This window comes from Lycium barbarum, chromosome 8 (assembly GCF_019175385.1).
Source record: "Lycium barbarum isolate Lr01 chromosome 8, ASM1917538v2, whole genome shotgun sequence".
NCBI lineage: Eukaryota > Viridiplantae > Streptophyta > Magnoliopsida > Solanales > Solanaceae > Lycium > Lycium barbarum.
This window is the reverse complement of record NC_083344.1, coordinates 107,765,372-107,837,460: the sequence shown is the minus strand read 5'-3', so window position 1 is coordinate 107,837,460 and position 72,089 is coordinate 107,765,372. Positions and strand designations below refer to the sequence as shown.

At 36.5% G+C, this 72,089-nt stretch overlaps 2 protein-coding genes and 3 long non-coding RNA genes across 5 annotated transcripts; 3 read left to right on the top strand and 2 right to left on the bottom strand.

Moving 5' to 3' along the window:
• The first annotated feature begins 15,839 nt into the window (after positions 1-15,839).
• On the top strand, positions 15,840-21,230 carry LOC132606598 (uncharacterized). Its single transcript, XM_060320174.1, has 3 exons — positions 15,840-15,999; positions 16,109-16,174; positions 20,914-21,230. Exons 1-3 carry the CDS (start codon positions 15,952-15,954, stop codon positions 20,959-20,961), a joined length of 162 nt encoding a protein of 53 aa, XP_060176157.1. The 5' UTR covers positions 15,840-15,951; the 3' UTR covers positions 20,962-21,230.
• Positions 21,231-39,311: 18,081 nt separating this feature from the next.
• On the top strand, positions 39,312-41,310 carry LOC132605242 (uncharacterized). Its single transcript, XR_009569111.1, has 2 exons — positions 39,312-39,581; positions 41,011-41,310. It is a non-coding gene; the product is annotated as an uncharacterized LOC132605242 (long non-coding RNA).
• A 7,324-nt stretch (positions 41,311-48,634) lies between these two features.
• Positions 48,635-50,004, bottom strand: LOC132605241 (endo-1,4-beta-xylanase 1-like). Its single transcript, XM_060318451.1, has 2 exons — positions 49,740-50,004; positions 48,635-49,642 (listed from the first exon to the last, which is right to left on the bottom strand). The coding sequence occupies exons 1-2, from the start codon at positions 49,926-49,928 to the stop codon at positions 48,668-48,670; spliced, it is 1,164 nt and encodes a 387-aa protein (XP_060174434.1). The 5' UTR covers positions 49,929-50,004; the 3' UTR covers positions 48,635-48,667.
• Positions 50,005-60,147: 10,143 nt separating this feature from the next.
• LOC132605240 (uncharacterized) lies at positions 60,148-65,720 on the top strand. The gene is made up of 2 exons (XR_009569110.1): positions 60,148-60,650; positions 65,291-65,720. It is a non-coding gene; the product is annotated as an uncharacterized LOC132605240 (long non-coding RNA).
• LOC132605239 (uncharacterized) lies at positions 60,882-63,410 on the bottom strand. Its single transcript, XR_009569109.1, has 3 exons — positions 63,178-63,410; positions 62,224-62,289; positions 60,882-61,292 (listed from the first exon to the last, which is right to left on the bottom strand). It is a non-coding gene; the product is annotated as an uncharacterized LOC132605239 (long non-coding RNA).
• Positions 65,721-72,089: the final 6,369 nt, after the last annotated feature.

Below are 72,089 nucleotides of genomic sequence, written 5' to 3'. Positions count from 1 at the left end.
CTGACCATTATTTTAAAAAAAAAAAAAAAAAAGGAGAGCTAATTAGTTTTCATTTAGTAGCAATTAAATATTAACGGATCCGACTCCTCTCCATTTTCATTGTCTCCATTTTCCCCAAGTTCTTACTTGAATAAGAGACACATTACATGAGTTAAAATTAATGGTTAAGTTTTAATTAACTAAAGTAAGATTCTAACTATGGTTTGAATAATTTATAAATATTGCATATATTTGCTTCCAAAATTTTAAGAATCCCACAATTATAGCTACAGCTATTTTATTGGGATACAATGTTTTTAAAATACTTATTATTAGTAATAAATGTAGTACTTTTTTTTTTTTTTTAATTTGAAGTGGGCCGGGCCGGGCCGGTGCCCCGGTGGGCCATCACCCGGGCTACTGGTGGGCCGGGCTGGTGGGCTGTCCACCTTGTCCAGCCAAGCCCCTTAATAAAACCCACCTAGCCCAGCCCCTTACACCTCTTAGTGGGTTTGGGCCGAGCCGGTGGTGGGCCGGGTTTACCGGGCCGGGTTCGGGCTGGCCCGGCCCACTTGACACCCTTATATGAGAGACATTAAATACATTGGGATGCCATCGAAGAAACAATTAATCAATATCAACTTACCTGCTAAATATTAGTAGTATTCCTTTCACAAGTTTAATTTCTTCTCTCACTTGTCAATGGTGTCTTGCCATATACTTTGATCTTTCCCTAAACGAGACTCTCTAAGGACTACATTGTAGATACTGTTGTGTTATTTATAGAAGTCTAAATCTTCTCCTACAAGAAAAGGAATAAATATGGTAGAATCCTTTTCCACAAAGAAAACATTTTCTATCAAGAAATCCCTTTTGAAGTAAAACACAATTATGTTAAAATTTAAATAAGGTAGGAAATTCAGGGCAAACCCTAACAAATCTCCCTTGGCCTAGATTTTCTAGCAAAATAATCTTGATTTTTCATCTTCGCATAATCTTCATCACTGCTCCTTGTCATGGTTAAAAATAAGGTTAAAAATATTATGGGTTAAAAATTGGTTTAAAAATATTTTGCTTTATTCTTAAAGATACAGCAGTAGGTATGTTGAAAATAAGATTGAAAATTGTATCCACATGTAGTACTCTAGAAATCTTTTTTTTTTTTGGACAGAAACCTTCATTATCGTCGAATTGGTTGTAACTTGAACTGTTTTACCTTGAACCTGTCTTCAACCTCGTTGAACCATTGGTTAAACCATCGGCTCTGATACCACTTGTTGGAATCAAAAAAATCAGGGCATCCTGCGGAAGCTTATAATTGCAAACCTTGAGCGACAATAAATTAGATGACAAAGAAGATATACTAAAAAGACATAATAGTATAGTATGATTTGGTCAAGTGACCTACATATTTAAAAACTAATATATAAAGCATAAAAACCTATTGAGAGAATAATCTCCTCCTAAACAAAACTCTAATGACTACATTGTGGATACTATTGTGTTCAGTTGTATGAGAGAGATTATTCAATTTATACAAGTCCAAAACCTTTTCCCCCAAGAAAAGGACAAGCCAAATATGAAAGAGAATTATATTTTACTTTCAGGAAAAATAAAGAGATTATGATTATACTTTGACTTTCCGTCTAGAGAAAAGTAAAACTCAAATATGATAAGAAAATCAGGGCAAAACCCTAACATCATCAACACTGACAACATAATAGCTGCTCTTGGACAGGTTGGCTCCATGATCTATCTATTTCTCATTGCAAAATCTTTATACAAAAAAGAATTATATGACATAAAAAAATATTCAGATGCATAACTTTCAGTCCCTTTTGTCCTCGCCCGAATTATATCATATATTCCGAAAATCACCATAAATACATGCATTAGGAATGTAGCAGAAAAAAGAAGTCTTTGATGACTCACCATATATAAGTCAACTTGTACACAAATATAAGAATTGAAAATTAATTTACACATCACAATTACGTAAGGAAAACTTTTCAAGTTATCGTTAGTAAATGAATACATCTGGAGGTCATTAGCTTCTCTGTCTGTTCAATTATGTTGTCATGAATGAAAGAGAGATAGGGTACTCTTGTCAACATAACACATACCTTAACTCCCAATTCTTATCACTTCATAACTTCAGTCACACCAGCACAATCACATAAGAAACATTATTCAAGATTACAAAAATAGCCAAATTAAAAGTTTGGAGCATTACAAAGGCATCTACGTTATTTAAGTTGGAGCATTAAATCCCTTGTGGTTGAACCAAAGCTCTTGCAATTTAGTGTCCTATGCAAAACTCTAGCAGCCTATTTCTCATCATGATTCATGCCATAAGCGAGATGCAAGAAACAAAGGGGAAAAAAGTGAAAGAAAAGCTTGAAGAATATCCAAGGGAAGGGTCAAAATTTCTCCTGGTTTACACCAAAATTCATTCAAAACGCAAAAATAAAACTCGGATATAATTCTCACGAATTAGTCTTAAAATGTTCAGTTATTGACATTTCTGAATCTCAACGTGTTCAATCTCACAAAAGAACAGGAACAACTCATAGATTTTTGGTTTGCTTGCCATATCTATACATTACTTAAGTACTATTTATTGTGCACAAACTAAAGAATACACAAATGAAGAAGATTATCAATTATTCAATTTACGTGATTGAAAAAAATAAGTATAAAGTTCAAATGAAGCATGCATATAAACAACCGAAATGAGGATATGAAACGATCATACCTTACAAATGAGAATAATTTGGAAGAAGACCAATTCACCTAAAGGAACAGTCGCCGCAAATTCAATTTATCAACTAACTGACAAATCTTAATTACCCACGGTTAGGTTTTTCGTGCTATACACTCACGTTTAGAAAGACCAACCTCCGATGTACCGTACTTTTTTTGTACCTCGAAAGGGGGGGGGGGGTCCTCCTTATGATGCTACGGATGGCTGTTCGAAGTGCAAGGGGTAAACTCGAACTCGGATAGGGATAGGATTGTGCTCTATTTTAGAAAAGCCAATTGAAAAGCAAACGGAGGCAATTACGGGACAAACTCTTTCCTTCAGAACTGTATTTGAGAATTTTTATACAACTCAACAGTTAATTCTATTAGAGTCCCCTTTTGTTTTATATACCATATCTAATAATGTGATGTAATGAGATTTCTTATCTATATATCTCAGTCTCAAGATTAAGAAAAAGATAAAAAGTTAATTACATGAGTTTCAAACTGAAAATTTGAATGAATAAATAAATTAATTACATGAGTAGAAATTCATTTAGCCCTTTTTGAAGCAGAAACGTACTACATAAAGATGGATAAATAAAGAGAACAAATCTCTATCAGCCGAAGTAGAGGATACCAGTGTTCTTCAGAAATAAAATTCACAAAGAATCAAGTCAATATTCATTACTCTGAAGAATAACAATTTGTACAAAATAAAAACAAAAAATAAAGCACAAATTGATGTCGTACTTATAGAACACATTATGTTCACTTTGTGCAACAATACCTTGCTGACATGCAATATAACATTCCCAACAATCAACACAAAAGTACAAAGCAAAACAAAGAGGAAAGAGAATTTTTAGTATAAGACTGTAGGGCGTAGGCGGCAGGGCGTAGGATGTGAACAATCTATTTGCGCAAAACCTGAACAAAATCACAAAAACTGTTTTATCAGATATGCTTCATCTGAACAACATCAAAAAAACTTAAGGGTATCTCAGATGCGTTTTCACTTGAGGCATAGAAGTCAACAAATTTGAAATACCATATGCCAGTTGTTTTGTGAACTACAGATTTCCAGGGATTTGATGGATAGAGAAACGGCGTTTCGGAAGAATATGAAAGTGGTGTTTCGGAAGGGTAAAATTAATGTGGCGGTGTTTTTTGTTGGATGAGAAACTATTTTTTTTTAATTATTATTATAATGAGAATGTGCAAAAAATTGACAAAACAGATAAATGTCAATGCAGATCAGAAAGAGTGTCACGTAACGGGTCTATGTCCTGCCTTTATATATTTATATAGATTACAGACCATTCATATCTACATAGTAGAAGTAATAATTTAGGGTGGTGTCACGCCCCGAACCATGGCCTAGGCGAAACACGGCACTCGGTGCCTTACTGCATGTGACCGAGCGAACCACATGGCTTGCTGAATCATCATGAGACATAACATGAGCGGAATATAACGTGAATGCATGATGAGCCTTTATAAAACATAGTAAGTCATAATACTTAACAAAAATACTTGTTTAAACATGAGTGCGGAAATAACATGAATGAGCCAAAATGGCTATACGACTCCGAATGTCTGACATAACATAACTGACTTGTCTAGTGTATGAAACCTCTATCATGAGTCTGACTGGAAAACATACTTACTGGGACAAGGCCCCCAGCATACCTTAGATGCATAACTAATCATAAAACAAAAGTTGACTAAACCCCGAATGAGATGGGGCTCACCAATAAGCTGATACGAATGTTGTCCTACTGAGCAGCTGTGTCGTCCTGTATATCAGTACCTGCATCGTGAAATGAAGGCCCCCGGGCAATAAAAGGGGACGTCAGCACATTGAATGTACTGGTATGTAAATCAACTGAAAGAAATAACATAGGACATGGAATATCATGATAAGAACTGAAACTGAAAACCTGGACATGAGCATGAGCATGAGCATGGGTACATATATATATATAACATAAGTAAAACATGATAAGTAGGGAGAGCATTTCATAAACCAACATGTGATATCACCACGTGGGTACGTGGAGTCTGGTACCTCGCCGGACCAGCAGAGCCCTCATACCTTGCCAGGGTATAAGGTGGTAACGTGCCTGATGGATCCATTCAGTGTAAAATTAAGGTATCGTCCTATCTGGGCGGAGCGATCCTTGTCCTACAGTGGCTACGTAGTTTCAGGCTACCTGAGCCTTCTCGGTAATTCGTGCAACTCCCAAAAACATGAACATAATATAGTTGGCTAAGAAGCCCATGATTTTCGTGAATTAACTTGTACTTGTCTTGCAATCATGATTTCACGAAATAACTTGTAAACATGATTTCATTAAATAACTTGTAAATATAGTTTCATGAAATAACTTGTAAATATGGTTTCATGAAATAACTTGTATTTAGTATGTATGTATCTTGTATCATAGCATGAAAGTAATTATATAATATAGTTGCATGAAAACTTGTAGACATGTAGGATATTCATGAAATAATCATTTTTATTTAAAAACATGCATGCAAGAACCCAAGGAATACGAGACATAGGTTTTCATGGATTACGGACGGATTCTCAATAATCATAAAGAAATATTAAGAATTCAATGATAGAATTATAATAATTCATACATAATATAATCATGGACATGGACCTAGGGTTATCATGAGCATAGTATAGAAACTCTAGTTTTAGTAGAGAATCATAATTTATGGATTATGAGGCGTGGGGAAGAACAATGATGTTCCCACACGTAGATAGTAACTCTACATACCTGGTAATGCTCCAAAACTTGAATTAAAGAGTTGAACTTTGAAGAAGATTTCCAAAATCTTGAACCTTGAACCTTGACCCTTGAGATGGGTTTTCTTGAAAACCCTAGTTTAGGAATGATGATTTCTTGTTTAGATTATTAAAGAATATGTTAGAATTCAGTTGGAATAATTAGAGTAGGCTTATCTTGGTGTTCTTGATGATGGAGGAGGGTAGGAGGTCGTTCTAGGGCTTGAAGGAATGAAAAATAATGATTTGAACTGATATGGACGAATATATACTGTTCTGAAAAATTAAATTTTCGGCCCAGTTAAATACTGGCCGTATTTTGAAATACGGTCCGCAAATACGGACTGCACTGCATCTATTCAGTAAAATGGCCATAATTATTTGCACATATGTCCGTTTGACCCCCATAATATACCGTTGGAAAGGTATTTCAAAGCTCTACAACTTTCATCAAGGAAGGTTTTCCAAATTCCAAATATGTTTTGAAATACGGGCCGCATTTTGAAATACGGTCCGTTTTTAACAATGTAGCCTGCAAGTGTCAAATTCCAGAATGCTCAGAAATCTTTGGTACTAGTTTACGACTTGAAATACGGGCCGTATACTGAAATATGGTCACTGTTCATGGGCGTAAACCACCATCTTACAACTAAAGAGGAAATTTCCAATTCCTACATTCTTTATCTGGTTTTCTAAGTCTAGGATCATAGTCAAAGCTTAGATTAAAGGTACGGGGTGTTACAATATCTCCCCCTTGGGATCATTCGTCCTCGAATGATAGGTCATGTTTAAGAACATGGCTGGACATGGCTTGAATACATGAACATGAAAGAAACATGACGTAAAACATAATAGCTTGACATGGTTTCGTGGGAACATGGTCATGGATCATGAGAACTTAGTATGTGATTTCATGGAAACATGTACATGGGGAACATGAAACTGAGTAGCGCCTACATGAATGAGAATCATGAAACATTTGTCCTCGATTTATGACTAGTGGTTAAGAATCGCTACTAACTCTGGAATCTACAAAATTTATGGTAGGACTTCCTTCATAATTTGAACCCTCACGACATTTCTCAAACGTCTGCTAGCTAACTAAAGTACCAACACACAACTCACATAGCATCTTAATACGCATGATGTGACATAACGTGATTACTGAATCCTGAATGTAGCTAACATAAATACTGAGTTGGCTTGAACACACAGATATTGGCTGAATGATTACATGATTACTATAAATGGGGTTTGGAAGAAAATTCGTAGGCACGAATGACATGAGTACTGGAAATAGGCACGAACATGACATGATTACCTGGGCGTAAGATGCATGACGTGGGACATAAATACACGAAGACTGGATGACATGAATACATGAGTGCTAAACTGTCATGAGATACGAATACGTGTGAAAATGGATATCGTGACATGGGATCTGAATGTCGAAAACATGATTGTTACAACATGTGGATTTGGATACTTAGAGACTTAATCACAGACGTTCGTATGTCACCATGGTAATATGAGATAGGAGTATGACTTAGGCTTTGAATATAAGCGCAACTCGATGTGAATGCGACAGAATTGAGTCGTATAACAAGAATATGATCCTAACATAGGTGTTCATAAATCTCTAGCATAGGCATGACATGAATACGTCGAATCTGAGTAGAATATTCCCGAGATAAGTACCATAGGGTACATGAAAATATATCTATTTGAATATAGGAATGCACCTTACTTCTGATTATCTTGTTAGCTGTTAATCATGATTATGAATACCTTAGCTCATCTTGCTTATTCTAGTGAGCGAATTATAGAGGGCTGAGAGAAAAGGAATTATTAGTTCTATTCATATAAGATACTTTGCTTTAGAGAACAGACATGACATGGTGCATTGTACATGGAAGACGTAACGTGGAACATGCGTACATGGGAACGTGATTCATATGGCATGAAACGTGAATAGCATGACATGGGGCATGGGACCATGAAAAATATGGCGTTTATATGAATACCTACATACCATGGCGTATGGACTTGAGTTCATGAGTATTGAAGTAAGACTAAGGCATTAGTCTGACTTGCATAGAGCACAAGTTGCAGGATAACCCTTGGGCACTCAGAGACGTAAGGCATGGATAAAACATTACCTTTAGAATTTAGATATACCGAAAGAATAGGACATGATTCAATATAGCTTACTCTTATCACTGTGAGTAAACGCCCTTGTTATAAATAAGGCTCATGAAAGAATGGATTATAGGCATGAATAATTCGTTCCTCGAGCATCTAAGACATAAGTAGAAAGTTACCTTGAACTTAAACAGGGCATAGGTACTTCGGAAAAGAAAATGGCATCCTTTGTGCCAAGCTACGAGCTGCTTTAAAACAGTAGCCAGAGGAACATAAACATGAGTTACATAGAATCATGGGTAGGACATCCATCTTGGTTCACCTTCATTATTATCTCACAAAATCATTGTTACGATACCGCTATAAGTGGAATGCATAGCGAAATGAATTGGGGCACGAGTATGTGGTAACATGGAGAACATAATCATAGGAGTCAAGATCATCATCAGATTTGAAAAGCACTTAGATGCTAGAACATGAACATGAGTATAAAAGCATGATAGATACGTGAGACCTGAATGCGATTTTTAACTTTAGACATGAGCACACCAGAAGTGCCAGACATGAAAGGATATTCCCTTGCATAACTTACTATCGTATGAAATCTTAATTCTTGTATCTTAAACGCGGAGTATCAATCTTTAACATGGGCATGATATGTGTACGAAAGGCACGAGTAGAGTACGTCTGGGTATTAGTACCACACGGTACATGAATTACTCTGGAATTGGAACCGCTATACCCTTAAAACCCGCTATTCGATCTAGAACTTTATCTCATAACATAATTACCTAGTACTTGATCTCAACAACATGACAAATATCATATTCTACGCACCTTATCTTGGCTACATGAAACTGTGACCCTCTGACATAATCTCCTTAACACCTATCAACTTACAAAACACAGTTTATATCAGCACCTTACCGCACGATCTCCCCCTTAGTTCAAAAGTTGACGTTTAAAGCCTATGGATCCCTTGAGTTAGAGATAAGTGGTCATCTAGTGGTTCTGCTAATTTCCTCTAACATACTGACAACTCATTTCTTCGGCTTAATTCAAGCAAGTCTTACTGGGAAAACTGGATTACTTAAATGAACGGGTTTCTAATGTACATAACTGGCATACTAGCTTTGTCAGTCTTGAGGAAAACTCTTTTCTGATAACCCTTAAAGGCTCTTTTTCTGTAGCTTGCTCTCTTACTGCTTAGATGGTTTTCTTCTTTCACCAATTTCTATACTTCGAATTTAACTTAAACCCTTTGGGTTCTAACACGCCTTCGATGTATTCAGACAGTTACCCAATTAGTAGTGCTAACTTGACTAAGTAACTCAAATCGTACTTCTACTAACTCTGCTGAAAATTTCTAATTCACTGTGTCTATTCAAACTTACTTACTATGCTTCTGTTAACCACTTGCTAGCATCATATTCTCTAATTCTTCTCTGAGTACTAATGTGAAGCATAAGGTTATTTCTAACTTTTCCTCCTTATCTGACTCTATTCTGGGGTTGTATACTATCTTTCTGAACCATAGACATAGATCACACTTAGGAAATTCCATCTGTCTCAAACAAGGAATTGGAATAACTAACCCCAAACTCCCTATACACTTTCAAAATTATATCATACTATACACATCAGGGATAAATACTTAATCACATAACCTAAGAGGGAATTGTCATATCTTTTATCTCATAGTAATATCTGCTCCTTGTAGTAACTTACTAACGTCATACTCTCTAGGTCTGATCTGAATAAGCTTAAATAATTTAAAACTAACCCTACAAAAAAAATTCAATATCCTTTGCTCGTGGTTTTCTTATCGCATCAGTCCCTTCCTAGTCATGTACATAGATCATATGGCAAAAATATATATATATATATATATCCTTAAAAAAAGTCTAGACTTTCTAGTATTGCAGGTGGTTGGCTCTTAGGCTATTTCCTGCTCAAAACTACCATGTACAATTTATGATTGTTGCAGCTAATTTCATAACATGTTACTCTGTAGGGTCTTAAATCTGAACTATCATCCTTATACTATAGCTCCATGGTCAGATAATCCAAATAAACTTATTCTGTAAGGTATATAACCTACGTGTACTACCATGCCGAAACTTGTTTTTAAAAGGGTATTATCACCTGATAAACACACCATGCACTATCTAGTAAGTCTTGGGTCTCGAATTTTTCTTCTCGCCGCTTACGCATTCGATACGTTTAGAATTCGATGGAAAGAGAAATGTTACTTACTGCTCTAAGCTTCATGGCACGAGTTAGAATAATTCCTGATGCCTACATCGGAAAGCAACACATCAATAACGACTAGCTTTACATCTTCCTCATCCATTGACACTAGGCATATTCGTTAGAATGGGAAACAACACATGAGTTCGAGTGATTTCTAAGAACACAGCTCTATTGCACGATCTAGAGTTGAAAGAAGTGAGACAATCCTAGATGTCTTGGTGGTCAACTGTTTATATATGTGGCGCGCACACACATATAAAAGTGACCCCACTGGACACGGTTTCATAGACTCCCTAAGACACTTGAACCTAGGCTCTGATACCAAGCTTTGTCACGCCCTGAACCATGGCCTGGGCGAAACACGGCACTCGGTGCCTTACTGCATGTGACCGAGCGAACCACATGGCTTGCTGAATCATCATGAGGCATAACATAAGCGGAATATAACGTGAATGCATGATGATCCTTTATAAAACATAGTAAGTCATAATACTTAAAAAAATACTTATTTAAACATGAGTGCGGAAATAACATGAATGAGCCAAAATGGCTATACGACTCTGAATGTCTGACATAACATAACTGACTTGTCTAGTGTATGAAACCTCTATCATGAGTCTGACTGGAAAACATACTTACTGGGACAAGACCCCCAGCATACCTTAGATGCATAACTAATCATAAAACAAAAGTTGACTAAACTCCGAATGAGATGGGGCTCACCAATAAGCTGATACGAATGTTGTCCTACTGAGCAGATGTGTCGTCCTGTATATCAATACCTGCATCGTGAAATGCAGGCCCCCGGGCAATAAAAGGGGACGTCGGCACATTGAATGTACTGGTATGTAAAGCAACTGAAAGAAATAACATAGGACATGGAATATCATGATAAGAACTGAAACTGAAAACCTGGACATGAGCATGAGCATGAGCATGGGTACATATATATATAACATAAGTAAAACATGATAAGTAGGGAGAGCATTTCATAAACCGACATGTGATATCACCACGTGGGTACGTGGAGTTTGGTACCTCGCCGGACTAGCAGAGCCCTCATACCTTGCCAGGGTATAAGGTGGTAACGTGCCTGATGGATCCATTCAGTGTAAAATTAAGGTATCGTCCTATCTGGGCGGAGCGATCCTTGTCCTACGGTGGCTACGTAGTTTCAGGATATCTGAGCCTTCTCGGTAATTCGTGCAACTCCCAAAAACATGAACATAATATAGTTGGCTAAGAAGCCCATGATTTTCGTGAATTAACTTGTACTTGTCTTGCAATCATGATTTCACGAAATAACTTGTAAACATGGTTTCATGAAATAACTTGTAAATATGGTTTCATGAAATAACTTGTATTTAGTATGTATGTGTCTTGTATCATAGCATGAAAATAATTATATAATATAGTTGCATGAAAACTTGTAGACATGTAGGATATTCATGAAATAATCATTTTTATTTAAAAACATGCATGCAAGAACCCATGGAATACGAGACATGGGTTTTCATGTATTACAGACGGATTCTCAATAATCATAAAGAAATATTAAGAATTCAATGATGGAATTATAATAATTCATACATAATATAATCATGGACATGGACCTAGGGCTATCATGAGCATAGTATAGAAACCCTAATTTTAGTAGAGAATCATAATTTATGGATTATGAGGCGTGGGGAAGAACAATGATGTTCCCACACGTAGATAGTAACTCTACATACCTGGTAATGCTCCAAAACTTGAATTAAAGAGTTGAACTTTGAAGAAGATTTCCAAAATCTTGAACCTTGAACCTTGAGATGGGTTTTCTTGAAAACCCTAGTTTAGGAATGATGATTTCTTGTTTAGATTATTAGAGAATATGTTAGAATTCAGTTGGAATAATTAGAGTAGGCTTACCTTGGTGTTCTTGATGATGGAGGAGGGTAGGAGGTCGTTCTAGGGCTTGAAGGAATGAAAAATAATGATTTGAACTGATATGGAATAATATATACTGTTCTGGAAAATTAAATTTTCGGCCCAGTTAAATACTGGCCGTATTTTGAAATACGGTCCGTATTTTGAAATACGGACTGCATTGCATCTCTTCAGTAAAATGGCCATAATTCTTTGCACAGATGTCCGTTTGACCCCCATAATATATCGTTGGAAAGGTATTTCAAAGATCTACAACTTTCATCAAGGAAGTTTTTTCCCAAATTCCAAATACGTTTTGAAAAACGGGCCATATTTGGAAATACGGTCCGTTTTTTAACAATGTAGCCTGCAAATGTCAAATTGCAGAATGCTCAGAAATCTTTGGTACTAGTTTACGACTTGAAATACGGGCCGTATACTGAAATACGGTCACTGTTCATGGGCGTAAACCACCATTTTACAACTGAAGAGGAAATTTTCAATTCCCACATTCTTTATCTGGTTTTCTAAGTCTAGGATCATGGTCAAAGCTTAGGTTAAAGGTACGGGGTGTTACAGGATGGGTGGTGAAGTTAACGGAATAAAAGGTTATAATTTGAAACAAAAATTTGGGTGTTAAGTTGCAAACGTCATTTTTTGTTTCAAATCCCTCTCTTTTTTGTTACATTTGTTCATTACAATTTTTACACATTAGTTTTTTTTTTTTTTTTTAGGAGTTATGAGAATGAAACACATATGTGGTGGATACCAATTAAGAGTAGAAGTTAGGACAATGATGAGGTGTGAGTTTAAACAATTTCAGAATACAATATTATTAGTCATTAAATACATTAATCATTATGCATTGCTTTCATATGTTAAAAAAATAGATAAAGGGGGGAAATATGGAGAAAAAGGTCAAAAAATAAATTTTAAAAAATGCATATAATGGCAGAGGTGCCACATCACTATTTCAAAGATCACAATTATATAATATATAAATTTTTTGAGTTATGTAGTTTAATGTATACAAACATAACCTGCACTATATAAACAAATTAAAGAAAAGCAACATAAAAAGATTGTTACATACACAAAAAGACTAAAGAAATAAACAATGACATCATAGAATAAAGAATTAGTTTTTACATAAAGTCACTCAACTATCATAATTGTAATACAAAAGTCACTTAACTTTATTTGGTAACTGAAAAGTCATTCAACTTTCATCTTCGTGACATAGAAGTCACTTAACTTTATTTTGTAACTGGGAAGTCACTCAACTTTCATCTTTATAACACAAAAGTCATTCAACTCATTTTATTCAACTTTTGCTGACGTGGTATTATTTAAAAAGTTAAATCCTTAATTAATATAAACCACCCATTTTTACCATTTAGTGATCCGCCCTTCTAAACCGACCCACTATCCAAATTTTTATAACAAAACACTAATGACTGAAATTTTAGTAGTAATTTCTTACTAGTAATGTGGCTGGATTCTCCTCCCTACGTAGGCCTTAAAATTTTACCTCAAATTCATCTGGTTACTATGACACTATTGCTAAGCTATTTGTAAGTAGTCACAGTTCTTCAAGAAAATTTATACATTTTATTCACAAAATATTACGCAGATCAACTGAGTCTGGTGATACCTTTGTTCTTCTTTTCATCCATGATGTATTAAGAATACAATTCCCTTGAGCAAGCAACTGGAGAATACCATAAGAAGTTGGCAGTGATTTTAGGGAAAGTAAATGCCACATCGACAATGAACGTTTCAATTCACTTAGTTAATGCAGGAGTCAGGAAGTAGTGATTTTGTTCAAACTTACTATATTAATCCTCTGGTCTACAAATTTATACTACTGATCAGTTCTCAGACATCCTCATCAAGTCCTGCACTAAATTCATTGGATGGCGGGTCAAGTTAGTGGGGCGGGTCACTCAATGGTAAGAATGGTGAGTTTATATTAAATAAGGATTTAACTTTTTAAAAATTGTCACGTTAGCGAAAGTTGACTAAAATGAGTTGAATGACTTTTGTATTACAAAGATAAAAGTTGAGTGACTTCTGTATTACAAAGATGAAAGTTGAGTGACTTTTGTGTTACAAAAATGAAAGTTGAGTGACTTTCCAGTTACAAAACAAAATTAAGTGACTTTTGTGTTACAATTGCGATATATAGTTGAGTGACCTTCTGAGAAATCAACTCATAGAATAAATTAGTTCATCTTTTAATTTTCTTTGTGAGAATAATAACCCCTCGTCATATCCCAACAGCTAAAATAAAAGTTTTTTTAATATGAATAAATAAAATAAAGGGAAAAGGGTCAAAAATGTCCCTCTACTTTTGGGAAGGGCTAAAAATATCCTCAATTACAAATTTGGGTAAAAAATACCCCTTCCGTCATTAAAATTTTCAAATATACCCCTGTCGTAACGGAAATTCCAACATAATCCGATTTCATTTTTAAACCCGCTCCATTTAAACCCGACCCGATTACATAAAACACACATATGCGACCAACTTGTTCCCGAGTCCTACATCTGGAGCCACTAGGCACAGGAGCGGGTAACTCATATGGGTTTTTTATTTAGTTGGATCGGGTTTAAATGGAGCGGGTTTAAAAATTAAATCGGGCTATGTTGGGGATTTCAGTTAAGACTGGGGTATATTTGAAAACTTTAATGACGGGAGGGGTATTTTTGACCCAAATCTATACTAAAGGATATTTTTAACCCTTTTCTCAAAATAGAGGGGTATTTTTGACCTTTTCCCTAAAATATATGATCTAATTAAAATAACATAAAACACAAAAAATAAACTAATTTTATATAAAATATAGAAAAATACCAAACCATTTTTTCCTTCTTCTTTTCTAGAATAAACAATCTAGACAATTGTTAATATGACGCTACCAAGTACTATGTATAATATTTGCAATATTTCTATTCTAATCATGTGAACCAAAGAATAATTATTTGGGAAAGAGGAAAGTTCGAGGAAAGCAATCTAAATTTATATAAGCTTCTACGAACCATTTCTTCAATTGTAAATAACTATCGAAAGTTATTTCTTGAGATGTAACAAATACTGTAATCAAATTACATATTATGATTAAAAAGTTAGTGTCAGTCGCAAAATAACTTTCGAAAATAGCAATTAAATAAAAGTGTCAATCGCAAAATAGCACTACTGCTAACAGTACCTCACAGAGAAAATCTTCTTGATCATGATTGATTGGAGATGATAATACACACAAGCGTAACAAAATTATGCTAAAAGAAAGCGCGACCAAGCACGTAATATTGAAAAGGAAGACTTGAAAATGAAATTTTTTCTTACCTTTATACAGTCCTTACCTTTTACACATTCGTTAATTCAAAAGCTAAAATTCTAAGGAAGAGAAAATATAATTTTGGATGAGAGTCTTTCATGAAACAAAATCTGAATTTATATTGGCAAAATCATCACCTACATACTCAAAGCTAAAACTAATTTAACTTGCTGCATATACATTACCTACGAGGCTACGACTCTAATTCACAATATGTGGAATGTCGTTTTATATCTCATCGTGAGATGTAATTTCGACCGATTAGTAACGAAAAACAAAATATAGTGTAATTATTAAACTTGCAACAACGTGATAGTTTAGGATTTATTAAAAAATAACTCATAGTTTAACCAATAAAATTTAAGTACGCAATATATACGGTTATAAATAACTTATAACATAAAAATTCTTTACATAGAACACCCGTTTGGCCATGAGGATTTTTCACTTTTTTCCGAAATTCTTTTTCGCTTTATTTGAAAATCACCATTTGGCCGTGAAAATTTCACATACAATTTGAAATTATTTCTGAAATTTAAAAAGCTCTTATATTGATATTCTATTTTTTTCACTTTCAATATATTCGAACAAACATATTCTTGACAAATATTATAATCAAACCAACTCCATCTTCAAAATTTCAAATAAAGTGTAAAATATTTGTTTTTCCTGGCGAGAACTTAAAACTCTTGAGGTCACACTAATAGGGGGGTGCGCAGTCTCATTCTAGGGCTTTATTAAGGAGATCTATCTATAATCTAAGATTCCTCAATTTGCACTCTAACAATGGCGCCTCTTCCAGCACCATACTCAGGAACTAGCACTCTTGCTCTAGTAATTATCTTTTTCTTTTCTTCTACACTTTGATCCCTTTACTTCCACATATCTGAATATAATTCTCGTTTTTTTTTTTAAATGATTTCTTTAATCTTGAAATATATAGGTGGCGCGTGCATCAGCATTCACGTTTGGACTTGCTTATGGAAGCGTTAAGCTCAAGTATCTCAGGGTATAGCTTCCTCCCCTTTTTAATTTCTTTATTTTAGATATAAGGGCTTGTTTGTTTTGAAGACAAGTTATGCTGAGATTAGTTATGTTGAGATTATTTATGTTGAAATTAGTTATTTTGATATTATTTCTTATTGATTGTTTAGTTTAAAGTTGTTTGTTTACAAAAGTACCCTCCACCTTATTTAGTAGAAAAATATTTTGAGGGACCTCAGAGCTATTTTTGTCATTTTCATTATTTTATCCTGGGATAACTAATCCCGGGACTGTTATTCCACCCTTTGCCAAGGATAACTTGTCCCGGTACTACTTTTAATCCTGGGATAAGTTATCCTAGAATTAGTAACCAAACAAGGGATAAGACAGTACTAAATTTTTATCCCATCACTATTTTTGCTTATCCATTATATCAAACCGTCCCTAAGTAACTACTTAGGGGTCATTTTGTAGGGTGTGTAAGACTAGTAGTACTGAATATGTTGTATTAATAATGTTGGGATTAGTAGTGTTGGGATAAGTTATGAGGATATTATTTTTTACCCATTGTTTGGTTTGTTTTTACTCCCTCCATCCCAATTTAAATATCTTAGTTTGATTGAACACGACGTTCAAGAAATATAGGGAGCCTTTTCAATGTTGTGGTTCTAAATAAAAAAATGTGGGTAATGTAATAAAATGTCCTTTGAATTTTATGGTTTTAATCTTGTCATGTATGGTGTTTGAATTGTCACTAAATATAGAAAGAAACACTCTTTTTGGGACATACCAAAAAGGAAAGTAAAACACTTGAATTGGGACGGAGGGAGTATTAAATAACATGCATTGCATAATTTTAAATAGTACTCCACTAGATTGAGTGTATTAGTGTAGGAATAGTACTTGTATTGTTAATGTCATGAGTTACTATGTATAAGAATAATACTGAATATGGTGTATAACTAATACATGTATTAGTTATACATAGGTTTGAAAGTACTACCAAACAAGGAATTCAATATTACCAAAGCTAATACCATACCTCCTACCAAACAACCCCTTAGGGTACTGAAATGAAACGGGAGCGAGATTGATATAGATGAATTATGTAGCGGACTTTATCTGTTCTGAGATTGAAACATTGCTGGTTGACCAATTAAATCTTTTGATTAAAAACTCTTTCCTTCCGATTGATTAATACAGATTTTGGGACGGGGTTCGTTTATTGGATATGTTACTTGAAATTACTTATGTCATGCGATTCTTATGATTCACTTTAAGTTTCACTTACCAGACTTTTAGTGCCTCATGTAAAATGAGATGGGCATGCATGTAATGCAGAACAGACATAGAAGATTCATATAACCAGCCTAGATAGTTTAGGATTGAGGCAAAGTTGGTTTATTAATAGACTTTGAAGTGCGACCTGGCTTTTAACAGTTCCATATAAAACTAAACGGGCTTATGAATGGAGCAGAACAGATATCTAAGATTCATATAGCGAAGCCGACCAGTCTGGAATTGAGGCATTGTAGGTTAATTGATTTTTCTTTTTTGATGACCATGAAATTTGACTGGAGCCAACCCTTTGGGCCAACTGCAGCTTTTGAAACTCGGGGATGATGGGCCCGCCCCTCTATCCTTCTCCACTTAAATACCAGAGTTAGTTTGCTTGGCGCGAGGCTCGAACCTGTAACCTAAGACACAAGTCCTCAACCTTTACCAATTGAACTAACCCCTGGGGGCTGGTTAATTGATTATTATGTAAGTTTCAACCTGCAATGTTTCAGTCTTTTTCTTTTCTTGGATATGATGTTATTTTTTCTGTTTCCAGATGTGATAGCAAGCCCCGTTGAAAATTTCCGAAGTAGACGAGCGGAACAATTGCTAGATATTGTTGTTAATGAGGTGACTAATAAGACAAGATTAACTCCCTCATATCCTAAAGTAAAATTGTATATCGGAATATAGAAACTAATCTTTCTCTAAAGAACCTGATCAGCTTCAGATGGAATAAGTATGAATTCAAGGACTGATGGAGAACTAAGAGTTTTGTCTTAGAATTCAAAACCGATGTAATGAGGAAACAAGCTGAAAATCGAGCCACTGTGACTTTTTTGTGTAAGACAAGTAGATTCCTCTATGAAATGCTTTCTGCATCATCAGTTCTGTCTCAGTGACTGATGATGTCAAAGTTATGTTTTGGGTTATTTGTAGTTATGATAGAACCGAGTCCTGAGAAAAGTTACTTCTGTGAGCTTACTAATTGACATCATTCTTTTGGGATGGTGTGGTAAGTCTAAATCTGTTGAATTAAGTTTTACTCCTCTTGGCCAGTGCAATCAAATTGATCTTCAATCAACCACTCGGTATAGTTGGGGAAAATTTACTCACCATATTCACTAACCCTATTTAGCCACGATCTCTTCCAAATAAACAAAACACTTAACACTTATCGTGTTTAAGGGTTTCTGATTTTGCAATACAGCAGCTGGTTCTGCAGTGTGTTTTCTTATTTCTCGACTCTCCTGGTCTCTCCCCGCGCCTGAATTTCTTTTTCCGTTCAGCTGCTGTGGAATGCTAGTCTTTCTACTTTGGCTTTGCTGTGAAGATTTTAGCCAAACTGATCCTCCTACTATCCCATCAAGTCTTACATGGTTGATCAGTAGACCCATATAATCCTTCAACTTTCTAGGCTTGTGACGAAAATTGTCAAACTTTTACTGGGTTCAGCAACTAGAGACAAACTACTCAGTACTCACGGTGCTGCTTAATGTTAATGCTGGTTAAAAAACTTCAATTGGAGACCACTTCTTTCCCCAATCTTGTTTGAATCATCAGCACTCAAGATTTTTAGACACAAGATTGATGAAGCAGTCATCTACATTTAGATTATCATCCATTTCCTGAGTAGAATCCACTCTTCTCCTCTCTTTCGGTATTTTAAAAAATACACATATCTTTACATTTGGCATGTCCAACTTAGCCAAAACACAATTTCGATTAGTACAATCCGAGATCTCGATATCTTACGGTTGTAACTGGGCAACAACAACTCCTCAGTCCCAAACAAGTTGGGGTTCAGTCCCAAACAAGTTCGGGTTGGATATATGAATCCTCACTGACCATGTTACTCAATTTAAACTCATATCAGGCCAATACTATATAAAATAGAAATAATAAGATAAGTTAAAAGGACTACAAGATGTTATATTTTCTATTGACGTATAAATCTTAAAGGTTAAACAACTCTTAGAAAAGCATAAGACGTACATAGAAGTGCTAACATGGCTAAAACATGTTCTCAACTACTATGTATTACATCTCTGAAAGGCTAAATAACTCCTAGAGAAACATAGGACGTAAGATAAAAGTGTTAACATGAAGTATATTCTCAACTAATAGACATCTCCTATGTAGATCTTTCCTTCTATTGTGCTCTATCTTTCGCTAAGTTTGCATGAATCTGAAGAAATTGTAGGTCCTTTGAGCTAATTTCCTTTCAAGTGATTTTAGGTCTACCCTATACTGTTTTGACATCTTCACTCACTGTGGTTTCACATCTATGGACCAGTGCATTTGAAAAGTCGACGTAGGACATGACAATACTGGCTTAAGCGACCTTCTCTCTTTTCGGTCTCTATTTGCTTCTTGAACCTTCTCGTGAATGTGGTTATTTCCTATCTTGTTTAGTCTTGTATGATTGCACATTCATGTTAGCATCTACATCTCAACGACACTCATTTCTTGGAAGTGTTAGGCCTTAGCAGCTTAACATTCACTCCCATATTACAATTGTAATTGCAAATGAGGACAAAATGGTAGGCTAAGATTTTGTCTGTAACTGAGTTCGCAATTTATAGGAAGTTTATACCCATACCTCCACCCCCCCCCCCCCCCCCCCCCCAAAGAAAAAAAAGGAAGTGCTGCCTAGCAATGACGTGACAGGCTTGGTAAATAGAATGATAATTTGGGTCACTTTAGATAATGGACCAAGTGAAACCAGAAGGGAATTGTCTATGGATTTAGGTAAAACTTGAGGATCTTGTCTCCAAAAGAAACTTTGCCCGAAAACCAGTAGCAAACAAGATATAAAAATAGAGTTTATGCATCACCATCTTTTCTCTGTTCATAATATTCATCTCTTCGACTGCGACTGAAACTTAAAAGAACCAAAAAACACATGAATATGGGACACCAGGATCGTTTTTACTTCATAACAGAATAACTGCAGTCAGGGCAGCCCATTATCCACTGAGTTTCGAACCTTAGGCCATTGGGTCACGGGGATTTCTCAGTTATCAAAAAAAATAAAGAAGAATTTCCATGTCTGATAATAATTGAACACCTGCTAAGTTTACCTCCAAGGATACGGGTCATAGGTCTTGCTGCTTATTTGCTTCAAGAACTAATCTTGGTGCTCTCTGCTATTTTTTAAACGATTGCTTATCGCCTTTGCTGAGACGTATCTATTTGGGTTAGTGAGCTCCCCCTTCCCCTTGATAGTGGAGCGGTGCTCTATTTGGGGTTTTCTCAAAATCTCAACTGGATTTTTTTGTTGTTAATGCCACCTAGGAATTAAGTGGTGCCCTGTGAGAATATCATTGTTGTTTTTGAAGTTTCTGTGCCACTTATCGTTGCATCGACTGTTACTATTTTCTTCTTTCGACATAAGGATGTTTGTAATGGCTGTTAATTCTAGCTGATTTTCCTTTTTCAATCAGAGTAATTGTGACACTTGTTTCCCTTCTGTCTTTTTGCTAGGCGAAGGCCAAGTCTCAAAAGAAGGCTGAAGCTAAGGCACATCATTGAAAGATAGCGTATGGTGGATTTGCTCTCTGCTGATAGAATAAGATATGAGGATTAAACTTGACTTTTCGCCTGATGCTTAGGATCATCAGATTCTGACTTGTAGCTGTTCAATTTTGTGTTAAGAGCTTTTAAGTTTTGTGGTTCAGTAAAGACCGCATCATAGATCTGACTACGAAATAATCTTCTTTGTCAGACGGAACACCCTGAGGTGAAAACAGCATAAGTGGTGGTTGTTCATTAAATCATGAAGATATGTTGATTTTCTGTCATGCAGACTTCAATCGAACTTAATATCTCAACATGAATCGGACATGGAATATGATTATGTACGTGAAAAATCACTAAATTTTAAGTAAATATTATATTCTAAACCCATAATTTCAAGAGTCTAAAATGCTTAGTGCTAAGAACTTCAAAGATTGCACCAGTCATCAAGATTAAATCCTAGATCCATCTCAGATTAAGGCAAGCTTCATGTGTGCTAGATTGAAAAAAGGTTGTTCAAACGGTATCGTGTAGCTCCACATGATATCATTACAGTATTCAGGGAGAATACAATTAATGTAGCTCAAATTTGCCATACATAATTTTATTGAGCTGCCCTTAACATTCCTACTAGCTTTGATCAGGTCCGTTGGTTCGAATTGCTGGAGATTGATGTAAAAATCAACGGCACCGAACTCACTGTTCTCGCGAAGGGACATATGTATGGATTGTGAATGACGACGTACGGCATTAATTGTTTGGATTATCCGTTTAAGGGTACTGTTTTCGGAAGGTACAGCACCATGAAAATATAAACGTAAAATATGCAGATATTTTGCATATAGTTTTTTACCACTTTATTAGAATTAAGTAATGTATACATTTTTACCCTTTTATTATCACTTTGCTTTGGGTGCAATGTGTGGACGTCAAATCTTGGGCAAGAATTAGAAACATGTATAAGTAGCATTTGTAGAGTTTTATCTAATATGAATTTCAATTTATGATTTTCATTTGTTAAACTTCAAGGGGAACATATTTTTGCTAAGCTTCTTCCGAGCTATGACATTTAAGTTTAACCTCTTAAAGATAATTGTTTAACTTCAAAGGGAGAGCTAATGAAAAACAAGCAAATCCTCTTGAAAGACAAAGCGAAGGAGTTAATTAAATTCTGAAACTCATATCGGTGAGGGGGGAGGACAGGAGAGATACATTATGTTAGTAATTTTAAAATAATATCAAAATGTCTATGATGCAATAAGAAAAGTGCACCTTCATTGAAAGAAAAAACTTAGAATATTATGATGCACTTGAAAAAATAAAACTAGTCAAGGAAATTGTATTGTTGTGCTTTGTTTGAAAGTATTTTATTAAAATGATCATGTTATAATGATTTGTTCACTTAGGGGAGGATGCACCATTTTAGCTATGGTTCAGGCGAAATCAATAGTTTGGCTAAGATTCAGTATTGTTAAAAAAATTGCTAAATAATTAAAAATCCAGCAACTCAAATGATTAATGTGTTTAGTGACATCGAATTCCCATAAACTTCAAATATGATATTTACCTTTAGTTTCACTTCTTCAAAAAGCGACACCATTTGTATAAAATCCTGCGTACGCGTTGTGGCTAGCTTTAACACTAGGAAGAAAATACCATAACGCAATTGTGGAGTCTACTCTTGCCAATCTTGAAATGAAGGGAGCCAACAAAATTAAGGTCTGGAAAAATAGTGACAACTGACAAGCTTTGGAAGGAATGTGGTGCTTCTGCTTCCCTTTTAATTAATTTTTCATCTCGCAAGTTTATCAACGAATATATTTATAAACTTGTGGTGTTACATAGACCTTATAAATATAGATTGTGATAAAATGTCTAAAGTGTAAGATTAGGTACTTGAATTTCCCCTAAAGCCACTACAGTCATACCTCTCTATAACGCATCCGTATATAACAACAACTCTCTATAACGGTCAAATTTTTTCGGAACCGATTTTATATGTTAAATTTTATTTCTCTATAATAGCATTTCACCTATAACAACAACAACCAACTTTATAATAGTACGTCCTTTGTAAAATTACCCCCCCATTTAAGAACTACTTTTTTTGGTAATATAATAATTAACCATCTTTATAAAAATAGAATATCTATGATTACTAATTATAAGTGTATAGATTTTGACCAAATATTTGATCCTTTAATACAATATTTATGACAAAAAATATCATATGAATATATATATATTGTCATCATTAAAAAATTTTCCTTCGTTATACAAAGTGTGATTAAGCTTAGAATTTGACAATTAAAAATGAAAAATTAGATTTTATACATCTTTTTTGCCTATAATAGCAAAATATTATTTAAATATCAAAGCTGTTATAGGTGTATGCAATTCTCTATAATGGTCAAAAATTTCGGACCCAACGATGCTGTTATAGAGAGGTTTGAGTGTACTTTGCGACTTGTATTGGATTTGAAATCACTTTATTAAAAGCTCTAATCTCTCCGATAACGAGCTTTCATCTGCAAGAAAACATATACTCCTATGCAGTATTATATTTATCAAGAATATTACTTTTTTATATTTATTGTATTGTCTAAACATCTGTTTCCATGTCTTGTAAAGTTCAAAGATTGCTTTTATTATTACTATCGATTTAGTTTAGTTTTATTTATTGCAGTTATTTCAGTAGCTAGACTCCGAAACCGCCAAACTCTTGTTACAACCTAAACTAAATGAACATAACTAGCTTTTATTATTCTACGTTGTTTCTAAAAGATGGTCTGAATTCATTTAGAGTGAAGGAAAACTAGGTGAAATTAATGACACATTCATTCACCTCTCATTACCAACTTTGACGTTACTATTTCCTTCATCCTCCTACTCCTTTTCTATTAAACGGCCTCACAAATTAACCACTTCTTCTCCATTCCATTTCATTCAAATATTTCTCAAAGACATTAAATGGCAAAGCTGATGAGACTTGTAGACGATGTTATTGCATTTGTCACATTACTTTCCTTATTTCTTCTTATTGTCACACCAATAGCACTAGGAATCGAAGATTCATATGATTCGGACGTTTTCTTAGACGATATTGAGGGAAATTACAACGAAGATTTATATGATTCTTCACTATATTCAATTCCTGATGACTCTAAGCCAGCGTTGTCACCTGAGCCATACCCTGGATTTCAAATAGAGGTAGAGAAATGCTTGGAAAAGATTTCGGACGATTGTGGATGGATCATCTTCAGCAGGATCGTCGGTAGTGGATATGACGTCGATTTGGATGGGTGCTGCAGCCAGCTTTTGACATTGGGAAGGAAATGCCACAACACAATTCTGGAGTCTACACTTGCCAATCCTGAGATGAAGGGAGCCAACAAAACTTTGATGTGGGAAAATAGTGACCAGCTTTGGAAGGAATGTGCTGCTTCTGCTCCCCTTTAATTAACTTGGAAAAGAACTTGCAAGTGTTACTATAGTTTCTAATATCTTAATTGACAGCATATTATAACTGATTTCTGTAGAATATGGGGATACAATTTTTTTAAATAAAGTGGAGAGTTATTTACAATGTTTGCATGGTACAAATTGACAAACTCAGATTGGTTAAATTACTTGCAAGTTCTTCTCAATCTGTTCTTGAACTTATTTAAAGAAAAAAAAATTAGAGTTGTTATTGTTTCTTGCTCTCTAGTATTCATTTTCATTGGTTCGGGTACTTTCTTTTTTTAATATGACTAGTTTCTCAGCACGTATATGCCCAGTCTTGTAGTATATGACATTTTAAAAATAATTTCAATTAATGTTATTAAAATAAATCTTTGAGTAAGGATTATACGTGAAAAAATAATATGAAATTTAAGTAGGTTCAATAACATAATAGAACTGGGGTGTATTCGGTATAGAGGAAAATGTGTTCATGGAAAATAAGTGAATTTCTACTTATTTTCTCATGTTTGGTTGAGTAGTGAATAATTGAATTTCTTACTTATTTTTTCATGTTCGATTGGTTGGTAGAAAATATGTTTCGAAAAATACCACTCATGCTCCATCAAGCCCATAACACACTAACCCCCACACCCACTCCCACGCCCACCAGCTCTCTCAAGCACCCACCCTCCACCCCCACCCAATCACTTCATCTTCACCCACCCCTAACCCACACCACCACCCACTCCAACCCTACCCGGACCACCACTCTATCCAACCCACCCACGTACCCCCTCCCAAATTTTCTATTTCATATATTTATAAATTTTTTTATAAAGGTAAAATTAAATATAAAGTAGAAAATTCGGGAAGGGGTAAGGGGCGGCGGGATGCGCGGGGGTGGGTTGGTGGTTGGGTGTAGAAAATCAAAAAAGAAATCTTTTTCAAAACATTTTTTGAAAAAAATTAATTTTTTTTGGAGTGGGTGGTGGGGGTGGGGGGTGAGGTGTTGTCGAAAACCAAAAAAAATAATAATTACTTTTCAAAGTATTTCTTTTTAAAAAAATTAACTTGTTCGGAGGGGGTGTTGGGGCCTAGGGTGGGAAGTTGTAGAAAACCAAAATTAAAAAAAAAAAAAAATCTAAAACTTTTTTTTAAAACAAAATTTATTTTTTTTGGAGGACAAAAAGCTTTCCAAAACTTTTTTTAAAGAAATTTCTTTTTTTGGAGGGGGATGGGTGATGTAGAAAACCCATTTTTTTTTTTTTTAAAAAATTAGGTGGGTGGTGGGTGGTGGGTGGGGCAGGGTGCGTGGGGTTGTGGAACTTGTTGACGTTTGGTGGTAGTAGGGTGGTTGGTGAAATTGTGGACTTGTTTTCTTTACTTTGATTAGGGAAGTCATTTTCTCCATTTTTGAGGAACTTGTTTTCCTAAAGAAAATGTTTTCCAAAATTTTTGACCAAACGAACATAAGAAAAATTAAAAAATATTTTCCTTCATACCAAACACACCCCTAATATTGATGATCCAGTCCCATGAAAGTCGCCTTGCGAGATTTAAATAAGGGAAAAGGGTCAAAAATACCCCCTCTACTTTCATAAATTGGCTATTTTTACCCTCCGTTACAAGTTGGGGCCAAATCTACCCCTCCCGTTACAAGTTGGGGCCAAATATACCCCTATCGTTAGCAAAGTTTAAAAAATATCCCCAATTTCTAACATATTCCCACATAAGCAAGCCTAGTCATTGGATTTGGGTGACATGGACGCCACATGACATTTAACTTATTATATGTGATGCCTACGTGGCGATTTTTTAAAAAACAATCTGGAAAATTGCTTTTATTAAAAATCTGAAACTTTTTTGATTTTATAAAACGCGTTTTAAATAAATATATTCTCAAAAATTAGATAAAATCTAGAAAATGATTTTTTTTATTCCGCAAAGCGACTTTCATGGGACTGAATCATGAAGATCAGGGGTGTGTTTGGTATGAAGGAAAACATTTTTCGGAAAAGGACACTGCATTAGTTCAAAGAAGAAACTTGCGGTCATTCAACAAATGTGAATAAGGTGCATCTTGTGAAGGTGATGAAATTAAAAACCAAAACCTAAAAATCTGTTTCAACAATCACTAGGAAATAAGTTATTTTCTCCGGTTCAAAAAGAGAATCTACTTAGTCATTACACACTCCTTAAGAAAATACTAATCTCTAGAGAAAAAAAATTAATTTGACTAAATAACCTCTAATTAAATAGGTATTGAGATTTAATCACTTAGCAATTAATAAAAGCAAATCTTAAAAAATAAGATTAACCTTTTCTTGATTTGATAAGTGAACACTCTTTTTGAACAAAAGAAAAATGCTAGTGGACATATTTTTTAAACCGGAGGGAGTATTTGTGAATGTCTTATTAAGCCTTTGAGTAAAGCTATGAGTTTGGCGTAATATTACTGGGAAATCCCTCTTTCCAGTTTCCATTTGAATCTCGGATAACTCCTCCGTCACCACCAAATATTCCAAAGAGTGGTTGCTTTTTTTATTCTCATTTTCTTTGGATACCAATATAAGACTTGGATATTCCTCTTCTTTTTGAGCTAACTTTTGAGGTATGATTTAGGTCCAACGCCAAATTTGACAATTTTCAAGTTATTTCCTTACAAAATAAGGTCATAGAAAGATCAAAATTCGCTTGCAAGAAATGAATACAAGTCAGTCTAGGCTTCTAAAGCAAATAAGAAAAACTCATTTAACAAAACTAAACTAAGGCATACAAGGACTTCTATGGGGATGCGACTCCTTGTTTTATCGAGTTAGATGAACATGATTAACATTAATCATTTTTAGAAACTTGGTACTTCAAAAAAATAATAATTTACGTTTCAAACACATTTTTAATATTATTCAAGTGATTTTTGAGTGTTTGTACTCATTGATATGGGGTATGTCGCGCGTGTTCTTGTCACGATCTAACCCGTCATGACTGACACTCACACTAACTCCTAGTGGGCGAACCAACACACAAATCATCTACTCCTTCAAGTCTATCTTTATGTTAACCAATTCAATCAGTTATTACTCATTCAAGCATAAGATAATCAAAATAAGTCATGCCATAAAATAATGAAGTAAATGCGGAAGTCCTAACTATTTCAATTTCCCAAAATCCGAAAGTCATCGTACAAGGACTCTAATCTAAAACACATCTAAGGAATGAAATCTGTCTAACAAATGACCATAATATCTAGAATAGGAAATAGACATCATAAGAGGAAGATCTTCGGGCGGCCTGGCATGGATAGAAGCTCACCCTAAATCCGTCAGCAACGTCCTCAATGCTAGATGTGAAGGCGGGTAGCAGTCTCTATCTCACAATCTGCACTCAAAAGAATGCAGAAAGTTAGTATCATGCATATCTTATAAAATCAATAGAATAAACAGGCCAGCCAACAGACATGAAATCAATAAATCACAACAAGTCAGCCAAGGATAATCACAGATCAAGTCACCCAAGATATCAAAACCGAATTCACAGAAACAATAACGGAAACCAATCTACCAAAATAACCATACTCACTATACACACATGCTAACTGATGTCATTGCTCAGTAATCATGACCTGCAGGGGACCCATAGTGTCCATGTACCACTCGTTCCGGATACTTAGAGCCCGTTTGGATTGGCGTATAAGTTGCTTATAAGTTGTTTTCAGCTTTTTTAAGTGTTTGGCTGGCCAGCTTATAAGCCATTTTGTGCTAAAATAAGCCCAAAAAAATAATTTTGCCCATTTGGCTTAACTTATCTAAAGCATCTTATAAGCTGAGAACAACTTATAAGCCAAAAAAAATAAGTTGGGCTACCCCAATTTTTTTTTACTTATAAGCTGTTTTCAGCTTATAAGCAGCTTTTTTTAAGCCCATCCAGACAAGCTCTTATACTAGCCGACTTCCTGCTCAATGCGTCAGCCACTACATTTGCCTTACCAGGATGATACAGAATGGTGATGTCATAGTCCTTCTGCAGTTCCATCCATCTCTGCTGCCTAGAGTTTAGATCCCTCTGAGTGAACACATGCTGCAAGTTGCGGTGGTCAGTATACACTTCACAGTGGACACCATACAAGTAGTGTCTCTAGATTTTCAAAGCAAACACCACCGCTGCCAGCTATAAGTCATGAGTAGGATAGTTCTTATCATGCACCTTCAATTGTCGAGAAGCATAGGCAATTACCTTCTTTTCCTGCATCAAAATAGCACCCAAACCAGAACGTGAAGCATCACAATAAACAACAAAATCCTTACCCTCCACAGGCAATGCTAGAATAGGCGCTGTAGTAAACAAAGTCTTGAGCTTTTGGAAGCTCTCCTCACACTCGTCTGACCATTGAAACGGTACCTTTTTCTGAGTCAAGCGAGTTAAATGAAAAGCGATAGAGGCAAACCCTTTCACAAATCGACAATAGTAGCTAGCCAGACCCATGAAACTATGAATCTCGGTCACTGATATGGGCCTACCCCATTCCCTGATTGCTTGAATTTTCTGAGGATCCACTATAATAACTTCCTTCGAAATTACATGCCCCAAGAAGGACACAGAAGACAACCACAATTCGCACTTGCAGAATTTAGCATACAGCTCCTTCTCCCACAACATCCCAAGAGCAATCCTCAAATGTTTCTCATGCTCCTCCTTACTTCAAGAGTACACCAGGATATCATCAATGAACACTATAACGAAAGAGTCTAAAAAGGGCTTAAACACACTGTTCATTAAATCCATGAACGCAGCTGGGGCATTAGTAAGCCCGAAAGACATAACCAAGAACTCATAGTGTCCATACCTGGTCCAGAAAGATATTTTAGGAACATCCTCTGCCCGAATCTTCAATTGGTGATACCCTGGCCTTAAGTCAATTTTTGAGAACACAGAAGCTCCCTGTAGCTGATCAAACAAGTTATCAATACGGGGAATGGGATACTTATTTCGGATAGTTACCTTATTCAGTTGACGGTAATCAATACACATACACATAGACCCATCTTTCTTCTTAACAAACTGTCACGACCCAACCCCGTGGGCCGCGACCAGTGCCCTAGCTGGGCACCTATACGTACCCGATACCCAAATTAGCATATTATCAGAATAATATTATAATAATATTAGTGGATGCCACAGAATTTATCAGAAAAAGCAGACTTGGCACACATAGGCCGATAAGGCCATCATAGAACAAAGTATCCCAAACATATGTACAGAACCCACACAGATGTATCCACAGACCTCTACAGAACATATCATAATCATAAGACGGGACAGGGCCCCGTCATACCCTGAACAAAGTACATATCCAGATAGCAGTGACAGACTGTACCAAAAGATGGGCTCTGTAGAAGAGAGCGCCCCAAAATAGCAGAAATGGGATCCTAAACGTGCGGATCAGCAAACCTGTCGTCCGTACCTGCGCGGCATGAAAACGCAGCCCCCGAAGAAAGGGGGTCAGTACGAAATATGTACTGAATATGTAAAGCGGAATCACAGAAGTCAAATCATAATGATTACAGAAAATGGGTACAAAATCCAGAGTGTCAAATGCATATTTCCAAATCAGACAGAATGTGTACAGAAACATATGTCATATCATATCCGATCCCTGCCACGGGACTCGGCAGACAGAACGTGGTCACCCTCCCGACACTGGTGCCACAATACAGAGGAATCAGAAAAGGGGGCGTGGCCCCGTATCATAAAATGTCATATCAGAATGGCCATAACAGATCAGATCAGAATAGGCGGACATGGCACATCATACTCCACAGACCCATGTACGCGTATACCTGCCCCCTCACATCGGGGCGCGACGAACAATGCAGAGAATTACGCTTGACAACATATCCTGGCCCGGGCTCAGTGTGGGAAACATTGGGACATCCACGAATGGAGTAGTGAGAGACTAATGCAATTTAAAAATATAATAAATGTTTTCAAAGACTCGATGAAGCGTATCAACGACAAACAAATCCAATGGGGTCGGACGGAATCATAATAAATGTATTTCGGATATCATAATAAATTACAGAAGTATAACTTTCCCGAAGTCATTCTGAGTGTCAAAATAATTTATAATATTTAACAGAATATTTAAAATAATATTCGTTAAGCGATTAGTAGGGTAATTAAAACATTTCTTTCAAAAATCGCTTAAAAAGGAAGCTTTAACACATTAGGGGCAAAACCGTAAATAGCGGGCCCGCCTTGGGACAAACAAGGCGGCGGGCTCAAATTGTGCCCTCTAAGCATATAGTATCACCTAAAAAGGTTATACAAACATTCTATGACTTTCTGAATAATTTAGAGCAAAATTGCATAATTTCAGAAAAAGCGTATCAAAATGGTTCAATTCTACTGAAGGAAAAACTGAAATTTTGTCTTGCGGATTCCGAGGGCCAAGAGGTCCTTCGAGGCCCGGATCTGACCCTAACACACTAGGGGCATGCCAAGGGAAGAATTGGGGTTGCTTTACATACCTTTCGCGCTCCTTAAGCCTTTCCAAACTCACTTCCCGTTTCGTCGAAAAACTGCAATTGGTCAAGTTTACCAATTGTGAATTATTAATGCCATTATTTCAACTTTAAGCATATTTGGCTACCGAAATTTCGGCAGCACTTCCCCTATACATATGACACCCCGAGAATTCAACTCGGCTATAAATCATCAACAACAACCCAAACGACAACAACAATATCAACAATGAACATTAAAAACACAAATATCCTTCAACTAGTCATTTTTCTCACAAGTTGACATAATCTTCAATTCAACCCAACTTTCAACTAAGATCAATAATTTCATATTCAACAACCATCATGATCATCACCATATAGTTCTAGAAACATTTCATATCGTTTTCCTTAAGATATACACTCGATATACAATCTTCCGCCAAAATCATAACTTATGCAAAACATCAAATCTTTGGCATACAACTTCATAACAAATTTCCAACTTCCAAATTCATCAACCATAATCATAATTCACATCTTAACAACTTCATTTCCATAATATCACAAAATTATTCTAAAGTGACATAATCATCTATATTCCAACTTCAACCAAAATTCATTCAACTTTCATTCCCAATATAATTTTCATCATAACCACAACTAGAATGCAACATAAAATTCAACTCATATATGTATACAACATATATACACCCATGGCTACATATATATATACATACCCACTTTGCAAACTTCCTTATTTCCATAATTTCTACTCATTTCCACATACCACAACATAAACAAACCTTCATAACATAAGAAAAAGGAATTGATTCTTACCTTTTTCTACAAACTTCTTCACTTGAACAAGTTGTCAACTTGAAGAAATAAGTGCTCCTTCTTCCAAAACAATTACACCAAGTTGTAGAGGACACTTAATTTAGTAGGAATTCAACAAGAAAATAATTTTAGAGGCAAGATTTTGAGGGGTGATTTTTCTATGGCCAAACCCGAAATGCCCTCTTTTTGTTCTTGTTTTTCTCTTGTTTTTCCTCCTATTCTTTCTCTTGAAAGTTCTATGGAATTTGGATGATTAAGTGGTCTTTTATTCATTGACCACATGACTTAATTCCATGGGCTTGGATCCTTTTTATGGACCATGGCCGAATGGCTCCTCACTTGGGCCTGAATTTTTTTTCATTTTTTTGGGCCAACTCGGTTGGTCCCGAGTTGGGCCTAGCCCACTGACCTTTCGACCTTAAAACGTTCATATCTCCTTGTACCGACGTCACCTGGGAACCCACGACCTATGGATGGAAAGCTAATTCAATTATCTACAACTTCTATTTCAAGGTATTTTCGAAATTCCAAACTTACAATACAGTTTTTGCCCCCCAAAGTCAGGTCACCCGAAAACGTTTTCTTAAAAATATTCGTTTGGAGGGTTTCCACTTTGATTTGGTCCAAAGGTACTTCATGAGTTGTGTTTAACTTTACATATGTGATTCATATGACTTTTCAGATGTTCCAAAAAAAAATCTCGGTATGTGGGCCCCACCCCAGCAGATGCTCCGAGGTTCAAAAATACGGGATATAACACAAACAACAGAGGAGCACCCCAAGGAGAGGCACTCGGGCGAATAAACCCCTTACTCAAAAGATTTTGCAACTGTTCTTTCAATTCCCCGAGTTCTGTCGGCGCCATCCTATAAGGTGGAATAGAGATAGGACGAGTCCCTGGGTCTAAATCAATCCTAAAGTCAATGTCACGATCAGGTGGCATACCAGGCAAGTCCGCGGGAAACATATCCGCAAACTCGCGTACCACTGGAACCGAATCAATAGATGGGGTATTTGCACTGGTGTCACGGATATGTGCCAAGTAATCTAGACAACCCTTCTCTACTAGCTTCCTAGCACGAACAAAGGATATGATTTTCTTAGGGAGGGAGCTAAGGTTACCCTTCTACTCAAGTCTAGGTGCCCCGGGCATAGTTAATGTAACAATCTTAGAGTGAAAATCTAGGATAGCATAATGCGGGGACAACCAACTCATGCCCAGAATGACATTGAAATCTACCATATCCAGGATCATCAAATCCGCCCAAATACTATATCCCATAAAAGTAATCGCGCAAGAAGGGTAGACTCTATCTACCACCACCAAATCCCCAATCGGAGTAGATACATAAATAGGGACATCAAGAGTATCACACATCATATCCAAACCAATAACAAAATAGATGGACACATAAGAAAAAGTAGAACTCGAATCAAATAAAACAGAAGCCATTTGGTCATAAACTGAGATAGTACCTGTGATGACAGCATCGGAGGCCTCAACCTATGGTCTACCTGGAAAAGCGTACAAATGACCGCGCCCTCCAGTAGCTTGTGAACCACCATGATTACCCTATCCGGTATGGGCCCCACCCTTTCCGGGCTGCTTTCCGCCTCTACCTGCCAGAGGACCGCCTCGATTAGGCTAGGCACCAACTCTACCCGCAGTGTGGCCGCCCTGCCCTGTCGGTGCGCGATCCTTAACCCTCTCTATCTGGTGCAAATGGAGCTCGGGGAGCCTTATACCGAGTCCCCTGTCCTCCCTGTCTGAGCTCGGGGCAATACCTCTTAATGTGCCTTATGTGCCGTGAATTTCGGCACATTTTATGCCTTTGTCACTGGAAGTGTTGCTTGTTTTTAAGTGTTTTTACATTGTTTCTTATGTTATTTTTGTGTTTTGTAGGGTTAGTTGACTAAGAAACGGAAATGATAAGAAATGCTGAAAAACGGACAACTTGGAGCAAACATGAGGGTCCGTAACTCGAGTTACGGACCGTAACGTGATCCGTAACAGAGACGAAGATCTAGATACGTGCCGCTATAAAGGACGGTCCGTAACTCAGGTTACAGGCCATAACGTGTACCGTAAGCTGAGGAAAATTTCCAGAAAGAAGCCTAAGTCGTGTCACAGGTTACGCCCAGAAGGACGGCCCGTAACTCAGGTTACGGGGCATAACGTCATGGCGTAACGCATTGGCCACTAAAGACTGAGGCCATGATCCGCTGGAAGATACGGACCATAACCTGTGTTACGGTCCGTCGTAAGAAGCCGTGACGGTTTACCTATCAAGCTGACAAAGTACGAAACCAAAGGACGGACCGTAACTTGTGTTACGATCCGTAACGATGCCGCGTAAAGGTGTTTTTGTCCAGAAACTTGGCGCGATTTTTGGCCCTATAAATACTTAAAGTTAGGGTTTTAATTCATAATTCTGATTTTCTTTGGAGCATTAACTTAAGTCTTGAATATTTGAAGTGGTTAGAGCATTTAAAGCACCAACTTCACTTTCATTCCATATTGTATTAGCATCGTAAGTATATTATGTTAACTTTTATGCTTTCTTTGTTAACCAAAATGATGAGTAGCTAGTTTTAATTCTAAGGTTGTGGATCCCGTGATGGGTATTATGTGAATGGGTTTCTACTATTGATATACGCATAATGGTTGTTGATATTTATTCTATCTTTGTGCATTAGCATTGGGTAATGATTGCAAGCATTAGCCTAAGCCATTATACTCACTTTTCTTGGGAAAGAGAGTCAGTATAGGTAAGATTGAATAACAATGACTCGAGGTGTTAACCCTCGTTTAATAGACTAACTTAGGGATAAGAACAAGTCTAAATTGGCATTATTGGTCGCTCTTCGATTTCAACTCTTTTACATTTGGAAAAATCATAAAGAGGAAATATGGCCTAACTGTTGGGAAACATTAGGAAGTCCTTAAGAGATCAAGTGCATACTCTTAGAACAACCATTAGAAGTATATCACATTGAAACCTGAAGCATAATATCTAATCAAAATGGGGAACACAACCTTAGTCTCTCTCTCGCATTAAGTACAATCAAGTCAAAGTATTCAATTACATTACTCAACAAATATTTCAAACTATTCGGAATAGGATTAAAGCCTTTAAAGACTAGTATCGTTTACAATTAGTACCATTTTCTCTCCATATTCCCTGTGGGATTCGACCCCAACCTTGTTTGGGTTACTACATTTGACAACGTCCGCTTTACGCCATTAATAGGTGTAATTTGAGCGTATCAAATTTTGGCGCCGCTGCCGAGGAGCTCGAACAAGAGCGCGAGCAGGAAAGGAGAGAGACTGACATCCGGATGAGGGCTATGTATGAGCAGGGCCTCCGGTTTTCTGTAGAGGGATCTGAAGAAATGTACAACAAAGGGTGTGAACTAGCAAAGCATGAGGGGCAAGACCCGTAGAGAAGTATTTTCGAGGAGTGGAACGTCAGCTTCGATGGTCTCGATGGATATCTGGGCATCCGTGACACTCTCCGCTTCCACAAGTTAGAGTTTTTGAAAAAACCCTGTGGGGTCCTACATCCCGGCTCTTGTTCGGGAATTCTACGCTTCTTATGGGGCTGCTGTTTTCAAAGCACAGAAACAAGGGCAGCGCGCAACTCAAGTGCCGGCCATGAATGAGGTAGTAGTGCGCAAAAAGAAGATTGATGTTTCTCCGATAGCCATCAATGCAGTACTATTCGGGGAGGATTATATTGCGCCTACAGCGGCGGAAGAAGGAGAGTTTGTCTACAAAATTGTATAGAAAGATACACTCTCAGTCAGAAAATGGGTGGCTTCAGTGATTGCACGGTCGGCAGATCCCGAATGGGCAATAGTGCCAAAGTTGACAGCCACTACGCGGATTTGGAAAAACACCCTCACACCTGAGGCAAAGTTTTGGTGGCAGATTGCTCTGTTCCGCATCCGTCCTACCCATGCAGATAATTATTTGACCCCGGACAGAGCTGTTCTTGTGGCTTCCCTTATGTCGAGGTATAAGATCAACATCGGAAGACTGGTAGTGGCAGATCTCCGGGAGAGAGCCACCCAACCAGCCACTTCCCTAATTAATCCATGTTTGCTTACGTTCTTATGCCTGCGCGAGGGACCAGAACCACTCCCCTTTATCGACCACAGTGTGATCGCCAGGAGTATCTATGACATCACAAAGGGCAGAGATGATATGTTGGGCCAAGGTACAATGCCATCTGCCTCGTCTTCTGCTGTGCCGGAGGGGCCAACGGGATCAGATGTTTTACCCTTAGCTATCATGGGTGCTGAGGCAACTGCTGCTGGTCAGCCCACAGATTCTGAGGCTCCACCGGCTGACTATGCTACACAGCCCATGCCAGCTCCAGCTCCACCTACTTCGGGTAGTCCTACCTCTTCCACTGGAGCGAGCCCAGCACCGGCTCAGCCCATACCGGGAGTCCCACCCGAACTTACGAGAAAAATGATTTCACCTGGGAGAATTTTGGGGCAGTGGTCCTGCAAGCATATAGGACAGATAGGCAGGTCAAGCAACTCTTGACCGAGCTGAAATTGTACACCAAAAGGGCTATTGATGCAACGTTAAGGCCGATAAAAGAACAGATGGCTGATGACCACCTACAGATCCACTCTCGGATAGATGGTATTGAGAACAGAATGATGGAGCTGACTAGGACACACCCCGCTGTGGAATTAGGCACTGTATGGAGTGAGTTGCGGACCCTAAAGGATGATGTGTAGAAATTGAAGGCACAGGAAGTGGCTGTTGTGACGGAACAGATACCGAAAGTACACACAGAGTTGGTACAAAGCTTATACCAGCCGGTTCAGAGTCTACTTGGGGATGATGAGATCGAGGACACGGTTGATGAGGAGCAAGATGAGGAGTTGGAAGAGGATACCCACTCTTTGGCTAAAGGAAAGCGTAGGAGAACCACGCCAGATGATGAAAACCTCGATCCCATTCTCAAGAGTCTTGATCCATTTGATGTTTTGCGCCCACAGAATGAGGAGGAGGAGCGGCGAACATTGAAGAAGATCCGACATGAGTCTCGGCTAGGTTCTAACACCACTGGAGCGACTTCTAGCTCAGCCCATCCCATTGAGTCGGTTCACCATACTTCTGCTCCACCCACTGAGACTGGGTCTTCTAGTATTGGCCAGCCTGATACCACCATTGCTCCTACCTCCAAGGTTACCCAACCTTATGATGCTGCAGCAGATCCAAGCGCCTAGTGCACTCCAAGGAGGCCCTCCATTCTATTGATGGACTATATAGATGCCTTGAGGGCAATGCATGTTTCTAAGTTGGGGGTGTAGGGTAATTGCTGGTATTGTTGGTATTGTTTTGGTATATCGGATATTGTTTGTTATTGTTTTTGTTTTTGTTGGTATTGTTTTTGCTTTTGTTGGTATTGTTTTTAATTGTGATATTAAGTATGTGTTTAGGACCCTCTTTAGCTGTTCTTTGCCATGTGTTCTTTTCCCGAAGAATGTTATTTTTATGTTAAACCTGGAATGTTTAGGATGTTTAGTTAAGAGTAAAGTAATAATGACTTAAGTGGTGGTGGTGCGTGTTTTCTAGCATATATAAAAGTGTTTTTACAAGTCAATAATATCCCTCCGAAAAATAATTTGTGATGTACATCAAGAAAGGGTTGTTGATATTGACATGCATGGTTCTTTTAATGACATTGCAAATAAAGGGTATCCATGTGTGTGAAATCTTCAAATGGAAGTGAAGTCAGAGTATTTAAACAATCCTTATGCCGTTGTGTTGTGAGTTCTTAGTTTCTATTTGTGTATGATGCTTGTAATCTAGAACTTGCCTGGTTGGTCGTGTGTGAATTCTAAGGAGAGTTTGATTGTGAAGTGATCTTAGGCTTTCTTTGTATTGACTCCAAAGCCTGTTTATCTTAAATGAGCCTAGCCCGTACAGAAACTGATCCCTAGTCTCCCATTTTGAGCCTATAGATTTGTTATATCCCGTACTTTTGTACGTTTGATTTGTCGTAAGTTAATCGACATAAGTTCAAGGGCAAGATTAATTTCCTGTTTTTGAGGTTATAAGTATGTATGCGATGCTTAGCAAGTGATAAGTGGGTGTCGCAAAGGTTGGAGGTTACACAAATCAAATAATATAATTTTTATCAATATTATACCGGTACCTTCGGGCTATGGTTTGAACCGCTTACACCGGAGGATTTTGATCATATTCAAGTATGCAAATAACAAGATCGGTGTATAAAAAGATGAGGTCTCGAAATTATTTAGGACTTAACAAGTGTGACGACAGTGACTGAGAATAATAGTGATGTATGTATAAGGTGGCTATGGACTAGAGTTCTACCACATGATTATGATAATAAGTATAAGAAGTGTATCAAAAATGATTTATTGTTTAAGGGAATTGAAATCAAGAAATTAATTACGTGTGTAATTGATTAAATGTTGGATTGTAGTGGGGATAAATGATAAAAATAATTTGGTTAATGGATTAGTACTAATGATAACACTTCCACACGTGGCAGTAAGAAATTAAGCAATATGTGACTATTCCTTTCTAAATGTTGGTGGCATGTAATTATTGTGAGTATTATTATATACATAAAAAGGAATCCCACATTAGAAAAGGATTACGGCAAGATTCATTTTAGTTGGAAAAGTTCCCAAAAGAATATATATGCAATAGCCCTTTTCTTGATATTATCGGCTGCAATCATTTTTTTTTTTTTGAGAATTATACAAGGCAACAAATATATTGTCAGCAACGTTTTTCATATTTAAGGGGGACAAGAAGTCCACATGGCATCACAAAATAAAAGGCAATGAGTCCACACGACATCAGTGAAAAAGAGATAACAGGTGACTAATATATTAATGATAATGAGTGGAATTTTAGAATGGATGAGTACGAATTTGCTAATACGGTGGACCCTGAATCCTTGAATAATAATTATGTTTGAAGACATTATTTTAGTTCATGAAAAGGTTGACGAGGGATTATAAGGGCGGCAACTAAATGACCATGCACTTTTAGGTGTTTGGTGGCATAATCTCTTGGTGGCTGATTATTATGAGATTAGGTGTCTATGGGTGGATCCCACAGCCCACTACAACATTGTTTTATATGGAGAATGTCATTTTCAGTTGGAAAACATACCAGAAAGTACATATGTACAATAATCACGTCTCATGGAAGTAGTATTTGGATGGGGCAATTTTCATTCTTTATAATTATTCATAGGCAACAAGCTGTGTGTGCCAAAAGAGGATACAGAGTAGTACCATATTTCGTGACGGTGATAATGAGTATACGAGGTATGTTAAAAATAATTATTATTTAAGTAAATTGATATCAAGAATTAATTATGGGGTATTTCGGTAATGTAGAGTGTAGTAGATATAAGGAATAAATTATTAAATTAGTGGATAAGCTAAAGGTTGGCACGTGTATTATTTTTGTTCACATGGAAAGCCTCTAATAAATCCACATGATATGCTAACGTGTCCCTGTAGGATACAATGAGCCAAAAGTTAGGCAAGTAATTTGTTTACATAGTGGAAGGTTAACATTGAAAGGACCAAACATTTTCAGCAACTTTCCACTTCATTTTCTATTTCAAGAATCAACGTTCATCCTTGGAAGAGTGCAAAACGTTGCTATCAATTCTTATGAACTTTGAATAAGAAAATTGATAGAAGTTGCTTACGGTTGTAGCTCATCTGGAGCCCTCAGCTAAGCACCATTTTTTTTTTTGAAAGAAAGATTATAATTTCCAGCAAGAATTTTAAGAGGTCAAGCTTGCTAGTAAGGTTTTTCTTCCAGTTGTTGAGGTAAGGTTTATTCCCTCCTACATGTTCTAGAGATGGTTTTGGTCTTTATACAATTAGATGGATGTTGAATTTGTGAAAGGAAAACTTAAGTCATGCTAGAACTTGTATTGATTTTATGGGCTGTTAGTTGGACTGTTTTGTGAGTTATAGGGACATTGGTATGGACGGGAATTATGGTAAATAGAACAAGTAAGATATTCTTGAGGTTGTTATAAATTGTTTGGTGTGCTGGAATATCGTGGGATTGGCTGTAGTTGTTGTTGTTGTTGTTGTGTTTGTTGTTATACTATGGGTATACGAAAATAAAGAAGTGTATACAAGCATTGGTATACGAATGTATATTGGGCTGTTTTGGAAGTGATTTAAGAATGGATTTAATTCTAGTTTGATATGAAATTATTGGTATTGTTGTTGTTGGCATTTTGATTGATGTTTAGCTAAATTGGAATCTAGAGGATTGTTAAGGGGAAATGCTGCCCGAATTTTGTTAAGTTTCATTCGTACTTGGATTGGTTAGTAAGTGATGTGGATAATCTAACTGTGGCCTATGTTATCTTAATTTTAGACCTGCGAGCTCGAGAAGTAGACGTTGGACATTAGATAGAGTTCAAGATATGTGAGGCTAGTCCTTTCTTTCTATGGCATGAATCTTATAGCTTGACTCTCTTTTTATCCATGAGTTCCCTTAAGTTCCGGAAAATATGAGTCTATGTCCATAATTAGCCATACAAGGTAATGAGTAAAGTATAGAAATCCCAATACTCATGTTGTGATGATCCTATGATGTTAATGATGCTATTTATTGCTTACACTCACCTTATATGCTAATTCCTTCAAGGTGAGGCAGAATGTCAATGAATGTTCCATAATGACGTCGGAAGCCACCGACCTTACGTCACTCCGATATAGTTATGGCTTTTGATTGGGATCTTATGCATGTTATGTATATATATATATATATGTATATGTATATATGTATATGTATATATATATATATGTATATGTATATATATATATATGTATATGTATATATTTTCTCACACCGCGCCGCGCTATAGTCGGTCGGGTAGGCACGTAGATGTGCACACCACTATAGTGGGCAGCTTATACCTCGGACGCGGGAGGCCTGGACGCAGGCTATGATTATCACACCGCTCCTACATGGACGGGCAACTTATACATTATCACACCATACCTATATGGACGGCCAGCTTATATATGTATACGTAGCTAATGATTATGAGTAAGTCAGCATGCATTATTTCAGTTATATTTGATAGCCAGTACAAATTGCTCTATCTTGATGCCTCCTTATCTCATTGATGCCTTCATATTTCATTGATGTATTGTTACTGTTGATGCCTCTCATACTCAGTACAATATTCGTACTGACGTCCGTTTTCTTCGGACGCTGTGTTCATGCCCACAGGTAGACAGGGAGGTGAGCTTGATCCAGATTCTTAGTAGCTGTCAGCTGATTGAGAGCACTCCATTGTTCGGAGGTGCTTATGTTTATTCTTTTGGTTCCTTCATGTATTTCGCGCACGACGGAGTCTTGTTCCGTCTATATGTATAATATGTCAGTAGAGGCTCGTAGACGCGCAGTGTGGGTTAGATTGTCTCACAAGATTACTATGTTATATTTGTATATGTTATTTTGATGGCCTAAGGGGCACATGTATATAAAATCATTTGTGTTGTCAAATGAAAAATGGTTGTCTTATGATTATGAGATTATGAATGATAAAGAAATGTAAAATGGTTATGACGAGTGAGGAAACGAGCGGTGCTCGGTGGTTAGCCCCGGGTACCTGTCGCGGCCCTAGTCGGGTCGTGACAAGATTTTTTCTTTGATTAGCCGTGAACTAACCTCTTTCCCTTCTGTGAATAAAACCATTTGGCACCAAGTCCCTCCTTGACACTAAAGAATGACAAATGAGGCTAAAAGCCTAAGTTGGGGGTGATAAGCGAAAGATGCGGATAATGAGGCTAAAAGCCTAAGTTGGGGGTGATAAGTGAAAGATGCGGAAAATAAGGCCAAAGACCTGTTGGGGGTGATCGTGAGTATTGCAGGGCATGATTCAGTGTGGGTTTCTAAAAAAAAAAAATTATATATATATAGATATATACATGTATATAGATAAAAAAGTGTATATATATATATATATATATATATATATATATATATATATATATATATAGATATATACATGTATATAGATATATAAGTTCTAAATCAATCCACGCTGAAGCTGTAGGGTCAGAAATAAAAGGAAGAAAGGTGAATGAAGTCAAAATGAAGTGTCAAGGAGGGTGAGTCACCACTATCCAAATATTCATCCTACCCGTCCCTAAGCCAAATGTTATAAGCCTCAAAAGTCCTAATGTGATCACAGTCGAACTGTTCAAAGTTGAAGGCATGAAAAATAAAGGCAAGCCTATGGTATGTGCACGTATGGTATGCAAATTTCTTTGTGAGTGTGAGTGTCCTTTTGTCTCTTTAGTCATCTGTCCCATTTATTTTGTAAATGTATGTTGGGACATTCTTTGGTCTATGTGAGGGCGTAAGGATTGTAGATTGCGAAGTAACTGGCTTTCCGGAAGTTCAAATTCATGTGCATAGAGACTCCCATACTATGATTGTGTCATTAATTGAGGTTGAAAAGTGAATTGCAATTGTTCTGAAATGTACATCGTGTGTCACAAATAGGATGTAGATGAGAGCCCAATATTTTTCTTGGATTGTAGAGTCTGTGTTAGAAACACATGCCAAAACCACTGTAGTCATTCTTATTTTGCTAGATGTCGTGTTTTAGTAGTGAGTCTTGTTGTAGTTGCTTGAGGACAAGCAAAAGCTTAAATTGGGGGTATTGATGTGCCGTGAATTTTGGCACATTTTATGCCTTTGTCACTAGAAGTGTTGCTTGTTTTTAAGTGTTTTTACATCGTTTCTTATGTTATTTTGGTGTTTTGTAGGGTTGGTTGACTAAGGAACGAAAATGATAAGAAATGCTGAAAAACGGACAACTTGGAGCAAAAAGGACGGTCCGTAACTCGAGTTACGGACCGTAACGTGATCCGTAACAGAGACGAAGATCCAGATACGTGCCGCTATAAAGGACGGTCCGTAACTCAAGTTACGGGCCGTAATGTGTACCGTAAGCTGAGGAAAATTTCCAGTAAGAAGCCTAAGTCGTGTCATAGGTTACGCCCAGAAGGACGGCCCGTAACTCAGGTTACTGGGCGGAACGTCATGGCATAACGCATTGGCCACTAAAGACTGAGGCCATGATCCGCTGGAAGATACGGACCGTAACCTGTGTTACGGTCCGTCGCAAGAAGCCGTGACGGTTGACCTATCAAGCTGACAAAGTACGAAACCGAAGGACGGACCGTAACCTGTGTTACGGTCCGTAACGATGCCGCGTAAAGGTGTTTTTGTCCAGAAACTTGGCGCGATTTTTGGCCCTATAAATACTTAAAGTTAGGGTTTTAATTCATAATTCTGATTTTTTTTGGAGCATTAACTTAAGTCTTGAATATTGGAAGTGGTTGGAGCATTTAAAGCACCAACTTCACTTTCATTCCATATTGTATTAGCATCGTAAGTATATTATGTTAACTTTTAAGCTTTCTTTGTTAACCAAAATGATGAGTAGCTAATTTTAATTCTAAGGTTGTGGATCCCGTGATGGGTATTATGTGAATGGGTTTCTACTATTGATATACGCATAATGGTTGTTGATATTTATTCTATCCTTGTGCATTAGCATTGGGTAATGATTGCAAGCATTAGCCTAAGCCATTATACTCACTTTTCTTGGGAAAGAGAGTCAGTATAGGTAAGATTGAATAACAATGACTCGGGGCGTTAACCCTCATTTAATAGACTAACTTAGGGATAAGAACAAGTCTAAATTGGCATTATTGGTCGCTCTTCGATTTCAACTCTTTTACATTTGGAAAAATCATAAAGAGGAAATACGGCCTAACTGTTGGGAAACATTAGGAAGTCCTTAAGAGATCAAGTGCATACTCTTAGAACAACCATTAGAAGTATATCACATTGAAACTTGAAGCATAATATCTAATCAAAATAGGGAACACAACCTTAGTCTCTCTCTCGCATTAAGTACAATTCAAGTCAAAGTATTCAATTACATTACTCAACAAATATTTCAAACTATTTGGAATAGGATTAAAGTCTTTAAAGACTAGTATCGTATACAATTAGTACCCTTTTCTCTCCATATTCCCTGTGGGATTCGACCCCAACCTTGTTTGGGTTACTATATTTGACAACGTCCGCTTTACGCCATTAATTGGTGTAATTTGAGCGTATCAGTGCCCTATCTCACCACACTCATAACATGCATGGTCCAACGTAGGTCGCTGAACAGAAGTTGATGAAGCAGTATAACTTCCATGCTAATCGGAAGCCTGATAATTTGCCCCTGATAAGCCCTCAGCTGACACCTGCACCGTAGACTGAGCCGGACGCCCTGAATATACCTGCGAACTCTGACCTCTCGAGAAGGAGTTGCTAAAAACCCCACCCCTATGGGCCTTTTTCTCTACCTGCTTTGCATGACTTTCCTGTTTAATCCCCTCAACAATACGGACATGCTCCACTACCTCCTAGAATGAAGCCCCAGTGGCTACAATCTGAAGAGTTGATAGCTGAAGTCCAGTGTTCAATCCCTTCACGAATCGCCGGATCCTCTCCCCTTTAGTAGGCAGTAACTGAAGAGCATATCGGGATAAAGAGTGAAAACGGGACTCGTACACAGCAACAGACGAGTTTCCCTGATCAATATTAGCAAACTCATCCTTCCTTCGGTCCCTCAGAGTACGCGGAACGTACTTATCCAAGAACACTGAATAGAACTGAACCCAAGTCAACGGAGGAGACCCAGCTGGCCTGCACTCCACATATGCCCTCCACCATAACTTGGCATAACCCAAGAACTGGAAGGTCACAAACTCTACACCGTACTTGTCTACAGTCCCCATCTTATGGAGCCTCTCGTGACACTCGATGATGAACTCGTATGCATCATCTGACTCAGTACCATAGAAGACTGAAGGCTTCATTTTAATGAACCTCCAAAACAAGTCATGCTCTTCGCCAGTCATTACCGGCACTGCAACTGGCCTCGGAAAGGCCTCAAAACCCGAAACTTCATCCAAGTGAGGTGCCACTGCTACGACATGCTGAATCCCCGGAGCCTGAACTCTATCCGGACCTGGGGCTGCTACTCCTGCACCCCTACCTGCTGGAACGGCTGGTATAGCCCCGGCTTGTGCTAACTCATGCAACCAATTTAGCACCTGCGCCAGAGCATCTGGTATACCAGGAGAAGCTGCAGCTCCTGGTGGGACTGGTGCTGCCGCTGGCTAGGATGGTGCGGCTGCATGTCCTGCAACCTCGTTAGGAACCACTCTAGGCATGAGATCAACTACTGGGACTCCTCCCTCAGCTGGGGCCGTCCCTCTACTAGCTCCTCTGCCTCCACCTTTTCCTCTGGCTACTGCCACGCGTGTGTTCGCCATTTGCGAGAGAGTGAAGGATAGTTAGATATCAATTTGAATCATCAGATACCAATTGGAATCAAGTAGCACGAAAGAAAGAAAGAAAGAAAAGGGAATTTTCCTAGTGTTCGGTATCCTCTCGAAGATAAGTACAGACGTCTCCATACCGATCCGCAAAACTCTACTAGACATGTCCTTGTACGATGAGATCGACGAACCTAAAGCTCTAATACCAACTCTGTCACGACCCAACCCACCATGACTGACACCCACACTAACTCCTAGTGGGCGAACCAACACACAAGTCATCTACTCCTTCAAGCCTATCTTTATGTTAACCAATTTAATCAGTTATTATTCATTCAAGCACAAGATAATCAAAATAAGTCATGCCATAAAATAATGAAGTAAATGCGGAAGTCCTAACTATTACAATTTCCCAAAATCCAAAAGTTATCGTACAAGGACTCTAATCTAAAACATGTCTAAGGAATGAAATCTGTCTAACAAATAACCATAATGTCCACAATAGGAAATAAACATCATAAGAGGAACATCTTCGGGCGGCCTGGCATGGATAGAAGCTCACCTTAAATCTGTCAGCAACGTTCTCAATGCTAGATGTGAGGGCGGGTAGCAGTCTCTGTATCACAATCTGCACTCAAAAGAATGCAGCAAGGTAGTATCAGTACAAACACTATGTACTGGTAGATATCATAGGCCGACTAAGATTAGTATCATGCATATCTCATAAAATCAATAGAATAAATAGGCCAGCCAATAGACATGAAATCAATAAACCACAACAAGTCAGCTAAGGATAATCACAGATCAAGTCACCCAAGATACCAAAATCGAATTCACATAAACAATAATGGAAACCAGTCTACCACAATAACCATACTCACTGTACACACATGTTAATTGATGTCATTGCTCAGTAGTCATGACCTGCAGGGGACCTGTGGTGTCCATGTACCACTCATTCCGGATACTCATCGGACCTAAGCACAAATCTACGCTCCGAAAAGAACCTCGGACGCGGGCCACATCAATTTATCTCTCGTTTCCGGAATGAACCTCGGACCACGAGCCCATAATCTAGGTCACATTTGTGTCTTTCCATATATCTATACATAACAATATTTCTTACCCTCTCATTATCAATGCTCGAATCATCATCCCACATCACAATTTCACATAGAAGATCATATTAACCTCTTATCACAACAACATCAACTGTAGATTCAGCACACATGAATAGGGGCACGAAACCTACACAATCACTCAATCATTTACATATAAGAGTTCAAACACACAATATCATGCATGAAGACTAGACATGCTTTCTCTTATAGAATTCACAACACATACAATCAACTAATCAAAGTCTAACTCAAGTAGACCGCAACCTACCTCAAACGTAGAGCTGGAACAACTCGAATCACTCTGCTACAGCTTTTCCCTTCCGTAAAGCCTTAGAACGCTCAATGTCTAGAAATTAGAATGTTCAATGAGTCACAATTATTCTAGTCACAAAATCAATGCAAGACACCCTTCCCTTTAGCCCCATTCCAATGGGTGAATGATTTCTAGGTGTAAAACAACCTAACAAGGGCCTTAAAAATCACTAACCATCAACTATAACAATATTTAATCAACACCCCAATTACAAACAGTTCCCATGGTCAAGCTACCATTTTTATGGAGCCCTAAGTCTCAATTCACTTAGTTCATGGCTCTAAAGGTTTAATTCATGATTAAGAGGAGTTAACCCAAGCCATTAGATGATAAATAAGTGATAACAATCATAACCCATCAAGTATAGAAAGTTTATTAATTTCTAGGGTTACTATTACTGATTCGACCATTGAAAACCCATAAAAGGAATGATAATCATGAAGATGATACGGAATGATTGAAAGGGGTGGATGAGACTTACCTCTCAAGAGTATTCTTGCCCTAGCTTGGAATTTCACCCTAGGTGCTTGTGGGGAACTGTGTTGGAGTTTTATGAATAAAGAATGTGGAACTAAGTGTTTAAAACACGGTATTCTGCCCCCCGTCAACCGCTGCAGCGGTCTCGCTATAACGGCTAAGTGCTCGCTATAGCGGACCAAGAGAAATCCGACCACCGCTATGGCGGCCCATGTTCCGCTATAGCGACATCGTCATAGAGGGACATTGCCCGCCACGGCGGACACACGAACAACGGCCGACCGCTTGCGGCAAGGGGTTCACCGCTATAGCGGTGCCGCCATAGCGGTACACACCCCGCTGCAGCGGTACAAATTGGGTAGTAAGCTCGAAGTTTTGCCCAGTTTTTCACTCTATCACCCAACATTTCATCTGAGGCCTCACAAACACAAACAAAGCATGCACATAGACATAAAAACATTATACGAATCCATCCGTGGCCTCGAAATTCCCAACGGAGTTCTAATTTCCAACGTCACCCCCCCCAATGGACTCAACAACATCAAACAATAATCACAAACAAGTCCAATTTTCAGTTCTTAGACTTATACAACCGAGATTCTATTAGCTTGTTCTACCCTTAGGAAGGTTCTATTTGGTGGGGTGATCCTACATTTTCCATAACGACCGGGAGGGTCGTTACAGTCCTAAGACTAATATATATAAATGTGATCCTATTTTCAACTAGTTGTTCACATTTCTCTTGAAAATGCGTCTGCTGTGTTACGCTTGATTTGAAACTGAATACATTAAACAAGACCTAAAATTTGACGCTTAGCAATATTTATGCACATAAAACACTTATCAATGACAATATGAATCCAAAGTTAAGTTATTACCTCACATTTTCTCTTTAATCTTGAAACCTAACACGTAACGTGTATAAATTCAGAATTGTATACCTTATCACGAGTAAAATTTCATGCCAAAAGTTCAGTTCTGAAAATATTTTTGTATTGTCGTCCTGATCTTCTGATACTGTTTATTTAACTGGATGCATGTATCGTTTATCCTCCTTTTCTTTTCTTGTCTTGTGCCTGTGTCACTCGTCCAACTCCCATAAAGCAGCTTGCCTTTCAGTCCTTTCCATTATACTTATTCATAAACCTATTTGCTAAAGGATCTAACTGCTTTGCCGTCTGGAAAATTTCCATCTGTGCTTTGGGTTGTATTTGCTTCATTGCTTGTTGGGAATAATTTAGTTATCAAGTCAATTTTTTTTTCTCATACAACTTTATATCCTGGGGTTAACATCTGATAAATACTTTGTAAAGCGGGTCTCTAGACACCGTTTCATACTAAAATACATAATAAAAGGACAGCAGAACCTTAGTTTTATATCTCGATTTTCTTCAGTCAGAGTCTAGTCGCGTTATTTGAGTGGTAATCCCAGTGCACTAGTTACATTTTAAGTTTTATGTAGATGGTTTGACAAGCCGGAGATCTCTTAAAGGTGAAACAAAAATGCATCTAAACAGGACCTGTCAAATCTCGTATGTTTAGGCCCAAATTACATGAAAATGAAGTAATTCTTGTTCAGTTTATTGAGAGCTACATTACATTTTGAGTATGTTTATCTAAATATGAACGGTGATGTGCTTAGTATCTACACCACGGCCTAGTGTGAAGTAAGACTTGACGATTTTGTGATCGTAAATAACAGTAACCTTGTATTCACCTAAGAAACCTTGGAAGCTGTAGGAACCAAACTCATTCGTTTTGCCATGTTTATTCCCAGTTTGCCATTCTTTCAGTAGAAGCTTGTCAATAACATCCCCTGCAGGTAGGTTATGGAACTTCTCGTCCGTAAGGCATGTTTGGTAGCAACCTCCTGCGTTGCGTGATGTCCAAAGCATGATCCCGTTCACACTTGGATGTGAGTATGCCTCTCTTAAAATTTGCTCCAAGTACAAAGCATGTTTTTCCGGTCCTAACTCTCTTTTAACGTCCACTTCCGTGAGCCAAATAGGAAGCTTCAGTGTTGCCAATTTATCAAGAACAGCTCTCATGAAAGCGGGGTTCGGCACATCAAAATGACTCTCTAGCCCAATTCCTGCCAGTTTCACCCCCCCATTCTTGAGTTCCTTGAACTTATCGATGTACATGTCCACAGTGGAATTCGAGTCACACCGTTCAACAATGTTGTATTCGTTGAGAAACAGGGTTGCCAGTGGATCTTCGCGGTGCACTTGCTTGAACATATTCAAGGTAGCATTAGGTCCGAGTTTTTCCTCATAAAACTTGAAATGGATGAGTTCGTTGTTTACATCCCAGTGAAAAAACTCATTTTTGTATTTTCTCATTAAACTTTTAATTCTGGATTTGATTGCTTTTTCCAACTGAGGAGCTGTCAGGTTTTTGAGCCAACCTTGTACATAATAAGGGTCCGCCCAGAATATGTTGTGTCCTCTGACTATAAGTTTGTTTTTTCGGACGAATTCTATCATCTGATCCACTACAGTATAATTGACTTTCCCAGGTACTGGCTCTGTCTTTAACCACTTGAGCTCATTTTCAAAAACCGTTGCTTTGAATCGCTTGAGGAACCATTCCTGGAATAACATTATTCATTTTAATGTCATGAAGATCAATTGCGACATCATTATTTTAACTACTTATACTCTTTAAGAGATGAAAAAAATAAAAGACCTGGTATGGCAAATTTCCTAGTATGGTTCTTGATATCACAGATCCAAATGGAAAATCTGTTGAGATTTGCTTTACTTTTACTGCTGCACCTGGCAACCTGAATCCATTTTCATCTACAACATGGATTGTAACAGCACGCTTCCTTTCCTGAAATATAACTAATTTTTCTGTTATGCCTGTATTCTGCATAACTGTAATAACTTAATTGAGTCAAGTGGTGCTTAGTTCTTGCCGTGTTTATCCCTTTAACTTGATTTGATATCCATTGCTTCTCTGTGAATGGCTGTAAGGAATAGGCAATAATCTCTACATCCACGTAACTTTTTTTTCGATCCAAATTCTGCAAAAGATTCAAAAAATGGAATTTTTCTTTTTTTTTTCTTTTTTTTCTTTTTGAAAAAAGACATGTAAGACAAGGAAAAATACACTTAAGAAATGGCTTACTATACCTTAAAATGTATCTGAGAAGAATTGGAAGGTGAATTCGAAAGGAAACCACCTTTGAGAAAAGACCAGCATCCTTTCTTGGCTGTAACAGTTCCTATACATTTTGATAATGATGAATTGTCTACCTTCAATGTAGCTGCTACTATAGCAGAATCTACATTTTTCACTCTCACCCAACCTGTGCAAATATCAATTTGTTACCCCACATAATACCTATGTTTTTCCTTATATTTTTTGTTAAAAACTACCACTACCTCAAGAATTTAAACTGAGTTTACACACCCCCTCTATCCCAATTTATGTAGCGATGTTTCACGGGATATGGAGTTTGAGGAAAAAAAATATAATTTGTGGTCTAAAACAAGTCATAAACATTTGTGTGACTATAAATAAGACATTTACTCCCTCTACTCCCTTTTATTTGTCCACAATGGAGTTTGCACTTCCCTAAAGAAATAATAAATGAAGTGCATATTTTATCATAATACCCCTATTTATTGATGTATAGTTTCAATAGACCTAGAAAATTATGGGATTGACTAATTAATGTTAATTAATAGTAAAACAAAGCATTTTTTTCTTCTTTCTCTTGATTTGTTAAAGTGGACAAATAAAAGTGAAAATTTATTTTTAATATAGAACAACTAAAATGTGAACGAAGGGAGTAAATTGTTTCTAAATAAGAAAATGTGACATTTTTTCGGGATAGACTAAGAATAAAAATATAACATAAAATTGCGATGGAGGGAGTAATATGTTAGCAACAAAAATATAATAGGATGACCACGACAAAAAAAACAACAACAACAACAATAATAATAATAATAATAATAATAATAATAATAATAATAATGACGACGACGACCACGATGAGGAGGCCGGCCAGAGGGTGAAAGCATCTAAAGCAACGGCTTTAGGCCCCCAGATTTTGGGGCCTTATTAATTTTTTTTTTAATTTCTTATTTGGTTACGTTCTATTAAGGCCCTCGATTATTTCGGATACGCATCACGTAAGGTTCATTAAACGGAAAAGCATTTTCTAGTAATATTTTTTTTTCATTTCAGGACTCGACCCCAATATCTGTGCTTAAGGAAGCAGGAATAATACATCGTCAATGGTTACGGAAATGGTTTATAAAAAAATTATTTACAACTTTAAAACTTAAAAAGCTTAAAAAAAAGTAGACTTTAAAATAATATATATATATATATATATATATATATATATATATATATATATATGAATTTATTTCTTAAAAAATAAGGTCTTTTATTAAAATTTGACTTGAGGTTACCAAATTTATTGAGCCGCCCTGGACGGTGATGATGGAAAGAGATAAAAACCTGGAAAATACAAGATATGGTACAGTATAAGGAACTTAACTGGAGAAGGAATAAATTGTGCCTGGAGAGAGATTTGGCAAGTCCAAAGTAGGTGAATAAACCAAGTCCCCATGGACATCTTCGACCGGTTTATATACAGGAAATTTGTTTATTAGTATTCCTCCACTGTAAAGTGCTGCCTCTGGTTCCGCTTGACACTGTCAACAAACCAAGACATGATTAGAGTCTACTTTTTTTACTTTTATCGTTTATAATTGGATAGAGATAAATTTAAATGAAAGAAACATGATCACTGATGATTCACATAGCCGATGCCAATTTATTTGAGATTCTCGTGCAGTTATTGTTGTATAAATTAAAATGGTTTTAGTACCTCTGTCCAAGCCGAAGGATCATAAACAAGCCCGCCTGAAATAAAAATAGAAAATGAAATGAGAATAGAAGATTCAATGGACGCAAGATGGTAAAGTCGGTAATATAAAGTATTATTGCATCAATTTTCTATCTAATAATGGGTTCAGACTTAATGTAAATATTTCAACTATATATAAGAATGAGAAAAAAACAAAGAGAAGAAATGAAAAAAAAAAAACCATGGGGTAAAGCTTGGGAAGTGGTGGCAAAGAAGAGGAAAGGAAAGAGGGACCAAAATAGCGAACTCCTTCCCCACATCAACATATTGTTTCACTGTTTGCTAAACAACTCTCAATAGTTCTTATAAAATTAATTAGCTATTTATACGCTCATATTTCATGTTAAATTTACAACGTAAAATAATAGTCATTAATGCATTAATTGAACCAAGATAGCTTCCTTGTACAGGCTTCCTTAATTAGCATTATTATTTTGAAACAATAGTTTGTTCTCTCACTTGCATTCATGTCTCATTAATAACTTGTTTTGTTACTAATGTTATGGAGGAAGCACCAATCGAGGATATAAGCATTATGTTATGTCTTGTTTCTTCATCATGAGATAGTACATGAACTATTAACTCCTCCCGTAATCTTTTGTCACATATTTTTTTAAACGTAAAATGGCTTATTTTAACTGTATATCTACTGAAGTAGTTAAGCTTCAATTTTAGATAAGAAAGTCCAAATGAAACGATATTGATCTAATTCTCTTGAAGTATATCCTAAATATTTGATAAAATATTACTTATAAGTTAAACCTATTATTTTATTCAAATAACATAGGCTTAATACCTAGATGGACCCTTAAACTTGACATGTTTTGTAAGATAGGCATATAAACTTATAAGGTGACCAGATAGACACTTAAACTTACTCAAAGTGTATTTTTCAAGTTTTTCAGTTGTTTTGAAAACAAAAACTATATTTTTCAAACACTCACAATTTTCATGGCCAAACAAGCCCTAAATATATCACAAAATATTTTTTTTAAAATGCAAAAATAAGGCAAACGCATATACATGAGACTATAAATGTGCACTTAAACCAATAAATACTCGCTAATCGCAATTTTGCAGCTTTCAATTAACTCGGTTTTTTTTTACACTTGAATAATTAAAAAAACAATAACTTTAACCAATAAAAATCCTTAAAAAAAAGAAATTTCAAATTAAGAAATTTCTAAGTTCAGTATTTCAAGTGTAAAAGAAATTTCAAATTAAGAAAACTGTAAAGCCGAGAAGAAAATCCTTAAAAAAAAGAAATTTCTTAATTTGAAATTTCTTTTTTAAGGATTTTTATTGGTTAAAGTTATTGTTTTTTAATTATTCAAGTGTAAAAAAAAACGAGTTAATTGAAAGCTGCAAAATTGCGATTAGCGAGTATTTATTGGTTTAAGTGCACATTTATAGTCTCATGTATATGCGTTTGCCTTATTTTTGCATTTAAAAAAAAATATTTTGTGATATATTTAGGGCTTGTTTGGCCATGAAAATTGTGAGTGTTTGAAAAATATAGTTTTTGTTTTCAAAACAACTGAAAAATTTGAAAAATACACTTTGAGTAAGTTGAACCACATAACAAAATTGACAATATGAAAATTAAATATTCCTTTAGTACGATTGAAACAACCTCAATTGTAATATGAGCCATTACTGGATTGCGAGAAAATTACTTTAGTCTATCGATAATCTTAGAGTTTTGTGTTAGGATTTGAAATATATTCATGTACTTTCTAGATATATGGTTGATTGATCGCCACGTATTCATCCAGTTCAAAACTTTCTTCTCAGTTAACAACCGACAAATGGATCTCGTTTCGTATGCACAATATAATTAGTGTGCCTTGAGATTCTCTTGTGTGTGTATATATATATATAATTAGCGTGCCTTGAGATTTTCTTGTGTGTGTGTCTATTTATATATATATATATATATATATATATATATATATATATATATATATATATATATATATATATTTCTCCTATTATTAGTTGCTGGTGATAATATGTGGTGCAGCGGATGAGACTGCTCCTCCTTATCCAAAGGTCTCGAGTTCAAGTCCTGGGTATGAAAAAATTCTTGATAGGGAGCGCTTCCCCCCAAATGGGGCCCTAAGCGGCGAGAATTCGGATATAGTCGGGCTCCAATGCGGATATCGAACACCGGATGGGAAACCAAAAAATAAAAAACACTCGACTAGATACTTTTATAGTATCATTAGATAGAAGTTGAAGAAATTAAACTTATCTCTAAAAAATTTAGGATGGAGGTTTGATCCAAGGAGATGGCCACATTGCTAATGTAGTAATTAAGTAGCTAATTAATTATTTTAGCCAACTTTTCCTCAACCTCCACAATACTTGGATCTGTAGTATCTCAATATATAATATGGACAGACTTGTCTGAGACATTGATAATTATAACAAGCTTATAATTACTGCTACTCCCAATTCTGAGAAAGTAAAGCAAGTTGTTATGTATATCCTTAAATGATGACAACTTTATTAGGCTAGATTTGGCTGGGATGGCGTTTGGGTAAAGCTGCTGGGCTTTAGGCTCCCACTTTTGAAGACTTCATTTTATACCACAATAGTTATAGTATAAGCTTTTGTTCAAAAAAAAAAAAAAAGTACTATAGATTTTTACTAAAAAAGGAATGTCTATTTTATACTTTGATTTGACATAAATGAGGCCTCAAAATAAGCTTCCAACGTGTGAAACAAAGAGTTTATGTAAGGGGAGTAAAAAAAAGAATAATTAATTTTCTTTTTACCTTTTCAATGAAAGTAAGATTTTTCATTTCCTTTTTGGGGCTATGCAAAACTCTCTCATTTAACTAAACATCAACGTAAGCTTCCTTTCTTTTTATATCTTCTTTGTTCCTTCAAGCTTTTATATTTTCTTTGTTCCTTCAAGCTTCAAAAAATTGATAAAATCTTACTTAAGATCAATCATGTCTCGAGAAAGATTGAATGAATTAGGTATATTATCCATTGAAAAAGTATTATTAGAAGAAATCAATTATAAGACTATTATTCATAGCTTTACATATCAAAAAGATAGAAAAATAAATTTTAAATAAAAACTATATATTATATAACTTTTTCGTTAAAAATAAAAATATTAAGGCCTCTCACTGAAGTTTGACTTTAGACCCCTAATCGTGTTGAGTCGCCCCTAAAATTAGTGGCAAACGGGTGGGTTGGGAATCGGTGGTTGAAAGCTGATGTGAGATGCACCATTCAAAGTGGGTATTATTGGAGAAAAGGAGAGATGGAAGTATGGCAAGGAAATATGGATATGGAATAGAGTAAACACTCCTAAGCACTGCTTTATTGGTTGGTTAGTAGCACATAAAAGGCTGCTAACAAGGCAAAGACTGAAGAAATTGGGAGTCATACCAGATGAAAGTTGTGTCCTTTGTGGTGAAGCAGTTGAGAGCAATGCACATCAGTTCTCAAGAAATTGCTTGGACAATACACTGACATGAACGGGGCTGAGAATTCAGAATATTGAAGTCCATAGACTTTGGAGAAGATTGACAAGGGACTAAGGGTGGCGAAGGGGATGGGACGGGGACGGTAGGGGACTTCTTAAAGGACGGGGACTTTGGGGGGACGGGCTTATAGGGCACTTTTTGGGGGGTTCGTCCCATCCCACTCCAAGGGAGGACAGGACGGGCTTGGGGGGCTTGGGGGGATTGGGTGGGGGGGGGGGGGGCTTTTTAAATTTATTTAAATATTTAATTTTAAAGTACTAAAGAGAACATAAATTTTATAAAACTTCAAACTTAACATTTAAATTGATAACTTATTAGTTAATATTAAATTTTTAAGTCCTTATAAAAAATTTAAAGACTTGGATTTAATTTTAGGTATTTATATTTTATAATAGGAGAAAATAATTTCAAGTAAGAACTATTAATTTTTTAGAACATTTAAAGTCATTAAATGTATTTAACAACGGCTATTTTTTGAACTTGTGAGGGCTATTATTTTTAATTTATTACATAACATTAAATATACTTTCAAGTCTTTATAATCTTTATAAAGAATTGCATTCTTTTTTGTAGTTATGTAAAGAAAAACAATTTCAAGTAAGAACTTTATGTTTATTTATTCAAAATAGATATTTTAAATTTCATAAAAATTGACTCAAAATCTCAAATACAAGAAGAGCACCTAATCTACACAGCCACCTTCTAGGAAGGGTTCTGTATCAATTAGGCCTCTAAGTTACAATAAGATCACTTAATCTACACAGCCACCTTCTAGGAAGGGTTTGTTTTAACTAGGCATCTAAGTAGTTAATTATAAATTATTACACTAAAACTTATACGAATCTAGGTACATTTTTTCTAATTGTCGTATCGCTTCCGTTGCATTCAATTCTAGAATTGGTATAGCTCCTTGACGGTCCATAAGTTCCATGTCATCATCGCTATTAGTGTTGATTATCTCTTCATATTCTTCTTCTCCTTGACGGGTTAATTTTGGTAGCCCACAATTTCTTCTTTCTGCATTGATCTAATCTCTGAATAAGACAGAAATCTCCAAGCTATCTTGTGCTAATGAATGTCTGTGGTCTCCGAGTTGAAATCTTTCCGAGCTAAAAGCTGTCTCCGAAGCTACTGATGATGATTGAATAGTTAGGATATCTCGAGCCATTTTTTAGAGTAATGGAAATACCTTGCCACGCTCCCTCCACCATCCTAAAATATCTTTATTGTCGTCGTTGTCCACAATGATGCTTTTCAAACTCTGATCAAGATAAGATTCAAGATCACTTTCATTTTGAGTATTAGCAATACCAAGCCATGCAACATCCATTGATCTATCAAATTTTCAAATGCCAAATTTAGCCTTATTTTTTTTATGAAGGACGTTGATTTCCACTTCTACTTTCCACAGATTTATAATTATTATACATTATTTTAGCTTTTAATTCTATGCTACGTTTACACTCTTCAACATTTGGATGTTCATTAGGAGGAATATCTAACTGCGAATAAATTTTGTCAACAACTCCCTGAGCACCTCTTAATTTTAAAGACGGGTCAAGTATACAAGCAATCAAATAAATATCGGGAATAGGAAAAAAATACTTTTTAAATTTGAGAATCATTTCATCAACGGCTTCCTCATGTTTGTTTGATTCTATATATTCCGCAAATAGTTTTGTAAGTCCACAAATATAAAATAACATTTGTGAAATTGTAGGATAGTATTGACCGGAAAATGCTTTTGTTGCAATATAAATTTCTAAAAAAATACATAGTCCTTCAATTTCATTCCAATCACTATCTTGTATTTGTTCATAGGGATGATAATGATGTGCATTAAAAACATATTGAAGGGCTTTTTGATATTGGTGAGCAACAAGTAGCATTTCATATAAAGAATTCCACCTAGTACAAACTTCTCTTGGAATTTTTCTAACAGGCAAATTTTGCTCAACACAATAATTTTTAAACAAATTAATTCTACTTTGCTTATAAGGGCTTAAAACATATTGACAAGCATATCGTATTTTTTGTAGAGAACCCTCAAATAAATCAAGACCATCTTTTACAACTAAATTAAAAACATGACATGCACATCGGACATGAAAAATACCAAGGTTAATTGGGCAAATTCTTATAGCCATAAGTTTAGCACTCTTAGTCATGGAAGAAGCATTATCAAATGTAACAGTTAATACTTTGTCAACAAGACCATATAATTGCAAAATGTCTAGAACATTTGTAGAAATATAAGAACCTGGTTTTTTCTCATCAATATATTTATAACCAAGTATACGCTTTTGCATATTCCAATTATGATCAATCCAATGTGCTGTAACACATAAATAATCATTGCCATTAACACTGCGACCTATATCAGAAGTGACAGGCACTCTAGTATCTAAGTGATGGAACACACAACGCATATAATGACAATGATCACTTTGAAATTTAAAAACGTCGGCTCTAACAGTTGATCTAGGAATGCCTTAAAAAGTAGGATTATACATAGCTCTAATATAATGTACAAAAACCGGGGTTAGAACGAAAACTAAAAGGCAAGCCACAAACCGCAACCATTTTAGCTAGTTCTTCACGATCTCTATCTTTATTATAAGCAATTTGGGTGATAGCGGGGTTAGAAGGATTTAACGTTTGTTGGACCATATTACATCCCCCAACGGATCCACCGGTAGCAGCACTACTAGCGCCGATCGGTGTGTTTTTAAGTCTGGCTTCTAATCGAGCATCTAAGTATGGTTTTCCAACACATTTTCTCAAGTGTCTATCTAAACCACCTGTCCCACCCGCCCCTCCACCGGATCCGTGTTTTAAAATTGATTTACATTTGTGACAAATAGCCTGAGTTTTAGTATCATCTAAAGTCATGAATCCCCATACAGGACTAGTTCTAGGACGTTGCGCCTTAGTCGTACCCCGAGTAGGAGGTTTAGGGGGAAAATCAGCTCCAGACTGAGATGTAGTCCGAGTTGGAGATTCAGTAACAGAACAAGGTGTCTTATTTAAATCTAATTCCTCTCCTTCTTCTACTTCTAAATTTTCAAATGCATCAAAAGCTAAATTACCATAAGCTCTATCTAAGGCTTCATATTGTAATTCTAAATCTTCTGGAATAGGAGGAAAACCGGGGGGAGAAAATAAATCAGTTTCATCAACATGAGTGAAATCCTTCGTATTGTTTCTAAATTGAATTTAGATTTACTAGGAGAACCAGATTTACCCTTACTATTACAGCTAAAAGGGTTAGGGATTTCAACAGTTTTGCCTAGGACCAGGATCTTCATTTTTTTAGACATATTATCAAAGTATAATAAAATAAAATATGAAAATTAATTGGAAAAAAAGACGCAAATAAAATGCAAGAATAAAATAAATTAAAGGATGGAATGAGTGTACTAAACGTCTGCGTAAAAGCAAACGTAACCGTAAACGTTGAAATTGAAATTATGTTACTTGAAGCTTGAAAGTTGCTCCAAAATTCAAATATTGCCCACTTCACCAAAATAATAATAATAATAATAATATTTCACCAAATATTAGAGAGAGATATAATTGATAACAAATATTAAAGGGAGAGATAATTGGTGGATGATTTGTGTGAAAATGAATAAAAATAAAGAGGCATTTATAGTTTAGAATTTGAATTAAAATGCAATTTATTAAACTTTGGGGATTTTTTTTTGGGGGAGAAGGGGACTCCAACGACTGAAAATCAGACCGTTTGGAGTCCCAACGTTAATATTTAGGATGCTCCAACGGTCAGACTGTGACCAGCTAAAAAAAAAATTAATTCAATTTTCCGATGGGGCGAGACCGGTCAGCCGATCCGGTACCGGGCTTGACCGGGACTTTTCCCCCCTCCCCCCCCTACCCATCCCCCTACCCCCTCTGCCCGCTCCCCCATAGTTGACCGGGACTGGGACGGACCGGGCCGGACAGGGGCGGGATCGGGACTGTCCCGTCCCTACTGACAGCCTTACAAGGGACAGAAAAGGTAAAAACTGCAAGGAATTCATCAGAGCAATGCTGGTAGATTGATCTACAACACCTGGAGGGCAAGGAATGCAACAGTATGGCAATTGACAGTACCACTTCCTAGAATAGTTTGTGACATGATCAAGCAAAAGGTATATATACGAGTAAATAGCAAAAGGAGGAGGAAGGAATGTAGGCATGGAAGTATATCAACATACATTTCTACTACGTATAAATGAGAGTTGGGTGGACGAACACTGCACAATTATATTGTACCAAAAGTAATATAGATTGCACATATTGTTGGGCCTCTCTTTTTATTCAACACATTTGGACCATCTCATTGCTCAATATGTGTATTCTACTGCATTCAAGCCCTTCAAATTTTCTCTTTTAGGTGACACTTTTTTACCCTTTTGATTTGAGTGAGACAGTTGGCTTCCGCTTAGCTTCTATTTCCATTTTCATTCCACTTCTTAACTGCGTGATTCAGAGAGTTCCTTTATTGTTTGCTCTCAAGATGCTATGGTGAGGCTGAACTATCTATTCCAATACACTTTTTTGTTCATTTTGTTTACCTCTTCAATCTGCTGTTATTTGAAATTTATTTATTTCAGCATTGGATCATATTGTCGTGATTTTTCTAGTGAGTTTTCTCTGTTTGTCCTTTCCTCCACCCTCTTTCCAAAAGGTTAGTTTTTCTCTTCGTTTTTTTCATTGGGTGTCTCTGTATTTGTTTATTTTTTCTTGGTTTGTTTTATTTTATTTCTTACGAGCTACTAATTCTCAGTTGATTTGATGTGTATTTATTTGGTTATTGAATCTAGATATGTGTTTCTAATTAACCCGCTAAAGGTACTTTGCTGGGTATTTGTCTGGGTACCATAGATATCCAGCAAACCAGAGAAGAATTTAGGATCATAGGCTAATTAAGTTCACAGTTTCACGATTCTTCGGCCACTACTGCTGGTGAGGCACGGCTTTCTATTGATAGCAAATTCATTCTATTACATGGTTCCAATAAGTACAAATTGAATATTCTTTGGCCTATTCTAGGCAACTTTAAAGAGAAAGAATTGCTTATTTTGGTGGTATAGTCAACATGACCAAAGGACAAAGCTTGGAGAAAACAAATAAGTAAAGAGGAAGCATACAGAAAGTGAAGATCATTGGAGTAGCTTCAATAAGTGAAGATACATACAGGTAAGGGTTTTTCAATATTGATTCCATATATTTCCTCAATTGCTGGGAATGAAATTACACAGGGTGATTTGGGCATAGATGGTGTCACGACCCAACCCCGTAGGCCGTGACTAGTGTTCAATCTGGGCACCCAAACACATCTATCAAATGCTATCTCAAAATTTTATCAAACGCATTCAAGTATATAACAGAAGCCATCAAGGCTATATTTCAAATTTAGACAATTTCCAGAAAAATTTCGGTAGAGTTTCCTTTGTTTTTCGGACTATCCAAAATAACTCTGTACACAGCAAATACCACAAAGGCCACACAGGGCCAACAGAACAACATATACATGTGCGAGCCGACAAGGCTGCCATAAACATATACATAATGCATGCCGACAAGGCTGCCATAACGAAGGAGATCATATGGACACAACTGCACAGAAGTAGGCACACACACCCACAAATAAGTCTACAGACCTCTAAGCAGACCAAACGAATCATATGGCGGAACAGGGCCCCGCCGTACCCATGAACGAATATATACAACATAACGAACAAAAGTGTATACCAAAAGATGTGCTCTGAAGGGAGGGGAGCACTCCAACAGCAAAAGGGGTATCCTACACTGGGGGATCACCGAACTGTGCGTCTGTACCTGCGGGCATGAAACGCAGCTCCCGAAGAAAGGGGGTCAGTACGAAATATGTACTGAGTATGCAAAGCAGAATGTACAGAAAGCAAATCTGAGACATAACGAAATGGGAGTATCAAACATAAGTGCAAACTCAATCTTATCAAATTGTTTAGTTTCAAATATGTAAGTCATGCATAGGGTACAAAAGAATATGGTCGCCCGCCTGTCGATGGCGCCATAACACAGCATAACACCAGAAAGATTTCAAATCTCCGTATCCCCGTCACATATCACATCACAACGTAACGCCATACACAGCATAACACCAAATATAGGTGGAACCCGACCCTCTTTTGCGAGTAGCTCGGTGAACCATAAACACAGCATAACTCCGGAGTATATCAAAATGCGCACGATAACAAAACCGGCCCGGGACTCGGCGAAGGGAATAACAAAGTGCACGAATAGAGTCGTGAGTAGTCATATGCATAAAATCAATATCATAAATTCAAACATAAGCAAAACGATCATATTTGAAAATCGAATAATAGTCTTAACAAATTCTTTCAAAATCTCCCGAATTTCATAAAAGGAAGTCGCGGGACCCACGGGTGGGTATTTACCCAAGTCGGGCCCGCTTATGGAAAACATACTCGTTATACGTAATGCAAATTTTATAAAAATATATTGGAGCAATCCGAGCATTTATGTGAAAGATATGACATTCAGATATTTCGAAGTTCCTTAAAGTGAAACCTTTTTGCGCAAAGTTCGAAAAACGATTTTTCAAATACATAAAGGTTCATATTTCATCAAATCATACATAAGAGTGCCAAAGAACATATACGGAACATAACATGCTCGGATTTCGGATTTGGAAGTTTCCTTAAGGCTCTAATTTTGCCTATAAAAACTAAGACATGCCAAAAAGAAAGGAAGTTGCCTTACATACCTCGAACGCACTCAAGATAGCCAATCTTAAGTAAATATCCAATCTACGCCTTGGGCTCCCCAAGGTCTACAATACGCCAACGAACACCAAACATTAGATAAGGGCATTTAGCCATTCATTCCAGCTAATCATTAAATTCTACAGAAAAATTCGGCAGCACTTCCCCTGTAATTAGGCCATCCCGAGAATTTAACTCGGCCATATCAATCAACAACCAACCTAACAACATTAATAATTAATCCGAAAGGTAATTCAACAATAATAGCTCTCTTGCCATCATTTATCAACTTTCATAAATTCAATTCGACGACTTATCTTCAAGCCCAAAATCGACGCTTATATGCTCACATACTAACCCGAACCCATACCAAAAACATTTCAAGACATTCTAAGCAGTTTATACAACTTTTCCAACAATCCATAAATTTTCCCAAGCTACCCGAAACAGCCCCTAACCGAGACAACCCCTCTAACTTTTCTTCATTTCCAAATCATGGTTTGTATCTACAATTTTTTTTCATTCTAACAACGCTATTTTCATCAATACATAATTTACATTAAATGTACAACAACCTCCAAATCAGTCCGCAATATTTACAACATCAATTTGAGTCAATAAACTTTCATTTCCAACATAGAATTCATGGCGACGACGGCTAAACAATAAGCGATACTAATTCAATTCTTGGCACATAAGGTGACCCATTTTCGGTTAGCACACTAACATACCCACATGGATGATTCTCAAAAGTTCTTCACCTTACAATGGTCATAATATACTAATTAGGCATTAATTCATAGTTTCAATATCACACAACACACACACCATCACACGCCCCACCCTCATACATATGGCCTCAACTTCAACATACTTTATTTCATGATTTTCAACCATATTAACATACTACAACATGAATATAACCTTCATAACACAAAAACAAGATCAAATCTTACCTTTTTCTCTTCAACTTCCAATAGGCTAGGGTTTTCCAAAAGATGAAAAATTAATAGGTTGATCGTTCCAATGATGCTTCCACTCTACTTAGGGACCTTAATATAGTGGGTTAGCATCAACAAAATATTTTTGGAAGGACAAGAAATGGAGGTTGATTTTTCTTGGTGTTGGCCGTGAACCTCCAAGGAGAGGTCTTTAACTTTCCCCTTTTTTTTTCTTTTCTAAGTGTCAAGTGTGGTGAATGAATGGAATGACTTATGGTCATCTTTTTACCACTTAAATGAATTGCACAAATGTCCCTTGGCCCACATTAATGTGTTGTCCCAATTAAAAGATGACACAAAAATGTGTGGGGTCCCTCTCCCACTAAGCACGGCCAACCATGGAAAAAGTGGATGATTTTCAACTTCAAATTTTATCGCTTTTGGTCCCAAATTTTCCTAATTATTCCATATCAATAAATTCATGCACAACTTATATCCCAAAATAAAATCAAATGCTCGAGAATCCCAACTTTGTATCCCGAAAAAAAAAAAAATTGTCCTTAGCTTATCATAAATAAATCCGGATTATTCCACTGTACAAAAATACGGGTTCTAACAGATGGACTCTTACAGTAATGAATATTGCCTTTTTTATTTTCTTTTACCCTTTTTCATATTTCTCTATTTGCTTATTCATGAAGAGTCTTTGCATAATTGCATTTTTCTCCTCCTTTCACAATAAGTTTTGCTCAAAGCTTAGTGGTATACAATAATTCAGAAACTTATGGAGTTTTGATTTCATTTTCTTCTTACTTGATTCTGATGAATGATCTATATAGTGAAAATCGGTCTATTCCTTTTCTACTATTGCTCTAAGCCCATTCTTTTAGAAGTATACGCTTTATTAATAATGAAATTATTCTAACAAGAAAAATAAAACAACACAAGAACTTAGTTCTCAAATGGTTTCCAATACGAACGTATGCCTTTTAATTTATAAGAAAATTAACTAAAGTGAACTCGATGTCCTGTTCTTTTTTTTGGTTTCCAGCAATAGAATAGTTGTTGGGTTAATTAACATATATGTTGCTGGTGGAAGAATTTTGAATATGAATGAAGAGTGTGCCTATGAAAAACAAGTATGGATGAAGAGTGTTTTTATTTTAAATTTAAATTCCGAATGAAGAAGCATATTAGTTCATTGGTTTATATATAAAAATAAACTTGTTAAAGATCAAAACTTAAATGCGGCAGGGGTTGATCATCGCAAATTTATGTGATCCCCAGTATCTCCACTCTACTTACTAGATAAAAAAAATCAAAAAAAAAAAAAAAAAAAACTTTATAATATAGAACTTGCAGTAGAAATTGATACAATTTAATCTTGTGAATGGATGCCACATAACTTCTCTATGTGATCAGAACTAGAGCGCTACTGGTTAAATTGCACTTACAGTGTAATTTTCAAGTTGGAGCGTTTATATTTAAATCTACATTTTATAGATGCACATTCATCCTTGCGCACATGCTCACGGAGTGGAAATTAGAATCTTAAATATGGTCAGGCCTTATCAGATGATTTGTCTAGGATGAAATTTGTGTCACTGATGCACTCCTCATATACTGTTGATGGTTAGGAGGTTCATCCTTTCCTCTTTTGGCAGATTGTTGACGGTTAGGAGCTTAATCCTTACTCATTTAGTGTATGCATTTCATGAGATCTGATTTATTCAAATTTTATATACTCATAATTCATTGGTTATATGTATATGTTTAGGTGTATATATGAATATATAAATCAATAAGCTTGCAATAACCAGCTTTATCTTTGTATGTCTCAAGCATCAATTGTTTCTGATAAGGGAAGAGAAATAGCTGACAACTTTTGCATATTTTGGAGTAGGTAATTGAAGAAGTATGGTGTTGAAATTCTAGATTTTTTTAAACATCCATGCATATATGAGTAATTGTTTATATTGCCTTGCATTAACATTAAGAATGTGCGCTGATCAAAATAATACTAACTTGCATATTGATAGATGTTTGTTTTGAATCAAGCTTAAAGTTATTTTAGTCATTTATTTTCATTAATTTAACTTTTTTTTTCTGTAAATTTCTAAATCTACAGGTTGTAAAGCTGTAACTTTGGGTTGACGGAAGGCTAATGAGTTGCCCAACAATTATTTATGCTCAACGCTATAAGAAAAGTATACTTTGTGTGGCCACAAGAATGGAATCACCAGCATTTTGTTTTGACAATGGATCAATGCAAGCTATTTGTAGGCCATCGTATTAGTCATTTAGTTTAAGGAGTTGAGTCTTGCACCTTTACATTTTATAATGAAGTAGCAACAACTAGAGTTATGCCTTGTATTCTGGCTTTGAACTGATGGGCCACTAATTGAGCTGAATATGCAATACCAACCTACAAGACAAGGCATCCGTATAACAAGTGCTTTTGAACAACTGTAGAGTACAACATATGCAGATGGTGGAAAAACATTGCATCAAGTAACGGGTCAAAAGAAGATGCTGTCAATGAGGGTATAAGTTGGTGGTCGGCCGTACTTATGTCTTTTTTTCCATATACATATTGTAGAGAAGAGGCATATTATATACGCATATAGTATAAAAAACTTCTAATTTTGGTGATCTATTTTGATTTCACTATGGGACACACTTTTTTGGAAAAGAAAATACTTGACATGCTATATTGACTCTTGAATAAGGCTTCCAATGTGTCAATATGTCCATAAAAAGTAAGAAGCAAGCTGAAAAAGATGCGGTACAAGACTTTGGACTGGTGTTGGAAGGACATTGCTTTTATGTATTAATTTTTCACCTACCGGAAAGAAAAGTCATATTATGCCAGTGTTGTATTGAAAAACTCTTAGCACTTATTATGGTTCACTCTTAATAATATTTTGGACCCGTGCGATGCAGGGGCATATCCTCTAGTAGATAGATAGAATATACTTATTTGTTATTGGTATGTAGTAAGACAGAGATGCCTAAATCTCAGCAGTAGAGTAGGAAAATATGTAAATTGTTTGTCTGGTGATTAATAATACTTTCTTTTCACCCAAAAAAAACCGGTGGGCTGGGTTGGATCGGATATGAGCGAGTCAAAATGGATTAAATAAACACAGATAAAGTATTCACCTCGCCCATATTTCACATGGATAACAATATTAACCGTCGCTTCAGGAATAGTGAGTGACAACACAAGCTAAAAGCCAAACTAAGCTCAAACTCAGGAGAAAAATTAAAACATAAATAAAAAAGAAGTTAAAAATAGTAGACTCCTAAAAAGAAAGAATTCATGAAAAATAACAAGCAGATAAATGAGTATTGATAATAATATGGTTATACATTTAGAAAGGAAAAAGAGTTTCTTCTTGACTCCTAGCTAGGGGTGTACAATGAAAACCGACAAACTGCATCAAACTGATAATTCAAGTCAAATCGAGAAAAAAATCCGACTAGTGATTGGGTTTGACTTGGTTTGGTATTGAGAAAAAAAATCCGACCATAATTGGTTTGATTTGGTTTTAACTAAAAAAAGTAAAACCGAACCAAACCAACCCGGTGTTACATATATACAATTTATACATAAAAACAATTATTTCTAAGGTAATTATAAATATTTCTTAAATTTTTTCATAGTTTTTGTCTTTTAACATATTATTTCAAGCTTGGACTTAGAATTTTGAATGATTCAATAAGTTTTATATCTCATAGATGTTAGTAATTCAAATAAATTTCAAACCACAACCAACTCAATAATAATGCTAACAAAAGAAATTCAATAACACTAGGAATGACAATAATGTTGGATATCTATTTTGTAGTTTTGCATTCGCTTAGAGAGTGAAAAGACATAAGTTATTTTTATTTTTCTCTTTGTCATGTAATTAGTACTTATTAGTCGTACTTATTCTAGCATAACTTAGTAATTTTAGACTATCATCATTTTCATTATGGCTTATTAATTTGCAATATTTGTTTAACCAATTTCATTTTTCTTTTTTGTTAAATATTTTATTACAATGTCATCACGCATCACGTTTTATGTTATTTTCTTAAGGAGCACCTTAACTATATAGTTGTATCTTACTAGGACTAAAGAAATAACTTGAAGTAAAAGTTATATGTTTTGTACGAACACTTTTTGAAAGAAAAAAAAATCTGAAAACCCTTAGTTTGATTTAGTTTATAGATTCAAAAGACTGACACAAATAATTTGGTTTGATATTTGAAAAACCCGAACCAACCCGGTCCATATATACCCGGTCCTAGCCATACACATGACAAAAGGAGAAATCGGCTAAAAGTGCTAACTGGATTTCAACATCAATGTTTTCATTTCAAGTATTCGGGTTGTCCAATATACTCTGACAGAAAAGGAATTACCTATTTCTCTGGCATCGCTAAAATGTTATTAATAACATAAGTGGCTGGCAAGGCATGCTTTTATGGAGGAAGAGCCACCCTCATTAAACATGTACTGGTGAGGTTTCAGCCCTCTAGCCACTTTCTTGAATATTGGGAGATACTCTGCAGAATGCATGAAGTGTTGCACCCCTATGTGATCGAACTCGCGCCGCTTCGTTTCCATCCCTAACTCCATAGGAATGGAAAGCAAGAAGAACAATTAGGAATTAATTAGTGCTAGATGAAGTAACCCTTGTATATATAGTCGATATTATTATTTTTTATTAATAAATGCATAACATATATTATTCTTTGTTGATAAACTTCTGTTACTTAATTATGATTAAGTTGAATGAGTGTATGAAAAATTTCAAATTTTAGAACACATTTTATAAAATTCATAGCAATGTTCGTGATCAAAGAAAGAAAAGTTCAAAAAAGGAATAGTGAACAACTATATATTACTAACAATTAATAAGATTTTGAAAGCAGGCAAGTATTTTGAAGATGCAGATTATCAAATTTGGGAACTTCAGAGCATATATAGAAAGAAGTTATACTTGAGACTGAGAGGTATCTTTCCTAATGTTCCATAGAAGCAATAACCATGATTGGTGCAATGGTGCAATGGAAGTTAACTATAGATGGTCAATTCTGTCCTATATACAAAGCTGAAAATTAACTTCGTCAGTTACAAGGAGTACCTAGACATGCAATGGACTAGCAAAATATATTAGCCTGGGTAGTAACACAAGCAAAAGGGAAGAACGCAAGCGCATAGATTAGAATGATCGTGATGTGTGTACTATATTTGGCAAGAAAGAAATAATAGAGCCTTTCAGCGCAAGCAGATAGAATGTAAAAAATTATTGTCAAACAAAATATGCAAAAAGTTTACTACCATGCAGGTGCAGCTATGAAGCCTAGACTAGCAACGAAACTGGAGTCCTTTAATTTCTATCCTTACTTCTTAATATTGAGATGATCAAACTATGAGAACACATGATTGTATAGGGGAGCTGTCTGAATTAGTTTTAGTCTGTTATTTGATGTTAATAAAAATGGGGCCTTTTGTCTATGCTTACTGGTTCTTATTTGTACTTGAGTTGTATATTTATCTTTTGACAACCGAAGAATTTCAACATCAATACTTTCTTTTCAAGAATTTGGATTGTCCAATAAACTCTGGCCAAAAAAGGATTAGCTCTTTCTCTGGCATTAATTCTAAGAATGTTATTAATAAGATAAGTGGCAGACAAGTTAAGCTTTTACCTGAAGGAAGAGTCACCCTTATTAAACATGTACTGCATATTCTGGTAGCTCTTTCCTCTCCATAAGTTATATATTGAACCAACTGGAAAGATACTTATCTAAAAGAATAGTTATTATTTGAGCTCTTGAACTAACTTGCGCTATCCTTATTGTGAGTAAGTGGGGAATTTGCTTCAACAAATTACCGGGCATATGCAAGATATTTGCTACTAAAAGGTGGTGGAGATTTAGTACTAAGGATAAATGGTCTCAATTCTTGAAAACCAACTACTACCCATTGGTGAAAGCAGCTTAAATGACAAGCATGACTGGAAGCTAACCAATGATGGTCACTTCTCTTGTTCCTCTGTCTTTAAACTACTCAGAACTAAGAGAGTAAATCAATCTGTTTGGTCAGTTATTTGGAGGAAATATATTCATTTTAAGATGTCCTTTCTGTTATGAAGGATTCTTAAAAAGAAAACTTATGTAGATGATATCTTAACTAACTTTGGTTTTTAATTTGTTTCCAGGTGCTCTACAAAAGGATGAAACAATTGATCACATTCACTGTAAAAAAAAAAAACAGAACTAGCATTGGACAAGTTTTGTCACTAAACAACAAAAAACCGTTACTAATCCTATTGAACAATAGATTAGAGATTGATATGATTCATATTGTGAAACAATGAACCAAATAATCAAAACGTGGAAATTAAGATGGATAGAAATTTAGAGATGAGAATAGCAGAAAAGGAGATGAGATTTAGAAGAAAGAAGGGAATTTATCAACTACAATTGTGACTAATCAACATAGGAAAGGAAACCTACACCTATTAATCAACAATCTAAGATGAATTCATTCCAAGGAAGAAGAGAGTTAAACTCATACATGAAAATCTAATCCTATATTATCCAAGAGAGACTCAAGGTAAGAGTTAAAAGAATCCACCCACTAATCCCAATCCTAGCTACACCTAACTCCATCAAGGAGAAAACTACTCTCAATGAGTTTCTTCAACAATCAACGACTAAGTAATGAAAATAAGCTAAGGCAAGCTTATGTAGTTTTGTCTTTACATGCATAGCCACAATTATTAAACTACTAGCCACATTTGGCATTTAACTACTAAGCCCTATTACAAAAGGCCCAAAAGTGACCTTTGTAGAAATAACCCCACATGGGCCCTTCTTCACTTGAATGGCAATCCTAGCCTCGAGTTTGCACTCCTAGCAACAAATTCCACTTCTAGTCATGTTTGCACTTCTAGCCACTTTGTATGGCTTCAATCAATGGGCCTTCATCTCCATGTCTCTTCTAAGAAATCATCCACACCCTTGTGGCTTGCTCTTCAATGGCCTCCAAAGGCCCCATCTTCCTCTTCCAAGGGTGTGTGGCATAGAATCGTACATCCAAAGCTCTAACATAGGTTTTGGCCTTCATAATTGTCCATGAGCTTCCTAGGATCATATTATCCTCCCCTTCTTCAAAATGATTCGTCCTTGAATTCGAACCTAGAAAAACCTAAGGGAAGATATACGAAAACATGGTCCTCAAAGTATAAGGGTTAGCACAAAAGCCAACAATCACACTCTCACTCCAAGGAGGAATAAACTTATAGTGCATCCACACATCAATAATTATCATGAATAACATTTGCACATATGAGGTACCAAGAAGTTGATTCCTCCAAGGTTTATGACATAAGGGTAAAGTAATAAAACCAATAGATCAAATATACGAAGCATGCAATTCTACATTGATTCCATTTGACATGAAGCACATTGGAACCTTATTGTTCAAACAAGGACTCCTCCAAGGTAGTGTCTCTAAGTCACACAAGGTATCACCGGGATCAAAAGGGAAGAATATCCACCTATCATGGTCAAGATCACAACCATCTTGTGAGGACCCACAGCTGGGCGCTAACCATACTGTGAACCCCTGGGTACAGCTGGGCGCTAACCATACTGACCCCATGAACATGCGTACATACATACATACATGACATGCATACTCAGGTATTGTATGGGCAGGTGCCAACAGACAATTCGATATACAGCTCAATTGGTGAGAGTCGTCTCCTTTGGGAGAACAAAAGGGGGGAGGTCACGGGTTCGATACCAGCCGCTGCAGCGTATATCGAATTGTCTGTTGGCACCTGCCCATACAATACCTGAGTATGCATGTCATGTATGTATGTATGTACGCATGTTCATGGGGTCAGTATGGTTAGCGCCCAGCTGTACCCAGGGGTTCACAGTATGGTTAGCGCCCAGCTGTGGGTCCTCACAAAAAAGGCGACTTTTTGTCGAGGATCCGAAGGTGTTACCCATACATGCAACGGGTTGCCCTCTCATACATACATGACATGCATACATACATGACCCACAGAAGGTGTTACCCATACATGCAACTGTGAGGACTACTGAGTAATTGTGGCAGTGAAATCACAGACAATTCGAGATAGCACGCTGCAGCGCCTCGAACCCGTGACCTCAAGCCTTTTGTCCCCCGAAGGAGCGCCTCTTACCAATTGAGATGCAGCTCAATTGGTGAGAGTCGTTTCCTTCGGGAGAACAAAAGGCCTGAGGTCACGGGTTCGAAGTGCTGCAGCGCGTAGCGAACTATGTGTGATTTCACTGCTACAATACCTGAGTATGTCATGTCATGCAGAACATGTTCATGGTGTCCAGTATGGTTAGCGCCCAGCTGGCACAAGGGTTCACAGTATGGTTAGCGCCCAGCTGTGGGTCCTCACAAAAAAATGTTACCCATACATGCAACGGATTGCTCTGATACCAAGCTTTGTCACGCCCCGAACCATGGCCTGGACGTAACACGGCACTCGGTGCCTGACTGCATGTGACCGAGCGAACCACATGACTTGCTGAATCATCATGATGCATAACATAAGCGTAATATAACGTGAATGCATGATGAGCCTTTATAAAACATGGTAAGTCATAATACTTAATAAAATACTTGTTTAAACATAAGTGAGCCAAAATGGCTATACGACTCCAAATGTCTGACATGACATAACTGACTTGTCTAGTCTATGAAACCTCTATCATGAGTCTGACTGGAAAACATACTTACTGGGACAAGGCCCCCAGCATACCTTTAGATGCATAATTAATCATAAAATAAAAGTTGACTAAACCCCGAATGAGATGGGGCTCACCAATAAGCTGATACGAATGTTGTCCTACTGAGCAGATGTGCCGTCCTGTATATC

Bases quoted from the DNA above. Each gene is read 5' to 3' on its own strand.
- LOC132605241 (XM_060318451.1), bottom strand. From the start codon at position 49,928: ATGCAGAATACAGGCATAACAGAAAAATTAGTTATATTTCAGGAAAGG. The intron at 49,643-49,739 runs GTCTTTTATTTT...ATGTTATTCCAG, and splicing joins TAGGAAATTTGCCATACCAG to GAATGGTTCCTCAAGCGATT.
- LOC132606598 (XM_060320174.1), top strand. From the start codon at position 15,952: ATGGCGCCTCTTCCAGCACCATACTCAGGAACTAGCACTCTTGCTCTA. The intron at 16,000-16,108 runs GTAATTATCTTT...TGAAATATATAG, and splicing joins GAACTAGCACTCTTGCTCTA to GTGGCGCGTGCATCAGCATT. The intron at 16,175-20,913 runs GTATAGCTTCCT...TCTTTTTGCTAG, and splicing joins TTAAGCTCAAGTATCTCAGG to GCGAAGGCCAAGTCTCAAAA.